At 40.4% G+C, this 72,089-nt stretch overlaps 1 protein-coding gene across 1 annotated transcript; it reads right to left on the bottom strand.

The window, feature by feature from the left end:
* Window positions 1–19,699: 19,699 nt before the first annotated feature.
* On the bottom strand, window positions 19,700–63,343 carry PAG1 (phosphoprotein membrane anchor with glycosphingolipid microdomains 1). Its single transcript, XM_044424505.1, has 7 exons — window positions 63,304–63,343; window positions 41,650–41,871; window positions 35,071–35,122; window positions 32,415–32,511; window positions 28,286–28,878; window positions 23,235–23,294; window positions 19,700–21,996 (listed from the first exon to the last, which is right to left on the bottom strand). Exons 2-7 carry the CDS (start codon window positions 41,772–41,774, stop codon window positions 21,646–21,648), a joined length of 1,278 nt encoding a protein of 425 aa, XP_044280440.1. The 5' UTR covers window positions 41,775–41,871; window positions 63,304–63,343; the 3' UTR covers window positions 19,700–21,645.
* Between the last annotated feature and the right edge of the window lie 8,746 nt (window positions 63,344–72,089).

Raw genomic sequence — 72,089 nt, 5'->3', positions numbered from 1 at the left:
TCAGTGTTGTCTCCCTCTGGAGGCATGCATGGCTAAGCAATTGCAATTTTCCGGAGGAGACAAAGAGGCACATAGAGGAGATGCCCTTCAACGGGTCCGGTCTTTTTCATGCCAGAACCGACCATAAACTAAAGAAGATCTATGAATCCAGGATGATGGCTCGGTGGATGGCGCTTCAACCACAAACCCGACGTAAGTGGTCTTGGACCCGTCTGCTGTACCGTCAGTCATACCAACCAGGGCAGCAGCCACCTCATCGGCAACAACAGCAACAGCGCCACCGATAACAGCCACCGCAACGATACCAACAAAGCTGTCATCGTTTCGACGGCGACAGGAGGCAATGTTGACAGGATGGGCGAACCCTTCCTCTCCTCCATAATCCACCCACCCCATCCATTTGGGGACCAGCTGAAAGGCCGACTCCCCATTTGGGAGTCCATCACATCTGATTGGTGGGTGTTATCCATTATTCAGCACGGATATTGGATAGAATTCTACAGCATTCCTCCATCGAGCCCGATCTGGTTTACTCCATCCTCGCTGGTACTGATTGACGAAGTTCAACAGCTCCTCCGTAAAGGAGTGATTCGTCAATTGGCTCAAACGGAAGGACTCCACGGATTCTATTCGAGATATTTTACGGTCCCGAAGCGGGACGGTGGTCTTCGTCCGATACTTGACTTGCAGGATGTCAATAAGTTCACCACACCACAAAAGTTCAGGATAACCACCCTTCAAAATATCTTACCTTTGCTAAGGAGAGAGGACTTGTCCGCCTCATTGGACTTAAGGGACGCCTATTTCCACATTTCGATTCATCCCTGTCATAGGCGTTTCCTTCATTTTGCTGTTGCGTCCGAGGTGTAAGAATTGATGGTGTTACCATTCGGACTGGCTACTGCACTACAAGTTTTTACAAAGTGTATGGCTCCTGTCTGTGCCTTTCTACAACTGCGAGGACTTCAGATTTATCCTTATCTTGATGATTGGTTGCTGGTCTCCCAAACCAGACAAGGACTTATTGCTGCCATACAAACAACCTGTTCCCTGCTGCAAAATCTTGGATTTTGCATTAATACCAAGAAATCTTCTCTTGTTACTACACAGATGATCACTTTCATTGGAGCTTGTCTAGATTCCACGACGGCAAGAGCATTCCTCCCGCAGGACAGACAACAAACTCTTGCCCAACATATCCATCGAAAGTGACGAGAAAGGACTGTTCCTGCCAGGTCCATTCAGAGACTTTTGGGCCATATGGCTGCGTCGGTCGCCATTGTCCCACATGCCAGGCTCCGACTTCGTCCTCTACAGCTTTTCCTCAACAAAGCGTTCCGACCGCAAGGAGGCTTGCCGACAAAACTGCTTCGGATCCCATCTTCTGTTCTCCACTCTCTACTATGGTGGACAGTCCCAGCCAATCTAAACATGGGGGTACTTTTTCGACCCCAATGACCTTTGATGACTCTTGGTACTGATGCATCCCTTTTGGGATGGGGAGCAGTATGTTCTGACCTACGCACCTAAGGCGTATGGAATCAACAGGAATCCAGGAATCACATCAATTTCCTAGAACTCCTGGCAGTTTTCAAGGCTCTGCACTCGTTTGAGGGCGTTCTTCGGGACCGAGTAGTTCAGATAACCTCGGACAACATCGCTACAATCTTTTATCTGAACAAACAAGGAGGGACGAAGTCATCAACGTTAGCACAGCTCTCGATGCAAATCTGGGAGTGGTGCATTCCGAGAGCTATTACCCCAATAGCAGTACACCTTGCGGGTACGGACAATGTGGAAGCAATCTTTTGAGCAGGCACGTGTCCACATCTCATGAGTGGGAACTGGATCCTCAGGTATGCGACCAACTATTCAATCCCTGGGGCCACCCAGACATGGACTTATTCGCTACCCGACAGAACAGGGTATGCGAAATGTTTTGCTCAAGAGCGGGAATCGGACAAGGGTCAACAGGGACGCCTTTATGATCCCCTGGAACAATATGAACTTCTATGCTTTCCCTCCGATTCCCCTCATCATGAGAGTGGTATCGAAGATGGTCCACGACAGGGCCACAGGACTATTAGTAACTCCATGGTGGCAGTGCCAAGCTTGGTTCTCGACTCTTCTGCTGATCTCCCAAGAAGAATACCTCCACCTTCCATCCATCCCATACCTCATAACCCAGCGACAGGGCACGATTCGCCACCCGGACTTAACATCCGGGTGGCGTTGAAGTTGAAGTTAACGTTGAAGTTGACGGCATGGCGAATTAGATAACAGCCCATACTACTTCGGTACCGATGTTGTCTATACCTACTATGGATCCTGCCCTCGGATCCGACATGCCACTCCATGCTTCGAATCCTTCAGCACTTTCTACACCCCCGGATCTAACTAATGTTCCGTCGGGTCCGATGCCTTTTCACCCAGACATTCAGCGTATTCTCGATTCTGCGCTAAGGCCGTCAACTCATAAGTCTTATGCGGCCAAGTGGCGATGATTCTCTGTCTTTGAGGAGTCACATTCATTTCTTCCACAGTCACCATCCATAGACCACATTCTGCAGTTTCTCCTACAACTTTACCATTCTGGCCTGAAGCCGTCATCCATTAAAGTGTACACGGCAGCAATTTCACATTACCGTGGTACAATTCAAGGTTTCTCCATCTTCTCTCAACCACTGATAAAGAGATTCCTTAGAGGACTCCATAACCTTCATCCAACGGTCAGACCGGTTATGCCTACATGGAGCCTTTCAATGGCCTTACAAGCTCTCAGAAGGGCTCCCTTCGAACCTTTGGCAATGATTGATTTATGCCTTCTTTCCTGGAAAACAGCATTCCTTGTAGCAGTTACATTGGCTTGGAGAGCTAGCAAGCTCTGCACGCTCAGGGTAGACCCTCCGTACTTCAGTTTTCATAAGGAGAAAGTAGTTCTGCGAATGGATTCATCCTTTCTTCTGAAAGTGGCTACTCCCTTTCATACTGGTCAGGACATTGTTCTACCTGCCTTTTTTCCATCTCCATCGAATCTGATTGAGAGATCTTTCCATACACTCGATGTACAGTGCTGCCTAGCCTTCTATAGATCTAGAACTGAGTCTATTCGACATTCCAACAGACTCTTCCTTAAGTACTCTGAACAGAATCAAGGTTTTCCCGTTACTCCTCAGAGACTTCTCCAAATGGATAGTACACACAATTACTCTCTCCTATCAGTTGGCTAAGATAGACTTGCCTACAGCCCCGAGAGGACATTCCACTAGAGCTGTAGCTGCTTCCTCAGCTTTTGCGTCGGGAGTTCCACTTGATGATGTCTGCAGGGCAGCCACTTGGGCCACTCCATGTACATTTGCAAAACATTACCGACTGGATGTCCGGGCTAGAAAAGACTGTTCCTTTGGCAGAGCCATTCTTTCAGCTATTCTTTGATTATGACACCTCCCTCCTCCAATCAGGGTAAGCTTGTTACTCTACCCATATGTGTGATGCACAGAGGCCACAACGAAGAAAAGCAGGTTGCTTACCTGTAACTGATGTTCTTCGAGTGGCCATCTGTGCTGTCACACAACCCACCCGTTGACCCCTCTCGGTGTCAATGGGTGGTGCTTCTCGGTACCGTGTTATTTTCGCTTCGGTACCGAGTCAGTATGTTTTCTCTTGTTGCGGGTTCGACAATATTAATTACTTAGTCGCACTTATTTCTTCGAGAGCGAACATCCGGTCTGTCAAAGACTGGAAAATGGTGGACACTCCGCTCTATATATACTACTAGGGGGGAAGAGAGCAGAGTTTTCCCGCCAAACTGTTAGCTATCAATCTTCCGGCCACAGGCACTGCGCTGGCGCAGTACCCATATGTGTGATGGCCACTCAAAGAACATCAGTTACAGGTAAGCAACCTGCTTTAATCTGGAATAGATACAACTTTGCTATTTAATGGATGTGAAAGCTGCTCAGTGAAGAAAGCTGACAGGAAGAAAATAGATGCATTTGAAACATGATGCTGAAGGAGAGCTTTGTGAATACCCTGGACTGACAGGAGAATGAGCAAGTGGGTCCTAGAACAAATCAAGACAGAGCTTTCCCTATAAGCAAAAAATGGCAGATCTGAGGCTTTCTTACGTTGGGCATGTCTTGAGAAGGCAAAACTCACTAGAAAAGACAATAATGCTAGGAAAGTTGAAGCCCGAAGAAGAAAAGGAAGACCAAATATGAGATGATTGACTCTGTAAAGGAGGCCACAGCCTTGAATTTACAGGACTGAGCAGAGCTGTCATTGATAGGACATTTGGAGGACTTTTATTCATGGGGTGCTGTAAGTTGGTGCCGTAAGCTTCTCGAGGCCGGGGCTGGAGTGCCTCCACTTGGTGTTGGGCGACCGAGACAGATTGGGGATTCTGTTGGTGTACCATGCACCCTTCTGCCCAACAAACTCCCTGCCTGAGCTGACGGAGATCGTCTCGGACCTGGTGTTGAAGACTCCCAGGATGTTGGTCCTGGGGGACTTCAATCTCCATGCCGAGATGGTTCTAACTGGGGCGGCTCAGGACTTCATGGCCTCCATGGTGGCCATGGGGCTGTCTCAACATCTCAGTGGCCTGACCCATGAACGTGGACACACTCTGGACCTGGTTTTCTCAACGGGGCAGGAAGAGGGTGATCTGAGGGTGAGGAATTTAAGTTTGATGCCCTTGTCATGGTCAGATCACTTCCTCATAAGGTTTGAGCTCGAGAGCAGCCTTTCCCTCTGTAAGGGTGTGGACCAGATTGTATTGGTCCACCCCCGGAGCCGGATGGGTCCTGATGGATTCCTGTAAGCTCTGGGGGATTTTCTGGTTGACAAGGCTGGTGATCCTGTTGATGCCCTGGTTGAACTGTGGAATGGGGAGATGACCAGGGCTATTGACACGATTGTTCCCAAGCGTCCTTTCCCACCTGTCAGAGCCCGTTCATCTCCCTGGTATACACCTGAATTATGGGCAATGAAGCAGGTTGGGAGACGTCTAGCGCGTAGGTGGAGGAGATCACGGGGTGAATCTGACTGAACACACTTAAGAGCCCATTATTGGACCTATGCTGTGGCAGTGAGGGCGGCGAAGAAGAAATTCTTCTCTGCTTCCATTGCCTCCTCACAATGCCATCCGGCAGAGCTTTTTTGGGTGGTGCAAGGGCTGATACATCCAGGCCCAAAGAAAGATCTCGTACCACCCTCGAAGGCCCGCTGTGACGACTTTGCCAGGCATTTCAGGGAGAAAATCGCTCAGATTCGTCACGAGCTTGACTCTACTATTGAACCAGATTCTACTGAGGAGATGCCAAAGACACCGTCGAGTACACAATTAATGGATGAATTTCAGTTGTTGAGGCAAGGTGCTTGGACAAGTACGCTCTACCACCTGCTTACTAGACCCATGCCCATCTTGGCTACTTAAGAAAGCCAAGGGCGGGATTGGGACCTGGATCCTGGTGGTGGTCAATGCCTCTTTAAGAGACAGTCGGGTACTTTCCTCTTTAAAAGAGGCGGTAGTCTGGCCAGTCCTAAAGAAGGCATCCCTGGATCCAGAGGTGGCCGCCAATTATAGACTGATGGCCAACATCCCGTTCCTGGGCAAGGTTCTAGAGTGGGTGGTGGCGGGACAACTCCAAGCATTCTTGGATGAAACTGATTATCTGGACCCATTTCAGTCTGCCTTCAGACCCGGGTACAGCACTGAATCTGCCTTGGTTGCCCTGTACAATGACCTGTGCAGGGAGAGAGACGGGGGAGTACGTCCCTATTAGTTCTCCTGGACCTCTCAGCAGCTTTCGATACCATTGACCATGGTATCCTTCTGAATAGGCTAGCAGGATTGGGAGTTGGAGGCACTGCGTGGCGGTGGTTCAACTCCTATCTCAACGGCCGACTTCAGAAGGTGGTGCTGGTGGACTATGACTCTGCACCATGGCAGTTATGCCATGGAGTTCCTCAGGGGTCCATTTTGTCCCTCTTGCTATTCAACATCTACATGAAACCGCTGGGAGAGGTCATCAGGAGATGTGGGCTGATGATACCCAGCTCTACCTCTTGTTTTCCACCAATCCAGGTGAGGCAGTGGCTGTGCTGAACCAGTGCCTGGCCGAGGTAATGGGCTGGATGAGGGCCAATAAACTGAAGCTCAATCCAGACAAGACAGAGGTCCTGTTGGTGGGTGGTTCTGGCCTCAGGATGGGGGACTTGGGCCTTGTCCTAAATGGGGTTGCACTCCCTCTGAGGGACAGGGTCCGCAGCTTAGGAGTGCTCCTCAACCCTGAGCTGTCTTTAGAAGCTCAGGTGATGGCAGTGGCGAGAAGCACTTTCCTTCAGCTTCGGCTGATCCATCAACTGCGTCCCTTCCTGGAGAATGACTGCCTGGCAACAGTGACACAGGCATTGGTGACTTCCCGATTAGATTTCTGCAACATGCTCTACGTGGGGCTACCCTTGAAGACGGTCCGGATACTTCAGTTGGTGCAGAATAGAGCTGCCAGGCTGCTGACGGGGACTGGGTGTTGTTCTCATATAACCCCAGTTCTCTGTCAGTTTCACTGGCTCCCGATTGAAGTCCAGGCCCAATTCAAGGTGTTGGTTATGACCTATAAAGCCCTCAACAGCTTGGGTCCTGGGTATCTAAAGGAACGCTTGCGTCCATATATGCCCTCCTGCCCCTTGAGATCAGCAACAGATGCCCTTCTCCGGGAGCCCTCTGTGAATGATATTAGGAGGGTGAGTACCCGGAGGAGGGCTTTCTCTGCGGTGGCACCCCATCTATAGAATGCGCTCCCCAGAGAGGTCCGCCTGGCGCCATCATTATTTGTTTTTTGGCACCAGGCTAAGACCTTTTTATTTAAAACTTATTTTAATTGTTAATTTATTGATTATTTATAGGATTTTAAATCTTTTAAGCCATGATGCACTGGGTTTTAATATTTTTATTGTACAATTTGTTATATTTGTATATTTTGTTCTTGTTGTGAGCTGCCCCGAGACTTTGTTGCGATGGGGGCGGCATAAAAATGTTTTAAATAAATAAATAAAGTTGGAGATGACTTGACAATGCATTATAGATACAGTTAGGGCAGTTTACATCTTATCTTAGTAATATCTTTTATGACTCTCTGCTTTGCCCCACTCATGATAAATAAGAAAGGGATGTTTCTATATGTACTAGCCAGTCATGCTTACCTATCTAAAATAGGTCTCCACCTTCTTACATAGGTTTGGACTAAGCACCTATGTAAAACTTGATTAGTGTAGCCCTGAAGTTTTCACAAATCACCATAAGGTTGCTTTTCAGAGTGAAAAGCATACTGGCCATGCAAGAATAACTTTGTAGTTTGTCAACAAGATAATTATAATTATATGTACAATCTTCATGCTACCCTGTCAGCTTTGGCACTGATCACAGTTTAGGTGGAAAGGAAAAGTGGTGACTAGGACCAACATTTTCCAGAAAGGCGGTCCTTGCTGTCAGAGGTGACTCCATCAATTACCTATGTGCAAGTGACTTTACTGAGACCAAAGAGACTTGTTCTATCCATGTAACACTTATTTGCTGATATGACCTAATCTAAAGTACAACCGTATGGGATTACAGAGCAAACCTGCTGAATGGGGGGACTGCAACTCGATCGTACTCCAGATAAATTTTATTACTCTGCATCACTACTTACATTTGTTGCTTACTTAAAGCAAACCTCACCATATTGCAAATCAACATGTATAACATTTATTTTACATTTATCCCACTGTAACCATTATATGCTTCCCATATAATCTCCCGTGCAGGGACCTTACAATTTGAAACCGTTTAGTTTCACCAGTGGAACTATGTTATAGACTAAGATTTACTTATTTATAACTTTTCTACACTGTCCCATGCTTGGACATCTCGGGATGGTTTACATTCATGCCTTCCTAAATGTCAGCTCAGCCAAATTCTAAATTACCCTCTTCCTTAGCCCAGATCTTCATAGAAGATACTTCATAGAAGTATTTTTCTTTTTCCACCCCAGCTGTAGCCAAATGCAAACACATTCTAGAAAGTCTGTACTATGTAAATTGAGACACCTGTGCTGCCCTTTTAATGCAATGTGTTCGTGAGAATCAGAAGTAATATATAGAGCAACACTTCACAGTGAAGGACAAGACACAGATAGCCTTTTCAGAGTTCTCTTAAACAGCAATCCCCATGGAAGAGGGTGGTAGGAGTTGTATTCCAACACATCTGGGGGTCACCAGGTTGGGGAAGATTTTTTCTGTACCAAATTCTATTTAATGTAGAAGAGGAGGTTGGTTTCTTGCCAGGCTTCTTTGACTGTTCAAGCTCCAAGAATTTGCTGCTGTTCTTTTTTTCACAAACTGCCAAGTGAATTTGTAAAAAGGGTATAAGAATTTAGAGCTTCGCTCGTACAATAAAACTTTTATTTGGAAGAGCCAAACAGATGGCAGACGCTTTGGCACAATTGGAGTGAGCACAATGCAAGGCTCTTGAACTGCCTGTTCATGCAATCATACATCAGAATATTAAGGAATACAGAGTAAATTATTGCAAGTCTCAAGTTCCAAGATGCACATTGATATGTTTGGTAAAGCTAAACTTTCTTGTTTTGTTTTTTAAAAGTCTTTTAAGAAATTATATGATGCCCTACATGTTTTCATACTGATCCTTTGTATTGTTTCTGTGGTTTGATTCTTCACTTCAGTCATAATAAAAAGGTACTGATTCCCAGGTAAAACCAACTCTCAAAGTCCAAACTTTACAAAAAATATAAAGCCCAGAATTCCCATTCCCAGCCCTCCCCCACCTCGCGCGCGCGCGCGCGCGCGTGTTTAAAATACAAAGACAATTGCAAAATTCCAGAAACTTGCTTAAACTTATAAAGAGGGGCTCATATTAGTGCATTGAATGTTTGATTTCTTCAAAAAGTGATCTTCTATCCAAGCATCATAGTTTTGGACAGGTACAAATGTATAACCTGACTGACATCCTGACTGACAAAGTCATGAAAGACTTTGTTTTGAAAACTTGGAGGACTGATGTTTGATCATTGGATTCCTTTATTTCCATTTGTTTAAATTCTGTACATCTCTGGTTGCCTGATTTGGTATTTATATCCAGAAGTGGCAGCCTGGCATGTAGGTATTAAATTACACAGGAGTGACAAATCACCATTAGACATTATTTGATGTACTTAGGATCTCATGTCAGTTCTGTGCCCTCTGGAGGCCTAAACCATGTATTTACATAAATCTTATCAGCAAGACACACTTCCACTATCTTGGAATCCTAAGAAATATTATGGTGCTTGTCTACCACATCATCTGAAGCTAAATGTTTGTGGGACATATGGTTGGAGAATCTAGTAAATTGTGCAGTTCACACCCAAAAATTGATCAGTGCTTTTTAAAAAAACCAGTGCAAGTGAACATCTCTTGCATGTGCCTTTGTTAAAACAGTTGCTGCAGAATAGCCTCCCTCTTTTCTCATTGTTTCTAAAATGAGATGTGCTGCTTACCAAAGTCATTTGCAAAGTCAGTAACCTGCAGATCCTTTTGCTTAAACCCTGAGATGGGAGAACTAGGTGGAGTTATCAGTGTGAATGAAGTATCTTCTGGATGCTCAGGTACAGGTATTTTTTTTTCTTTGCATGACCCTGGAGATGAAGTTGAGTCTAAATCAGGGGTGGGCCCTCTATATGTTGGTGGACAGTGACTCTCATTATCCCTCATCATATAGCTTATGACTGATGGAAGTTGTGTCCAACATCCTCTGAAGGATCACAGATTGCCTACTGCTGGTCTTCATGCAACTCCAGGTGAGCTTTGGCTTAAATTAAACCCTGTTCCTTGCCAAATGGACCACTTTCTGTTGTTGCTCTCCTGCATTTTGTTTTGTGGAGCAAAGGAATGAGATGATATATGGCAAGTTTACAGCATGTGCTTTAAGGACTGTCCAGGTTGCTCCAATTAACGCAAAGACAGTTACTGTTAGTCATATGATGGCTATATCTAATCTCCAAGTATTGAAGGCACTATGGGGAGCATGCTGCTGGGGAACATGAGTGGGAGAGTTCATTGCACTCATGTACTGCCTGTAGGATTCCCCTGGGCATCTGCCTCCACGAACAGAATGCAAGACCAAATAGACTTTTGGTGTCTCGTATTAAATTCTTAGTGGGTGGCAGTGCCTTGATAAAGTGCTGACACTTTCAGCAGAAAATAAATGGCCCAAGTAGCGTGGCACACTGGCCCCATCCGTGGCAGCTTAACCCACAAGGTGAAGTGGTGCATGCCAGCTGACATTTTGAATATGGAACCCCGATCAAGATGTTGTGGTGTTGCGCAAAGCTGGAGCTTCTCAACATACAGGATTTCACCTGCTGTTTTACTGAGGCGTCTTCCATTTTATTTGCAGGAAGAAAAATGTGTCCTAACCCTAGGTTTATAGTTCTTTACCTTTGGATATATTCTGTAAACAAGCTGTAAGATAGAGCTGCAGTATAGTGGATTTGTGACTTCTCACAAGACTTTTGTTTCAGTTTGAAATTTAATTCCAGACATGCCTTGCTCTAAAAACACTCTGTGAACATGGCTGTAAAACATGGGAATGGCCTTAGAGGGCAGCATTGCCATGAAAAGGTCTGGCAAGCTTCCATCATAAGCACACAATAAATGACTTATGTACAGAAGCCTCTGGCCACTGTGGGTTATTTGCATATGAAACAGCCCCCACACAAACTTTCCACAGACCAAGGCTTATCTGGCCCTCAAATTACCCACTGTGGCTGGGTTTGGGGATTGCGTATTCATGCAGCGTGCATCATCCTGGCACATCCCTGATGAGCCCAGTGTGTCATGCAAACTGGAACAATGTTTTGAAAGTTAGAAATGAACAAAGTTCTTATCCTACTCAAATGTAATTTTACTAGTGCGGCAAATAAACAAATACAGAAATGAGGAGTATTTGCTGCCTAAAAGCTAGTTACAGTTTTTAGAGATACTTGTTAGTCCATCAGTTCCAAATAAGTATAAACACACCACATTGTGGAAAGTTTCATCCACAAGTTTCAAAGTGTAGAACATTTTACTCAAATGATTTTACAGTGAGGTCATTTGATTGCATTTGAGCAACACTGCCTGCAATTACTATGTGCTTGCTGTTTATAGGTGCAGTTTTATTTTATATGCAGGTAAAGTATGAATAGTTCAATTTATAATGGATGATTTTAGGATTATGTTTCATTAAATCTAATTGACATTCCAATGTGAGCAAAAATACAGTTCATTAGTCTTGGGAATCATTTAACTTCTCCTTACAGTGTGATAATGCCCTTAGTTTCTGCCTTTAGTTAATCTACACCAGTGTAAAGAGAGATCGAATCATCTCCAAAATGTTCTATATAATTAAGAAAATGTGAAGTTACTTTGAACACATTTTAAAATGTATTAGCACTTCTGTGGCATGACCCTATATCTTAGTTTAACAGAACTATTTGGATTTGAGCCTATAGAAAATCCAGCTGGTGTTAGCCTAGTGATTTTAGTTTTATTAGACAAATAACTGGATTGCCAAATAGGATTTTTAAACAATTTAGCAGAATGTATCTTCTATTTCATATTCTCTATTTTTATCACAACCCTTTCTCATTTTCAGCCAGTATAAAAGTTTTCCTCTTGTCTCTGAATCTCCCTCAGCATCTCATCTGAGAGAGAATGTTCTCTGGTAACTAACATACCCAGTGTGATCAGCGAGAAGCTGGAGCAGGACTGGAGCTGAAACATAATGCTGTGCCTTTCTTTTCCTGTCTCTCCAGAAAGAGTGGATGAATGTTGTGCTGGTGAGAAACCACATAATGCCACTGTGAAAAGGGGATGGTGGCTTGCCTCCTCTCTGTCCCCAGTCCCTCCCTGCAAGAGTGGTCATACTGACTCCTTTACCAAGTTGAGACTGGGGAAGTTTCCAGTAGAAGCTGACACCAAGCTCTGCTCATATATCAGGGCTGAGTAACTTGTAGTCCTCCAGACATTGCTGGACTTCCATTTCTTTCATCCCTCACCACTGACTATGTGCAATGCAACAACATCTGAAGGAAACACAAGTTGCTCACCCCTGCTTTTCATATTCCCAGATGGCCAGGATCAGGCCAGTAAAGTGCATTGGGTATCATGCATGCCTTTCATGAAGCTGAATGCCTGCTGGCTTTTACTAAAATAACTGCAGTCACAGAGTCCAGGCAAGGAATGTGTCCCTGGAAATGCATTTGTGAATTCGCTGATTCATGGTAATTAGATGTTGAAGGAAACATGAAAAAAGTTAGCAACATTAAGAAACTGACACACACATTCCTGTTATGCAGTTTTTATTGCACTTTATTCCACATCAAGTGATTAAAAAATCATTTCAGGTTTGAATTGTTGTTTTCTTTCTGAGATACGCATTTTATCTCTGTACAAAGTATTTTGGATTTAAACACTATTTATATGAATCTCTGACAATTACTAAGATATATCCTGCATAAGCTGCTTTTGTGCACTGGTAAGAATTTGAAGGATTTCATTCCCTGAAAAGCTAGGGTGAAGGTACTGAAAGTCTTCAACACATAAAGCTTCTAATGCATATCACTGAACCATATTTATTTAAGCAATGCTTTCTTCTGTGCACCTCTGTATTTTCATAGGGCATATATTTACAGTCAATAAACATCATTGCTGACTGTGTTTTCAGCAACTAAATGCTAAATTGTCTAGACATATTTAATGTACAATATTAGGAAAACAAGATCAACAAATTTTATCAGATGACAGTAACAAGAAATATCAAAGGTAAGATAATTGCATGTACTGATGTAACCGTACCTTAATTATGATTATTAATTATTTTAAAAGTAGAACAAAGCCTAGCATTATAACAGAGTTGCAATTTATGGTACAGAAATTCTGAAAATGACACCACTGCTGGATAGCTGAGTGTATAAAACTCTATAGATTATAAAACATTACCAGATAGGTTGTTAAAAAATCTTCACCTATAGTTTGTGAAAGTTGTCATAGCAGTAAAAATGATTAGCATTTTTTATTCATTGCAGCTGCAATTTAGCACAAGTTACATTCCCTTAGGGTCACTGAAGTCAGTGGTACAAGTGGACAATTCTTTCCAATGTCAGAATCTCAGGCATATACAGAAATGCTTGGCTGATGAACATTGCTGTTCATTTCAGTAGCTAAAGTTGGTAATGCATGCATTAATTTGGATATGCATGTATACCACATTGTAATAAATGTTCCATAATAGCTGATTCATGCAGGAGCTTCTTGATCAGTATTGACCGGTTCACAACATTGTTAGAAGACTGTTCTTACTGTATTCTGATCAAAGAACCTTGGTGGTCAGTGCCTAGCACACATGATTTAAAATGCGCACACATAACGTACCTTCTATGCTGAACTGTACCTATGGGCAAGGCTGGTATGGTGTTGAATTCTAAACAGAGTCATGATTTTGTGCTTTTAAAGCTTTATCTGAAAAAGGAATTTGGGAGACACAGCTTCTGTTGCTATACTGCTGCAGTACTGGGAGAAATTGTGGCTACCAGTCCTTTTACTTCCTTTCATGCAAATATTAGAGGCACCAAGACCATTGGGATTTCAATCTGACAGATCCCTATCCCAGCCATCTCATGCTGGGCCAACAAGTTTATTCATTTATTATACTGATATTCAGCCTTTTGCCTGCAGTGAACTCAAGGAGGCTTATAGAATCCCCCTCTTCTATTTAATCTTCACAGCTACCTTGGGAGGCAGGTTGGTCAGTGACTGATCCGGAGTCACCCAGCAAGCTTTGTGGCTGAGTGAAGACTGGAACCTGGGTCTCCTGAGTTCCAGTCCAACATTCCAGCCACTGCATCAAGTAATCTGATCCGGGTGGGTAGATCCAAGCAACACGTTCCTGGGAAGTCAGTGCCATAGAGCATATGTGCAGTCAGCTGTGATAAATTGCACTCATGCCCCTTTCCCTTGTTTTGGAAGAGTATGTATGTTCCATTCAGGTCAGCCCCTACCATCTCCAATTTAAAAAAGTCATGGTAGCAGGTGATGGATTTATGCCCAAAGCCCTGGAGAACCTCTGTTGGTTAAGGGTCGACTGTACTAAGATAGATGGACAAGGAGCCTAGCTTGGTGCAACACAGATTCACGTGTTGACATAGCACCTGAGGGTTTATGGGAATTTTTAGGATTGCTAAGAGTTGCACAGGAATACTGGTGCTTCCAGAGTTTTATGAAGGGGTTTATAATTGTGGTTTGTGTGTTCTAATGCTTGCCTGTCCCTGTCATTCATTGCATGAAAGACCTGGGCTAGGAGGCAGGGCCTTTGGCAGATTAGGCATAGATTCTGGATGGTTGGCAAGTTCTAGGTGGTTGGCAAGATCAGTTGCCAGGGGCAGCACTTAAGAAAGAGTAGCATTTTTCTTGCACAGCCCAAAAGAAGGCCTTTTCTGTTCCCTAGGACCACCATGATGTATAGCCTTCAGCTCAGAGAAAAAAGTGGCAAAAGGAGTATAGAGGCTGGGCAGGGTGTAGTTTCTCCAACCTCATGACAGCCCCAGTGTCTTACAGCCCCAGTGTCCTCTAGATCTCAGTGGGTGGGGAGGGGAGGGTTAAACCTTCCTGTCTTAGAATGCTGAGATGTAAGTACATGTGTACCTGCCAACACTGATGTGGGATTCAGGGCTGAAGATTCTGTGCACACTAATTGTTTGCTCATTTCTCAGCAATCTCCTAGATCATCTTCTGGGCTTCCACTCTGGAAGCAGAAGTGGTGACACATTGGTGGAAAACATTGTGGGAGCTGGGCATGAACAGCTGCGTATGTATACAAGACTGATGGTAGCAGGACTGGGGAGAGATTGGCAGTGGCAGACCATATGTGATCCCTTGAACCCCTGAGGCAAGTGCTAAGTTCACATCAGAATCAGTAGAAAAGCAAACAGTCATTCCCATTTCCACTGACAATTGGCCAGGCTAACTGGGACTGATGATAATTGTAGTCAAAACCATCTGGAGGGCACCACATTGAAGAAAGCTCAGATAGTGGTTTGGTGGGTGGTGTACTTGTGGGGTGGGGGTACACGTAGAATCCTATTGTGATTCCACAAGGTTAGCAGGGAGATATCAGGTCCACAGACTGATGGATTTGATGTACTGTAATGTACATTTCACACCGTGAACTAAAATATGTAAAATTGTATTTTACAGCACATCTTTAAGTCAGGTCTTAAAGACCTGCAAATCTGCAACTCTAAGAGGATTGTAGTGAAACTGTGTCCTAATGGGACCACATAATTGGGACCACATAATTAATATGAAGACATCTGGAAATAAAATCAAGCCGTGAGTATTTACCAATAATTTATGCAATTTATTATTATAACAAAAGACAAGCTAGCTGCCACTGAGATTTCTTGATCGCTTCTTGCTTCCATGGTATCCATGCTAATGAACTGTTTTGTCTGGGCATGTACAATACAAAAATTGTAAGGAAAACATGAACTTTTAAAGCATTATACATATGGTGGAATATTTGCTAGACCTCCACAGGTATAATTGAGTGATTATTTGATGTTTAGCTATACTGTCTGTCCTAATATGTGCCTGTTTATTTTATGTGAACCACTCTTAAGAGATTGTTACATTAACTAATGTAGCTGTTCTAGGAGAGAACACAAGAATTTGTGCTGTATAGGTATATCTTACGAAGCAGTATTTTGAAATAAAAAATAATTCCAGGGTATAGCTTTGCATCTTCTGCCTTGAATGGATCACATCTCCAGAAGTTCTTGCAAGAAAGGCTATTCTCTGGCTTTAGTTCATCAATCGTTTCTGTTAAATTAGCAGTCTTTTTTCCTGTGGAGAGAAAAATTAGGGTGCCAAGGCAACCAGCACAGTCCAATTAACAGCAGTGGAAGAATTGGGCATGGCCCTCCCTTTGATCATAAAAAGAGGTGGTGATACGAAAGTTGGGGACAGCCTCACAAGTCTCACCTGTTTCTTTGCAGATAGAAAACTACAGGTGAAGAATCAAAATACAAAACCGCCCTGTTTCGAAGGGCAGACTGCACTTCTGAGCAAATAGGAGTAATGAAGCAGTCGCAGATTTTTAAATGACAAGCTGCTATGTTTACCCACCCACCACTCTTTTTCTGTTCTGGCTACTTTTCCATCCTGTTAGGGTTCCCCTTGCAAGTCTACAAAGGCAAGTAAGTGCCTCAAACCTTATGGGGATGAGAACCGGACTAGAAAAAGAGCCTGTAGGCCTGTATTAACATGTTTGCATGTATCATGTAGTTTCCTGATAAGGAAGAAAATCTGATCTTCAGAACATTTTCCATCTTGTCTTATCTGGACCCTCTCATGCAATAAAATTAGTTTACAGTTGCATTTCTGGGTCCTTTAAGTATAGGTGGCATCTGATTCAAGATACATTCATTTATTTGAATGAGAATAGTTGGGCTATTTCAGGATTTGGCATGTGATTTATCTTTTCTTAATACAAAGCATTATTTTACAAAATTTATATGTGCATAGATAATATTTGATAACAGATTTTTGAACACATAGCAATATACAACCCCTCAGTACTAAGTGAATAGCTACTGTTTATGTTTTCAACATAAAGCATGTGCATCATTTTGTACTAGAGTTACATGGGAGTCACACCATCTTAAAAGGATAGGTTCCAAGCTATGTAGAACAGAATTCTAGAAGAAAGAAGCTGACCCTTTTAGGCAGAAAAACCTTGCTCATTAGTTTTCAGAGATATATACAAAGAATGTAACATTTCAGAATATTTCATAAAGCACCATAGTAAAGGTTCACAGAAAGCACCACATATACTTTGATACAGGGACCATTGCTAGAAGCCTATCCAGAAGACTTTGTAGAAGGTAGATTTCTAAAGGCACAGTATTTATGCCCTGAGGAACATAATGGTTGACACTCGTGTAGTTGACATTGCAGAAGACCTAGTCTTATGAAATGGAAGCTTGACTTCTGGTACATGGCATTATAATACTTGCAGCATACCGGCAGGTTGTTATTGTGCAAAAATGAGAAGATATATCAAGGTTCACCTACCAACCCACTGCAGCCCATGTGTTGAAAGGACACACAAAGATGGGGCTGTGGGGCTGGAGCATTTTGTCTTGTCCTTGCTGTAGCTCCAGTCCAAAGCTGATGGCTGTGGCAGAAAATGCTTCTCCAGCATCTTGGGTCCATTTGATGAGGGCCCCTGATTGAGCCATTGTTAGTTGCTTCTTGCATCATTGCACTAATTCACATGGAGAGCTCTTTTCCATGCCACCCGAGTCCAGGGGCAGTAGCATGTGGGGCTAACCAATCCAGCCCTGCAATGCCTCTTGCGCATTCTTTCAATGCATAGAGGAGTCTGCATGAAGAAACTCATTGAGATTTATCCCAGAAGTAGAAAACAACTCAGTTCAATCAGCCCTTCCCTATAAGCTTTTTCTTTAATAACATGCAAAAGCAGAAGTACTCTAGAGTATATCTTAAGAGCTTTTGTGGAAAGCTTGTTCTAACATTAGTTTATCTGGAAACTAAGACTCCAAATTCCTAAACATAAACAGGCCTGGAAAGTGATGATAATTAGCTGAATTACCGTGTCTGCTAAAACAAACATTCTGTAAACTAAGTACTTGTCTATTCTGCTTAATATTCCTCACTTAAAGGTTTGTGTATATAAGTGGTAGCCTATTGTGCCCATGTGCTCCTGGAAGTGACCGCTTGGACAGTGGGGTTTCACTCTTCTAAAAATAAGTCAAACGGAAACACTCATTTTTGGAATCAGACAAAGACCACAGAAAAATGGGGAAAAATTGCAGAAGGGAACTGTGCCGACCTGTCCTGATCCAGGAACAAGCATTTCAAGTCATTCTTGTGGTTGGTTTGAGCAGTGCCATTGTGCAAGCAGCTATTCCCATGAGTGCAATGAAGCCAGCAGAGGTGGAACAACCCTTTTAGGTAATACTCTATGATTGCTGCAGAGAACAACCTCCACGTGGGAGATTATCCACAGAGAACCCATAATACTTAGAGTAACTTATTTAGCTGCTACTGTAGCTGACACTGAATGTCTGCAGCAGTATCATTATACTCTCTATCCAGGAGGGGCAATCCCTAAACAAGTTGTTCAACACGTTACCATAACTGCAAAGAGCAGCAACAAGAGGGAAGCCATTGGGAAGGTTTTGCATTGTTGTTGCAATGTGAACTGAGGCCTTTTCATATCAGTTAAGGTAGTAATTAAATGAGGAGCTGATAGAAAATCAATCCGTATGGCAGCTTATTTGTAACAGCAAGTTAATGCAACCAGACTGCCTTGTGGTAATTGATGTTATGCGATGGGGCGGCATATAAGTTGTTTAAATAAATAAATAAATAAAGTAAAACCTTGAATGGGAGCTTAGAATAAGGCTACAAAGTATCACAAAACTTAAAAAAGCTCCTGAGGTCTAAAACAATCCAAAAAATGAATATGCATTAGTTTAGTCTTCTCAAAGTTTCCCAGAAACTTCAAATACCTAAGGCTACTTCACTCTTCTCCTGATTTCAGCTCCTTGGAGCATGTTCTTCACATATTTTTGAATGTTTGGAGATGTACAATTCCCTATCATGTTCAACAATATTTAGCACTGCAAATATTCATAAACATGCAGCAAGCCCTTAAGAACGACATTCTCTATAAAATGTGTGAATCAGCTGAATAAAGTATGGAAAAGAATGCTGTATACACACAGAAAGGTACAGCTGTGGTTAGACATGTGGAAATAGAATGGCACAAGACCAGTAGGCAAGAAAAATAACATTTTGGAAGATTACCTCTGTTTCTGCATGTGTGCATGTACATCTATGCAAAGCATGTTTTTCCATGGATCTAGGACAGGGATGGGCAAAAGGTAGCTCGTGGGCCACATGCTCCTCTCACCATGCTGCCTTGTCACCAACATTTGGCAGCCAATTGCCAGTTTTTTTTTTGCCATTACCCTCCTGTTGCCAAATTTTGGTACCATAGTACTGGCAGGAGTCCAGGCCACAGATGGGTCTCGGAGAGGTGGGAAGTGGTCCCTGGGCTCCCTAAGGTTACCCAAGCCTTGATCTAGGGGAAGCCAAAAATTCTGCACCAGTATACATGAAAACAAAATGACTTTTTTGGGGGGGGGGGTCCTGTGGAATTGCTGATCTCTAGGTCCAATACCCATTAATAATCTCATAGTGTGCTGCTAACTATGTCCCGCTCTTTTTCTTTACTCTAGAGTAGGTATGTGTGGCCCCAGTTCAAATCAGGGTCACTGTGCTCCTGGAGGGGAGGCTTATTCCTTCCTCTTGGCTGCATTGTCCCTAAAATTCCTTACATGCACCCCATGGTGAGTTTAGGGATTTGCATATTCAATTTCAAAACTTGTTCCAGTACAAGTCTATATCAGATGGTAAGCTTTGCTTTTCTTCTTTCTGCATGAAAATCCATGCACAGTTTTGTGTGTATTCTTCCAAATATGTGTAACAGTTTTGTACATTTTTGAAATGGATGCTTTCTTGTGCATGTTTTTTAGATATGCATTTTTGCATGCAGTTTCCAAAAGGGAATACCTGGTGCTTGAATGCATCATTTTTGGGTCCATGAATCACACTGTAAATTCAACAATGTATGAACCCATATTCCATTTCAGTCTGTGTTCTGTTCAGAAAGTGGATGAAAACTGATCAAAAGTGAACTGCAACACATTTCACATACATCCCATACTGGGGTTAAAGGGGAAAAAACTCTTCCTTAATGCAGGTGGTATCCATTGAAGCTTCTGCCTTCAATGCATGTAGAATTTGAGGAAGCAAGCAGCATATGAAGAGATCTGTAAGCCTTTCCTGCAGCAGTATGGTGATCCCAATCCAGATGGAGCCCATGCACTTACTTTAGAGTAAAAACAACGATGGGTTAGTGATAAACTATTTAGTTAATATACTGTATACTTTGACCCTCTGTAGGTTGCGCAAAAAATGGTATGTTGGTTTGAGTTACTGGTTCAAAACTCCTGAAGTCTCTGCCTTGGTTGAAAGAAAAAGCTTGACTGCCAGCAGCTACCCAGAAGTTGGCACTACCTTGTAAGTGGGTTACTGAATGCTAATGCTTCCCAGAGTGATTCTTACAAAAACGGTAGGTCACTGAGACCATGCCCTGAATCTGCTAGAATTATTTTCCCTTGTGCTTTAATTTTTACTTAACTTTCAGTTCAAATTTTACAGTCTGTTTTAGATATCTTGAATGGTTTTCTGTTAACTTCTAACTGGACACATCATAAAGTAATTCCAAACTCCATAGTACTTTTAAAATTTTCAGCTTACCATTTCATGCATTACATGATTTCTTAAACTTGCATTAAATACTGTGCCTCCCTGGGCTGGGAAGTGCATTCAATACAAAATATTTCCACATGTTTGAATAGATTGGATAATATAATAAGTGTCCAAAGTACAAGTGGCTGTCAAAGTGAGGAGATAGATCATAGTAAGCTACTACAGAGGATAAGAAATGGATTTTACAAGATTCTTTCAAGTACCGTGGAAAGAGCTTACTTGTGAATATTAGTACCATACTGTAGTAGATTGCAACGGAGTAGGTAGGAGGTAGGACTGCCAGCCATCTCCAACCGTATCTACGGTAATCCTTCAGAAACAGACTTACAGATCTTCCACCAATGACATCTGTCCCTGCCTCAAATTGTTCTGTTTTTCACCTTCGCAAAGCAAGACAAAAGCCAAAGGGTGAGACTGAGGTCAAGTTTGAGTGTTCTCTGGCAATATCAAAAATCTCATAACTTCAAGTTTAGTGCTTGCTTGCATGCCTGTGTGTCTGGCTGTGGACAGTATCTGCTTGCCAGGTACCATGAATGTATGGCATTGTACATGCTAAAAGAGTGTACAAATTCTAAGTACAAATTAGAATGGTTGAAAGAAATGATAAAATAACATTTTAAAGAGAATTGAAACATTGCTTTTTTAATGATAATGTATGTGTGTGTGTGTATGTATATATATGTAGGTGGGTAGGTGTAACTCCCTGTACATATATCTTTTGGCAAGTGACAAAAATGGCACACTCTACAAAAAACTGGTTGTGTCAGTCAAAGCCTTCAATGTTGATTCTGATTTTATCTTTCTCTTGTGGTGACCATCACCTACAAGAGCAGCCAGATAAGATTGCACATTTTGGCAAGGCATGCAAAGATTTTATTTTTTAAAGAAGCAGTTTGTTTCATCTTCCAGTTGGCTTCTCTTTCTTCTTCAAAAGAAGCAGTAGCCCTTGCCTGTTCCCTAGGGTGAGGTCACATCTGTAAGATGATTTGCAAGTGTGAAGCAGCCATCTCAGATCAAACATCTCTGAGCAAGCTTTCATGTCACCTGACAAACACTTCAAACACAATGCATTTTTCAGTGGAGAGAAAATCTCATGTTCACTCGTGAGTCAAGTGTGCAAGTGATATGAAGTGGAGTGGATCCTGGATTTCTTGAACACACGTCATGAAGTCCATTCCCAGGGCCCTGTCTTCAATAAAGTTAAAGTCTAGTGATTTCCTTGTTTTGCTGCAAGTCCCCAATACTCTCATAGTCATTCTCTTGTGGGAGGATGGATTGGCTGCTGTTAGGCACTAAAACATTTCTGTCTTCCTCACGATTTATTGTATGAATCGCTTCATAGTCTGGCTCTAACTCCCCATTTAGTCTGTCTGGTGACTGAGGCATGGTTGTAAGATGTGGGATATTTTCCAAGTCCTTCACACTGGCATAGAGGCCACTGCAAATCGATGGTGACTTCTGAGGTACAATTTCTGGAATACAGGTGTATGTAGACTCCAGGTCTCTGGAGGCCTGTCCTGGCTTATTTACAGAAGAGTACATTGCTGAAATCTAGTTGGGGTAGGAAAGCAGTGGGAGAGAAGTAAGTAAATAAAATAGCATTTAAAATAGCAAATCTCTTCCTATTTTATAATTCACCAAGTAAAATAGCACAGTTCAGATGTAACAACTGGTTTACTGGACTGAAGATGAACACTGCACCCATATACTCCTGCTGTGGTTTAATGTTGTGGATTTTGGTAGGAGATTAAGGGCATAGTCTTATGTGTAACACCCCCCACCCCATGGAGTTATCCATGGAGTTATCCATGGAGCTTATTAAGTCATAAGTAACAAGTCTCACTGATGACAGTGAGTTTACTTTAAGTATGACTAGATATGAATCCAACATATTAAATGTGAAACATGCCTTTGCCATGCTAGCCTTCTAAACGTCACAGTTAATGACAGAGAAGTTGTGCTATTTTGGGTTGCATCCCCATGGACAGCAAAGCAGATAGTCCAGTTATAAACCAGAATGAAATGGGCTCTGGGGAAGCCCTAGTAGAAAGTGAGCCATTTCTTTAATATCCACTACGTAAAAATGCAGCTTGTATATGGAATATGCTTCTCTTCCTGAATCTCAGGGCTTTCAAGGTTGCATTGCATTTCAAATTTATTTTGCCCACACTTCATTAGTCATTTTACAATGGGAAAATGCAGTTATATGGCTATAAATACTTTAAAGCAGAACTCCTGAAGACCACAGGTACTTCCTTTTCTAAAATACATCAAACTTATAGGGTTTGGCTTCAAAGTGTCCCTTGCGTGAGCAGAAGTGACAGATATTCACACAGAGAAGGGGTATGCTGATTCTTTCCCACTGCCTCAGACACAGCTGCAGCTCCTCTTAGCAGGTTGCACACCATTCCTAAAGGCTCTCTAGGTGACTGGAAAGTAAGTGACAGGCTTGAGCAACTGCAGTAAGAAAGGATGAGTAGGAATTGAGTAGAATTGCATGTGTAGTTGTTTGGTACCATTGTCTCTATATTAATGCTGGCCCTTCTTAAATTTACAAGACATGAACTTTAACTAGCAATCAAAAGGATTAATCCATTTTAAAATGCAGAAAACACTGGGGCATTGAGATTGACAAAGGCACCCAATTTTTTTTTAAAGGCTTTGTCTCTGTGGGCATCCTTTCCTCTCTAGATTTCTTCACTGTTCTCCAACCTTCTGAATTATAGAGCACTTAAACTGATGTATTGCTGTAAAAAGAATGAGTACATTTCATGCACGGACAAACTCACCTCATCTTCTGTAAGAGATGGGTTGTCTTCTCGAGATTTGTAAGACAATGAACTGAACCTCTGAAAAAGATAGAAAAATGGGTCCTGGTTACCTAAAGGAGCACTTACATCCATATATGCCCGCCTGCCCCTTGAGATCAGTGGGAGAGGCCCTTCTCTGGGAACCTTCCGTGAAGGATATTAGGAGGGTAAGTACCCAGAGGAGGGCTTTCTCTGTTGTGGCGCCCAATCTATGGAATGTGCTCCCCAGAGAGGTCCGCCTGGCGCCGTCGTTATTTGTTTTTTGGCGCCAGGCCAAGACCTTTTTTAATTTAAACATTTTAATTGTTAATTTTATTTATTGATTTTACATCATTGGCCAGGATGTCTCCAATTATATTGTTTTTATATTGTTGTCATTTATTGTTGTGAGCCACCCTGAGGCTTCGGCAAATGGGGTGGCATAGAAGCTTCCTAAATACATACATACATACATACAGACATACATACATACATACATACATACATACATAAATAAATATGAGCCTTATTAACACATAACAATGACAGGCACTCCCCTCTCCCCTAAAAAAATCTCTCTCCCTCTCTCTCTCCTCCGTCCATCTGTCCAGCCATCCACCCATCCATATATATGGTCATTGGCAGGCCCATCTTTTTGTGTATTAGCTGAAACACACACTGCAGTTCTTAAATAATAGAATCATAGAAGAGTAGAGTTGGCTATCATGCCTAACCCCCTGCTAGTGCAGGTCAGCAAGTTCTACCATCCCACTCAGGTGACGGTCCAGTTGCATCTTGAATGCCTCCAGTGTGGGAGAGCACATAACCTCCCTAGGCAATTGGTTCCCTTGTTGTACTGCTCTAGCAGTCAGGAAAACTTTCCTGATATCTAGCTAGAATCTGGTTTCTTGTAACTTGAGACCATTATTCTGTGTCTTGCACTCTGGAATGATTGAGAAGATATCCTGTCCTCCCTCTTTGTGAAAGCCTTTCAAGTATTTGTAGAGTGCTATCGTATCCCCCTTCAGTCTTCTCAAGGCTGAACATGAACAGTTCTTTCACTCTTAGGGCTTTGTTTCCAGACCCTGAATCATCCTTATTGCCCTTCTCTGAACCTTTTCCAGTTTGTCTGCAACAACAACAACAACAACAGCATTGTCTGAAATGCTTAGAGTCAGCAGAAGGATTTTTGCTATGAGCACCTTAGTAATGATGAATGAAATGATCTAATAACAGTATGGACTTCCATCCTCCTGAATCTTTGCCCTTTCACTGAAATGTAAGGTAGCAAGTCTATGAATGCAGACATTTTAAAGTAGATCAAAGGATTTTCTTTCTCAGAAGTCTATATTTTATCAATGATTTCTATGCTTTATCAATAGTATCAATACAAATCATTACTGCATTCCAAAACTGGTATTATGATTTGCATACTATTTTCTTCCACTTAGTTGTGTTTAGTTCAGTTACTCAGCTCAACACAAAGGCAGAACTATGAGGAATACTTAGCTTACTGCAGTTTATCTTACCATAATTTGGGAGAGTGTTCTTTCTTTCTTTACAGTATTTATATACTGCTCTGTAGAAGAACTGTACTCTGCCTTCCCTTTCACAGAATCCACAAGGTAGATTTTCTACACAAAGAGTATTGCAAGTATGTATATGCATTGCTATAATATGTGATTTTGCTACAAGGGAATCTTTTGATCTGTATACATCGGGAAGAAAGGGGAGGAAGACTGAATCTTGTCCTTAGTTTTCTGCATAATTCAAATACAGGAAAAGTACAAACAATGATATCCATTGTAAAAAGAACCTTGAACCTTTGGTAACTTCAGTGTTTCAGTTTCTTAGGTGTAGTATAAAGCAGGAGTGGGCAACACCATGGACTTCATATTACTTTTTAAAAATGAAAAGTGCACCTTTAGTTCCTATGAAGGGCCAAAAGGGTTAAATTAGGCTTGCAAATAAGCTATATTTAACCAGTGAGGTTCTCTGTAGAGTTATGTAGAAATTTTCCACAAAATATTGACATAAATTTGGGCATTTCAGCACTTCTGGTGGTTGGTGAGATCACTGCACACTGCAGCCAGAAGCAAAGGGAATGAAAATGGCATCCATAACTTTGTAGTTTGCCCATCCTGGCATAAACCATAGTACACCTGCGATGTCAGAGAAATTACACCCCCCTCCCCTAAAAAAAAGCCCATCACCTTCAGTGTGATTCCTAAGTAAATAAAAATACGTGAGCTGTTCTGAAGATCATCAGCTCAAAAGACAGATACAATGTCTGGAAGCATAAAAATTGGGAAGTGAAGGACTTAAGCTAATCAAGAAGTAACACCCAACAGTCCTATAAGAGCTGGGGGAAAAGTACATTTTGCCTAATCGAAATGTATTTCAGAGATGGAAAGTCCTCCTGAAATAGCCTTCACAGAACTTGTTCTTTCAGTACACACTGTATGAAATTTAGCCTTGTCCTGTCCTTGAAAAATTCAGGTGCAGCACAGTTTTATTTTTTTAAGCAATTGGTTGAATATATCAATTATTCTGAGCTCAGTGCTAGGGTTATGTTAAGTTTTTAGTTCCTCATTAACTTTCTGTAATAACGTCCTATGACTATTTCTATTAAATATAAGGCATTGCTATTGTTATTACTGCCTATCTTATTTGTATACTTCTCATTGAACAAATTCCAAAGTGGTTTACAAAGGAATTAACAACACACACATACATACTATGTTAGAGGTTGGTTTAAAGATACCCCACAGCTGGAGAAAAGCTGTGAGAAAGGCAAAAGCACAAAGCAAAAACACTTGCCTTGCATAAATTGCCACAGGTTCAATCCCTAATACTCTCAGGTAGATCTGAGAAAGACTCCTGTCTGAAACTCCAGAGAGTGTTGACAATACTGAGCTAAATGGATCAAGGGTCTGAATTGTTCTGTAAAGACCAAATACATTTTCTGTAAATGTCTACTGGAAAAGTGTATATCCCACTTTTTCTCCATAGAATGCAAGAATGCAAGAAGGCTAACAATAAAATCAAACAGTTGTAATTTAACCATAAAACAAAATGCCTTGGAATAAATGGAAAATACAATTTGCTATTAAAAGCAATTTGATCTTTGGCATCAATTTGAACTTCAATTCTTTCAAGGTTGCAATCCTGAACCCCCTATTTTGGAATAAGTCCCACTGAACTCAAAGGGATTTACTTTTGAGTAAACATGTATATAATTTTGAGTAAACATGTATATACTTTTGAGTAAACATGTATATACTTTTGAGTAAACATGTATAAAATTGTACTATAGGAGAGAGTTAAAAATTTGGCCATGGCCTGAAAGTTGTCCTAAAATAATTTATTTTAGGACAAAAGTTTAGGACAAAATTATTTTAAGGACAAAAGTTGTCCTTAAAATAATTTATTAAACAAAAGGCAAATGAGTTTTCCTTTGGAAAGATTTAAAGAACTTTGGCATACCCACAGAAAAGGCCCCCTCTCTGACCTCAAATGTCTGCTTGGTATTTATTGAATAAATTAAGTAAATATCCCTGCAGCAAAAATAATACCATTAGAAAGGACAGGGACTAGAATCCAGACACCATGGGCAGATTTTACAAGAATCCTCCAGAACAGCATAACAGCTCGCTCCAGGGGATTTCAGGGAAAATCACCTTCTCACATCTCCAGTGGAGCCTCCACTGGATCTAATTTGGTGAATGAGAGTTCACCGAAGATGTTATTATTGTGGTAAAGTATTGACAAATTTATTTATTTATTTATTTATTTATTTATTTATTTATTTATTTAAGACATTTGTATGCAGTTCCTTTGTGAGATAGACAAATATGGGCAAAAACACAGCTGCCTCCTTGGTATATGAAACACCACCATAAGGTTATATCTTTACCATTAACCGTAACCACTGTGACTTCTAAAGAATCCTAGAAATTATAGTTGGCTGAATTGCTAAAAGTTATCTTTTCACTTAGAAATCTCTCTTGAGGGATTAACTGTTCAACAGATTATACAGTTATATGCATGTCTACTCAAAAGTACTCCCTAATGGAATTTATTCCTAGGTAAGTGTGTAGAGGATTGCTGCCTGAGGTATTTAACTAATTTGTGAATTCTGGTGTCACAGATCCTGATCATGCTACAGATTTGTTTTCTTTCATAATTTAGTTATCAAATTTAATTATATTGGAGATGCAAAAAACAGAAACAAGACAGTATAAGAAAAATAGTTTACACATTAAAACAAGTAAAAGGGAACAACTATAATTCTAAAGTATTATACTCTGTACCAGATTGATAGGGAGAAGTGACTCCTTAATTTGATGTCTTAAGATGTTAAAAAACTATTTTGAACAATACCTTAACTGTGAAGACCTAAAGGAAGACAGGCTGATATGCTTAGCCCTGGAACAGACAATGTAGTCCATAATACATTTAATCTAAACTAATTCTATTAATTCAGCTGGGCTAAATAAATTGTGAGATAAACTTTTCTCTGCTCTCAGTTATATCAGTAATTTGGAGGTCAGGAATTCTGTTTTCCCCTGTTTTTTCTGTTGCTATTTGAGTTACTTATGCTTTTAGACTACACTAACTGGAACAATTTAACAAGAGACAGACTAATTAACAACCACTTGGCAAGTAATATGTCTGCTTGTACAACATTTGAAGAAAAATAATCATTTGTGAAAATGTCTGCAAACATTTGAGAAGACATTGCTTTTTAATAGTCTTGAAACCACACGAAATGCATCCATTCCTTGTCCTCAGTAGCTATTTCACATTTACATATGTAAACGTGAATACAGACAATTCAATAAATATTAAAGTAATGTTAGAAACATGATAAATCTTTCTGTTCTTAAGATTTTAAGACAGAAGAAAATGCTAGAAAATCCCCACTGACTCTGGGGAGTAAACAAATATCACTTCTATTTCCAACTTTACCACAGCATACACAAAATACTGGAAACCTGACTCAAGTGATTATACACTCTTCTTTTATGATTAAGCAATGTAAGCTGTACCTTAACAGGTTCACTAGTCCCTTCTGTCACCTCTTCCTCCTCTTTGGCTACCTTTTCCTGTACATTCTCATTTTCATCAAGGAGTTTCACTGGTACTGGCGGTGGGGCTTCATCTTCTACATCTGGAGTGTTGCTAAGAGGACTCTCTGAATTCCCACTCTGGCGGCTTTTTTTATTTCTGTCAACCGAGGCATACTCAGCTGATTCAGTCTTGCGCTCAAGAACATGGTCTGGACTTCCATTAACCGTCACAGCTGCTTTTGGTTTGCTCTTCTCTGTGTTGCCCGCTGCTCCCAGCTCCTTAATTTCCTTCACAGTTTCATACAAGCAGTCTTCAACTATGTTTTCTTGAGAGGAGCTGTCTTTCAGCACTTCATAGGGCCCCTCCATTCCTAGACCCTGATCATTTTCTGTATTTTTTGTAGAAATAGTAGTTTCTATGGCATTGTTTGGAGGAATTCTGGGTAGTTCACGGCTTTGATGATATTTTAATGACTTTCCCAAACTGTCCTGTTGATCCAAGAGATCTGTAACAGAGGTTTGTACTTCTTCATAAGGCTGGATGCAAGCAGTTGTGCTGTCTTCGGAAAGCACTAGGAGAAAAATAAACACATAGGATAAGCAACTCCAGGACCACATGACACTGAACTGGTTCACATGTAGCAAAGCCCATGTAACAATAGCCCATGGTTTAAGTAATTCCTGGGTTGTCATACATGAGCAGGAAACCGGCTTCATGCGTGGCCACTGCTTCAATTTTTAAGCAATAGCTTACAGACACCCCACACCTAAGTTTGTTGGATGTGATATGCAAAGGCAGAATGCTGAGTTATTTAGGGGCTAAACAACTCAAGTTGACCCATGGTTTGTTGTTGGGTTAACTGCTGTGTTATTAAGCTCCTACAAACCCAGCACTCCAGAGTCAGGTATGGCAACCAGTGACTGGACTGATCATGGGTTGTTAATAAAAAAAAGAAAAATGGCTGGTACACTGCAAACAACAAGTTCTCTCCCACTCATCTCTGGCAGCTTATGGCTTATGTAACCTATATTTTTGTTACAAATGAACTGGCCCACTTCCTACCATACAAACACAACTGTATTTAGAGTAGACACACTGAAATGAATGGGGCATGTTTATAACCCACTAACATCTATCTGTTGCGAAAGACAGAGATGCTATACCTGTGGTGGGGGAATCCTGTGGGAAGAGATTTATACAATATGGTTGCCAGGTAGACTGAACTATCTGTGCTTGCCCCACAATGCCTTTCAGTCTGCCATTTAAAGTAAGTCAGAATGAATTTAACAGATAAATGGAATAATCTTATTACTTTTACTTCTATATTACTCAGTAAAGAGTAAGCCCTTTAATAAGGATTCTGTTGAAAAGTTTGATTTCTTTGAAGCATGTATTAGATAATGTCTTGATTCACTAAAGGTGGTGGCTTTCTCATCAAAAAGAACCCTTCTGGAAAGAGAGGAGGCAAGACTGAAGAAACACCCCTTTCTAGTCATCTTAATCCTTGTCAGACATCCCTATTTAAACACAACATAACTTGGCAAGGAATGTGCATATCCTTGTCAAAAGACAACAGTTAAATACTCATACAATGCATCTTTGTCTTCAGATACTACAGAATTTCAGAGTTAGTGGGACTTGTATACAGCTGTCATGACCTTGTAGGTCATCTTGATGCAATTAGCTTTGTTTACAACTTGTACAGATATTCATTTTTCAGAAGGAAAGAGAAAAGTTTTCCTCATTGCACTACTGCCAGTTGTACAGAGATAGAAAGATGTGCAAAGGAAATAGCATGGATCCAGGTTGCTTTCCCTTTTTAATAACAGCTATTTGAAGACATGAGTTGTTCCTTTCATTCATTAACAGCTGCATCAGTGCTGCCACCTGTCACTGCCTTCAAAGGAGCAGTAGGTAGTGCCTGGAGACAGGGCCTTTTCAGCAGTGGTACTCCTGTTGTGGAAAACTCTTCCTAGGGACAAGCACTGTGTGCCTGTACCAAGTGAAGATGAATTTATTCCCCTAAGCATGTTAATAAGCTCTCTCCCCTCCATTTCTGGTTTTGCTGTTGTTTTTAGCTGCTGTTTTTAACTGCACTCTGTTGTTATTATTGCATTGCTTTGTTAATCACCTTAGCAACCATGACAGGGAGACAGCCTAAAAATCCTTTAAATAAATGCAAAGTATTTCATTTAAAAGGACAGCTTATCCTTTGAAATGAATACAAAATAAAGGTAAGAAAAGTATCTAAATGTTTCAGGAGATGAAACAATTTTGCACTTCACTTTTTTGTTTGTTTTGTTTAAAGGGCAGGGAATTACCTAAATGGACTTGCAAGTACAGTAGAGAACTACAGATATTAGACATTACAAAACAAAATTATTGAAGCAAAGCAACCTTAAAAAATGAAGGAAGCATGCTCAGAAAGTGGGATGGGGCCTGTATCAGTTACTGGCTTGGCCTAATAGAGACCCATGATAGTCACATCATTTTTTTTTTTAAAGACCATAGGCTCCCTTGACTCAGATTGTCCATGCTTGACAGACAGACATTAGGCAAGGAGCTGAATTCACTGAGGACCTCCTTTTACCAGAATTTTTCAAAAAACATGTAAGTGTTGGTTTTCCAGAAATGGTAGTGCAAGTAGAAGAAGAGATACCCTGGAATGAAAGAATTACATATATGCTGTTGTCAGTCGAAAACCAAATTGTTGACAAGCCCTGTGCCTGCTCTTGCCTGCCACCTGTACTCACTTTCGCTTTAAGCTATCCTGTGTCTTTAACATTTAACTTAATTCAGTGGGCTAGTGTCAGCCACTGGGGTTTAAATAAACCATGATTACTTGTCCCTTGTTTTAATCCAGATTATTTGAGGATTGGACAATACTGCAGTGTAAACCATTCTAATCAGAACAGATTAAGTTTACTTATTATATTTATAACCTACCTTTTTCCCTTCAAGGAACTCAAGGTGGCTTAACACAATTCTCCTTTCAGTCTGATCCTTCCAACAACAATCCTGCGAGGTAGGTTGGGCTGAGAGTCTGTGACTGGCTCGTTGTCACATAGTGAGCTCCATGGATGAGTGGAGGCAAGAACTCAGACCACCTGACTCCCAGCCCTGCACTCTTAACCACTACACCACTGGCTCTACTGTGCACCTCCACCTCAACTGTGAAACAGCCTCTGAAGAGATATCAGGTGAACTTAGTTTCATGAACTTCAGTGTTTCTCAGTAATTTTTCATTTTCAGGCATTATTCTGTTATGCTTATTCTATTATTAAGCAGAAAAAAGTAAATTCACAAAGACAAAGTGCACTGTCTGGTCTCTTTGCATGCCTCTGTCACCCTGCACTCACAGAAAGCAGTGTGCTAAAGAAAAGAGCCCTTCTTCCATGGCTGCTTTCACAGATGATTTTGAACACTGATTGTTCAGCATGCTCCCTCTCCTTGTGTCTTCAGCCTGCCTAGGGCACATCCTATGGGAATGCATTCTGAGGTCAGGGCTAGAACGGCAACCACAAAGCATGCCCTCCCGGCTGTGGTTCTTGCCATGCTGGCTGTGGCTCCAAGCTTACAAGACTGACCTCAGAGTGGGTGTTTAGGAGGGGGCATTCCAGGGGATGGGGAGGCTGGGAGTAAGGCTCAGGCAGGATACATTGTGTCCTGGCAGCATCTAAGCCTTGCATTCTCACAAGCAGGTGCAAAACAGACAGCTGAAATTGGCTGTCATAAAAGTTTTTGAGGGTGGGAGAGGTGCTGAGGAAATCCTTGCTTCAGCAATCCTCTCCTCCTCCACCAGATGCCTGTGTAATCTTGCCAGTTTAAAGTAGGCACATTGAGTGGCACTCTTCCTTTAATACACCCTGAAAAGGGTTTAAGGGCCAAAAGTTTATATTTATATAAATATATAAATAAATGACACATTTGTGTTGAAGCTATTCACATTAGTGTATCTGTGGTTCTCGCTTGCTTAATTCATATATAACTTGATCCATTCAGCATTAAGTTGAATGGATAAAGACAGAAGTCCCATTTTTCAAGCACAAGATAGGGTTGGTTCACACAACTAGTTGAGAGATCACATGATGAGAAGTCAAGTCTTACCATCACCATTACTGAGCCCACCATTTTGTTCACTGCTGGCAAGTGGATCTGTAGTCAGACTTGTGATCGAGTGGCTAAATGCCTCCTTATCTGAAGGCTGAAAAGCAAAATGCATGGATTAACGTATCACTTGGAACAGGTAAGGGCATGGTTTATTATGCAGGAATAACAGTTATGAAATGAGACCTACTTTTCAGCATTGGCCTATGCCTATTAAGTACATTTCATTTTAGACTTGCTAATTGTTTATACTCCAAACATTCCACATTCCACAGACCAGTTTTTCATCTATTGAAATAAGGCAGATGTGCTTCTAACATGTCTGTATGTGAGTGAAATTAATGCATATATTCAGAACAAAGATATGTGATAAAGAAAACAGCAGTTCAGAAGATTAAACAACAGGCTTTCTTGCTGGATGCTAACATTGTTCTCTTGATCAATTTAAAGGAAGTTAAATAAACATTCTTTTTTCATAGGCACTTTTCTTTCATACCACAGTACTAGAAAAGGAAACAAATACTTCAAACAAGAGAACTGCATTAAAGTATGGGAAATAGGTACCCTGAGTAATAGCTGGATTCTGTGGATTAAATGGGGGTCAAGGTCTATTCTTTGTAACAGTGGTCTCTAGAGTGCCTGGTGTGTTGCCACCCTATGAAAAATAATGGATATGCAAAATCCTGCATTTTGGCTCTGAACACATGTCCAAAATGTATGAATGCAATCCTACTGTCCCTGGGAGGATATTCAAGGGGTCACAGTATTGTTTGGAGTTCTCCTCCTGAGGTTGTAGACACTGCTGCTGCTATCTTCTTCCCTGGCCCTCTAGCAGACCCCATGGAGAACTGGACCACGGGGTCCAGTTCACCTGCTCTCTGAGGTTCCAAATGTGGCCTTTGAGGGAAGGAAGTTTCACAGAGGAGAAGGCTATCAATAGGTATTAATCTTGCTGGCTATATGGTGATTCTAGCATCAGAGACAGAGGCACGCATAGACTGAAGAGTGCTGTCACAACCAGGTCCTGCTTGTGGGTTTCCCATGGTTAGCTGCCTGGCCACTGTATGAACAGAATGGATCCTTGGGTTGAAGGGTGGTTCTTATGAAAAGGGTGCATCCTAGTGAGAGGGGAGGGGAGGGGAAATCCTATAACCTCTGCAGCCCCTATCAATGCACCCTTTCTAAATGGGCTTTAAAATGTTTAGAAGGTAGGCAAAGAGGCAAAAATGTCCTCTGTTGCTTTGCCTGTCTGCTGGCAGCAGCCTGGCAGGATATTCAGTCACCTCCAGTATCAGAGGTTTCCTTCTTAAGGAACCGTTCTCTTAATCTCATTCACAGCGCTGCATCAAGCTGGAATTGTCCAGCTCTTTTGACATGGCTAGACTACTGATATCAGAAATGGACTTAGGTAAAACCATGGTCTGCCTCCACTAAGGGGCAGTCTTTCCTGCTCTCAGATTATCAGAAGTGGGTGACACTTTTTAAAAATTATTATTCCTAGCAATATCTAATCTATCTGTTTTGGAACCTTTCTCTTCAACAGATCTATAGTTACTCTGAAACTCAGGAATCAACTCAAGTACACAACATGTAACTATCAAACTAATTGCATGTTAGATTCTACCTCCCACCCAAAAGAGAAAAAGTGTGTGAGTGTTCTCTTGTTCTTCACTTTTCCTTTCTCTCCCTGCCTATCCTCAATTTCTTTTTACATTTGGCTGCAGTGTCTTAAAACAATTTCTAAAACATCCTCTAATATCCAGGGCTAAACAACTGCAAAGTTGCACCTTGTATTTTAAGGACATGCCTCAAGATTTTATTAAATGATATTACTTTCAGGCTTTATGGCAAGAAAATGCAAATCTCCCCTTTTTACTTTAGAGGGTCTTCTACAAAGAGTCTCAAACCCTCTCCAGTGTGCTTGACAGACCAGGTGTTCAGGTCACAATTAGCCTGCAGGAGCTTGTTTGAGGGCTCCTTGCAAAGCAGGGTCAGCCAGTAGGGAGAGTCATCCACTTTCCCAAATGTGCAAACAGCTGCCTTCTATATCCACTAGAAGAAGATAAATATTAAAGTTCTCAATAAGGCAAATGCTACATTTTGTAGGTTCTGTTAGGTGCATTAAATTTTGTTATGGTGTTTTAAAAGGTTTTTATACATTGGTTTTGTATCAATGTTTAAATGAGGCTACATGGAACTAGTTAATTAAAAAAGAAATAATCTTGCATGATGTTGAAGTCTGTAACCCCTCATTTCAGAGGGAAATCATACTTGGATCACACTCTGCCAACAATATGCAATTACAGTCTGCACTACCAATACATTATAATGTACACACACACTGGTCAGAGATGTGCAAGCTGCTTAGTGTACAGGTTGGATATACTATTGACTAAAGAAGTGCTTCTGTTTAGCCATTAACTAAATAGGCAATCATGGAAGAGTCAGTTACCTTCTCTGTGAAATAGTACCACTGTCATTTATTAAATTCCTGACAGGATTAATACAAATGAATTCTTAGCTCTGAAGTTCATGGCATGCATGCACATGTGAAAACACATTGTGTAATAGTTAAAACCACCATATGTTCATATTTTCCCTTATATGAGGCTCTGAACTATATAAAGAAGGCACTTGAAAATAAGTGTTTTTTTACCACATTCATCAGATTTTCATGGTCCCCATTCAGCTGCTTGGGTCTCTTCTCCCTTTAATGCAAATAATATTTAGGTATATTGTTAAAAGAATCCTAATATGTCTAAAATTCAGCTTACAGCAAGCACTGTTTCATAATATTATTTCCAGTCCAACTGAAATCCCATTGATATCAACCGGGCATAATTACTCATTAGTAATTTCTCCTATTGACTTGAAATGGGCTTAAGTATGACTGAATTTAGATTGATTGGGGCTGTTAAGACTTTTAGCTTCCTAGACTAAACATATTTCATCTTTTGGTTTTAATATTGGTTGTTTCAAAAAATGAGAAAAACAGAAAAAAATGGCATACAAAATGTAAAATAAAAAATCAGCTGAAAACAGTTACAAGAGAATACAACTGCCATTAAAATCCCATCACATGCCATCAATTGCCCAAGTCTACAGGAGGATCATAACCCAGCACCAGAAAATGACATTGTTGGTGTGAGGTGGAATTCTCTGATGTTCTACAATCGGGGGGCCACCACTGAGAAGGCCTTGTCTCAATCATTCAAGCTTCCCATGGAGGAGGTACCTGGAGGAAGGCATCCATGGACAGTAATAATGCAAGTGGAGGTTTTTACTGGGAGAAGTGCTCTGTCAGGTGTTGTGGTCAAATAATTCAGATAAGAGTTATATGTTCAGACCTCCTTCTTTCAATCTGTGTCCCACATTTAGTGGCTCTTCAAAGGCAGCCTCACGCAGAGTGCATTACAGTAATATAATTTGGAGTCTACCAGACAATAGACTCCTGAAGCCAGGTCATTCCTGGTCAGGTAGCAACGTAGCTAGGCCTCCAGCTTAAGCTGTTAGAAAGTATACTCCGTGCCACTAAATCCACAGAAGCCTCAATTGGCAATGATGGATCCAGGAGAATTCTCAAGCATTGAACATGCTCTTTCAGGGGGAATGCAACCCCATCCAGAACAGGTTACACTCAGTCAAATGTACCACCCACTAATAGCATCTCAGGCATGTCTGAGATGAGTTTCAGTTCAATAGCCCTCATCCAGTCCATTGGAACACCAAGGCATTGACTTGGTACATCAATCACCTATTGAAAATGAAAAGGAGAAAGAGCTGCATGTCATCAGCACACTGATGGCCATGTATTCCCAAACTCCAGAAGACCCTACTCAGGTTTCATGGAGTTATTAAGGACCATGAGGTACAAAACCATGTGGAACATTTTTCTAGAAGGTCCATGTCCCAGCAATTTCCCCCAAGCACCACCTTCTGGAGTTGATCCTCCAAGAGGGAATGTAAGCATTGCAACATAGTACCTCCCACTTCCAATTCATACAGTTGTTCCAGAAGGCTATCATAGTATCAGAAAGTCACATTCCTCCATTCTTTGTTCTGAGGTAGTGTTATAGGACAACCAAGGCAGTTTCTGTGGCAAATCTCAGCCTGTAGTCTAACTAAAAATATGGATTGATTTACCAAATGATTCAAGCACCTAGTGAGCCATTTGCACATATTTAGAGGGAATTTTGCATCTGACAGATTTATTAATGTATTCCAGCCTGGACTGCAGCAGGCTTTTTAAAGTATTCCAAAAGAAAAGCAGCTATGGTTCAGCTGCAGCCAGTGCTCCTTTTAGCTTTTCTTAGACAGCAATAGGAGGATGAAGAAGACCAAAAAAGCATGCCCACTGCTCACATTCTTTATGCATGCCTACAGTAAATATAATGGGATAGTAGTGAACTTTCTCATTTGGAATATATAAAGAATATATATAATCCATATGGCAAGTGATCATTTTGAACAATAGCATTCAATTATCATCTGAAGAAGTTCAGTTGTCTGAAAATGTTTATAATGCTTCTAGCCACACCTTTGTAAAAACATTTTCCCCAGGATCTTAAAGGCTAAGAAAGTACATGCAAAAATAATCTTTGGGATTTCCTTCCTTCCTCCTTCCTTCCTTCAGATATTTAACAGCTGCCCATCCTTTTGGAACTAAATCCTTTGTAGAATGTATTCTGTAACTGAACAGTGCTTACAAATAGATAACAACGCAAACACTTAGTGTTTGTTTCAAATTATCCATTGATCTTGGCATTTTGATACATGTTCAGCATATTGCACATTTTACTAACATAGTAAATGTCCCCCAGATGATTTTGCTTTTTAACAGAAAACAAACAGACCTGAGCCTCGACCTGAGGAATGGGGTCTCATTAGTGGGAAAGTTAGGCATTTTGGGGAACGTTGGGCATGGCTACATGTGAAGAGTGGTCTGGTCCTGAGACCAGAGATACGAGGGGTGTTCAATGTATTCTCGGTATCAGCATGAAGAACAAAGAATAATAAATTGAAATAATTTTTATTTTTCAATGTAATCCCCCATAACTTCAATACACTTATTACATCTAGAAATTAACTTTTCAATTCCCTGTAAAAAATACCCTTCCTTCTTATCTAAAAAATGTGCGTTAATTGCCACCTTGAGCTCTTCATCATCAGAAAATCGCTTTCCACGAAGATCTTTGTTTAAATTCGGGAATAGGTAGTAGTCACTGGGGGCCAGGTCTGGGCTATAGGGTGGCTGGTTTATTTCTTTGAAACCACAGTCTCGCACAGCAGCTTTCGAAACACGCACCATGTGAACGGGCGCGTTGTCGTGAAGAAGCAACACACCTGCGGTCAGTTTTCCACACCTTTTTTCTTTAATTGCTTCTTTTATATTATGCAGAGTGGTTGTGTAAGATGCTGCATTTATGGTTTCACCTTTTTTCGTGTACTCGATCAATAAAATTCCCTTTGAGTCCCAAAACACTGTGACCATGGTTTTTCCGGCCGATGGAGTGACTTTCTTTGGAGGGTCAGCACCTTTTTTTATGCCACTGCATGGACTCCTGCTTACTTTCAGGGTCATAGTGACAAAGCCAAGTTTCATCTCCAGTAACAATCCAGTCAAAAATACTCGATGGATCTTCACCACAGAGCTCTAAAAATTCCCTACAGCGCTCAACTCGCACTTGTTTCTGAGGAGCCATGAGCATTCGCAGCACCCATCTTGCATAGACCTTTGAAAGGTTAAGATGGTCATGAAGAATAGTAAATATGGTACCAATGGATAGGTTTGTTATTTCTGCTAACATTTTGATTTTTATTCGGGCATCTTCCAATACAAGTTTCTCAATTTTTTTCACATTTTCTTTTGTAGTGGCAGTAACCGGCCCACCCGAGTGAGGGTTGTCTTCAGTGCTTTCTCTGCCCCTTTTAAATTCACTTGACCACTTTTGAACAGTAGATAATGAAGGTGCAGAGTCCTGGTAAGCAGCCACCATCTCTTCGTGAATGATTTTTTGACTTTTTCCTTATTTTGTAAGGAAATTAATCACAGCGCGGTGCTCGATTTTCTTCAACATTGTTGTGTCAGTCATCATGGTCGTCTTTCACTGAGGATTACTAGGGTCTAACTAATGATCACACTTATTTGAATTTTTGCATGTATACCCTCAGATAGTGTCATTAGCTAAAGAAATAATTAAATTACCCACATCAATAGCAAATCAACCTGATACTGAGAATACATTGAACACCCCTCATAAATACTTCAGATGGTGCCCATCAGTTGCTAAAATACCTTTGCAACTCTAATGTTGTGGAATATTATACAAATAACACAAGCCGCTGCAGTCATATGGGGACATTGCATTTCTTTATATGAAAATTTCTGAAACAGAATATTTACATTTCACTATCCTACTGAACTCTGTGGCAAATCCCACATTAACTTAGCTGTACTTCTAAAAACATATTTCACTGAAAGCAGTATAATTATGCCATTTAAAATTCATGATACTGTCCATGCAATACACAATATGATTCATGTTTGTAGTTGCTAATTTGCTCCCAGAAGCTTTTCTGACAAAGCATCTGTGTTTTAATGTCATCAATGATTATATCAACAGCATATGTGAAACTATTCCAAGAATGAAGGGATTTGGTTTAATTGCATTTCTGGGCAAGTACCTGCTACAGAAATATCCTTATGCAACATCCAGCCTAGTAACATGTTAAATTATTAAAGTATGATTGCCAGATAATGTCTAGCAATAGGATTTGCATAGCTTGTCCCAGCAGACTAATTGATATAAAAAAAATCTTCATGTTCTCCTCTTAGGGACTTCAGGGATATTTACTCAGAACAAGTTTAACTACCTGGTTCCTAGGTTTTTTTCAATTTACTCTTTTATATGAACAAAAAAAAGAGCAAATCTACTTATTTTAAGGATGGATATATTTAGGTTTTGTTGTTCAGCTAATTAGCAATGCACTACATTAAGTATTACATATTGATCAACATGCACTACATGAAGATTACATATACAGGGTGATTGATTAATATTAATTCCAGTTAAACTCAAAGTGTAGATTAAAACTGAACTTGATCTCATACATCTCTATGTGAAAATCTTTCCTTGATTTTCAAAGCCCTTTTCAACCTCATCAAGGGTGCACATGTCTGTACTCCAGCTGGGGGCCCACACCCTAGCAGAGGCCTTTTGACAAAGACCCCAAGAATTGCTCCTTTCCCCCTTCATCGTTGCAGGCTGTAATTTCACCGGGCTTTTGCTTTGACAATGGTGGTGGAGCTGACTCCACCGCCTACTTGCTCTCTCAGGTGCAAAGAAGGATATGGTAGCAATGATGAGCAAGAGGATGTGGAAGATCAACAGCAGCCTGTAACCACAGCTTGAGATTGGCTTGTTCAAGGGCCTTTGAAATCTGGCTCAGATTCTGCCTACAAAAATGAAATCTAATGTGGAACGTGCATTAGTATTAGCATTATTATAATCCCACTATAATTATGCTGAAATAAGCTTCAGCTATGTGGTTGCTGTTTGACCTATCTGAAGCAGGGAGATCTAGTCTATAAAAGCAGCAAAATGGTAAGAGAGCTGGGGTAAGAATTCTGAAGTAGTAAAATAGTACCACTTCAGACGGTACATGAGGGAACTACAGTGGTATCTTGGCTCACGGACACCTTGGTTCACAAACAAATCGGGTCACAAACAAAAATTTCATTAAAATTTTGACTTGGGTCACAAACTCTGCATTGGGTGGCAACCAAGATCGCAGCCATCTCCCCCCCCCCCCCGAGTGGGGAGATGGCCACGATCGCAGTTGCTTTCGTGCAGGGAAGGCGTGCATGATCACAGGCGTGCTCCTGCAGGAAAGACGGGTGCAGTCTCGGCCATCTCCCCTGCGGCTGTGCTGTGCCAGTCTTTCCTGCAGCAGTGCGCCCGTGATCACACATGTCTTCCCTGCATGAATGGAACTGCGATGGTGGCCATCTCCCCACTTGGGGGTGGGCGGAGGTGGCCATGATCACTGTTGCTTTCGTGCAGGGAGCAGGGAAGGTGTGTGTGATCACAGGTGTACTCCTTCAGGAAAGACGGGCGCAATCTCGGCCATCCCCCCCGCCAACCAGCACGATCGCACCCATCTCTCCCTCCCCCAGTGCGCCCTGTTCGCGCCTGTCTCTCCCTTCCCCAGCGCACCCCCGTTTGTGCCTGTCTCTTCCTCCCCCAGTGCGCCGGCAATCGCGCCCTTCTTCCCCCCCCTATCCCTCAGGGCACCGGGATGACAGGTGTGTGCCGGATGGACGCCTGCAGGGATGACAGGTGTGATCTCGGAGATGGCTGCACTTGTGCTCGGGGTGGGGTGGGGTGGGGTGGGGAGATGGCTGCAATCTTTGTTCTTGTCACTTTGCTTCACATTTTTCTGATTTAAAAAATGATTACAGAACGGATTAACATTATTTACATTGAACTGTATGGGGAAATTTAACTTGGTTCATGACCAATTTGGTTACAACCAGAATCCTGGAATGGATTAAGTTCGTGAGCCAAGGTAGCACTGTATATTTTTGAATCTGCTCCATGTAAATAATTTTCTGCACAAAACAAACAAAATAAAACCTAAACACAAGAAGGAGCAGACTGTGTCAGAAATGTCCTCCCTGATGTGCTGGTATGTCTTCCACTTATTTATTTATTTACTAACTTGGAAGAACATGTAAAAAACCCCTCTCCCTGCAACCTGAAGTGGTACACTCTGGCTCAACTTCTTGCAACCTGGTGTCTGTTGGACTTGCATTACCATCACCCCCACCCACCTCAGAAGTCTTCCACCTGATGCTGCTGCATCACTTGCATCACTTCCTGCTGCAGCAGGATCAGTAGAAACCAACAGGAGACGCGGCGGATTATCAGCCCGATGCAGAAAGGCCTAGTGTTCACATGTCTTCATATACACAGTCTCCAAGACACACGGGCAACTGAATTCTTTAAAGCATTTGAACGCTTTCAGGTGAGCAGGATTTTTGTTTGAAGAGTCTCCCCTTGCCAGCAATAAGAATAGGCAGGCTCACCCTATTATCTCTTGAAGAGTTTCAGCAGGGCACAGTAGATACCCCAGAAAAGCTTGGAGAGTTGCTGTTCCACAGTGCGGGGCTTAGGAGGGTCAAACCACATCCCTCCCTGTGCCCTTGTTGCACCCTTATTGGCTAAGACCTTACCTCTCACAGCTGGAGCAGAGGAACATAAGAAAAGTGAAGAACAGCAGCATTGTCATGGCTGCCAAGCCTCCCCATATGATGACATGAAGCATCCCAGCGCTTAGGAAACCACCATCAGGGCCCATGTTATAAGGAGAAGGTGCTGTTCTTGGTGTTGTGCTGCTAGGCACGGAGGCAATTGGTCCCTTCAAGGCTCTGGCATTTGCACTGAAAAGAGTTTCTCTGTAAAGAAAAGGAAGGGCAAGAGACATTAAAATGAAGTTCAGTTGACAGGCTGTTTAATGGTGAGAACAGAGCTTTTAATTCTGCTTTAATATATTTAACATTAATGTTAACATTTAACATTAATGCACTGCAAATCCTCACTGGAAAATGGAGCTCAATTTTAAATTCAGATCCAATCTAATCAAAGACAGGTGCCATGATGAATCAAAAGCAAATTGTGGATTCTTTGTGGCTGGACAGCAATGTCCTTATGCTCAGAGGCACCCACTATTAGCACACCACTGTTCTTTCGCCATGCCCTACAATGGCAACAGAAGAGCTTTGCTGGGTTGGACCAAGAGTCCATTCTTTTCACACAGTGGCCAAACAGCTGCCCACAGGAAATCCAGAAGTAGGGTGCACGTGGGCATTCTGCCTCTGATACTGGAAGTAGCGCAGAGCCATCAGGAGCAGGAGCCATTGACTGCCTGGGTCTCCAGGAAGTTATCCCTCCCCCTTTAAGGCTATCACTATATCTTGTGAAAGTAAATTGGATAATTTGACTATGAACAGTGTGAAGAAGTACTTCCTTTTATTTGGACTGGATCTTTCACTGATCAACTTACATCAGGTATTATCTCCCAGACTGTACAAGCTAGGGATGACTGAGGCTGACAGAGATTCGCTCAGAGAAGATCCTCACGTGAGCAAGCTTGGGAGCTGGCTTGGGAAAAGGTGATAATTATACAGGGCTGGATCCAGGCTAACTGACTTTCACTTAGCTTCTAAGAAATCGGTAACCTGAGTCACATGGAATGATAAACCAGAGTACAGCTTGAGTACAGGTTGTTGTTGAATCGTGGATTGCTACTACTTATGAACACTGCACTATGGCCTAGCTTTGGGTTAACATGCAGGTAATTCAGCAAATACATTCCATTTTGTCATACTGTCCTTCATCAGCCAGCCTGAACATCTGTTTTTTAAAAAAATACATTAGTAAAAATAACCGTAGAAAGAAATCATGAAATATAGAGAGCAATGTGGTTTTAAAAAATAAGTATATTTTTCTGAAATATCTAAACTTTCAAAAATGAACTTGTTCCATGGATAATTAATGCAAAATCACTTGAGACAGGCAAAAATTATGTCTCATTCTGGATGACATACTCATTTTTCCCCTTTCATATTTTTATCCATTAGTTAAAAAAAAAAAAAACCTTCCCCAAGAATATATGCCTTTTGCCCATTTCCACAATCCTGGTCATATTCCATAACTTATGGGATGGGTGTGGTCTTAGGTGCTTAGTACTTAGGTTCCATTGACATCACTGTAAAAAATTAACATCAACAACTTACGTGCTGCAAGTTTGGTTCGTACATAATGACAAACCACAGTATGCTCTGAATATGGGTGGTTATTGAGTCATGGTTTTGCCTCATGTACAAACCCTGCACTATGGTTTGACTATGGGTTATTAACCACAAATAATCCAGGAACAAACCCCATGATTTTATGGGTTGTGAACTCTGGATTATTCATGGTTCATAACTTTTGGATATTAATATTAGTGCTGAAGCAATCTGATATTGTCAAATAATTTTCATGAGTAAAAATGGTACAGTTTTGAAATAAATGTTGTAAAATGCCAATGCAATATGATCTCTTCCAAAGAACTTTGATGCATATCGTAAGTATATACACACTGTTACATTACTACAGAAGTGGTTAAACGATACACAGTGAATTTGAATTGAGTTTTTCATGCTATGTGCCCTTGGCCATGCCCATGTCTATGTGCTGAGATCCCTCAGGGGACAGATGCATAGATCTACATGCATAGAGCACAAAAAGAGCTGGAATCCTACTAGCTCCTAGATGAACCTTTTCAGGTAGCTTACCTCCCTGAAGATGTCCATGCTCAGTATGTGGACACTAGGAATCAGAGAGCTGTATGATCTTGGAAGCAGAGCCAACACCTCTTTAATCATGTGGAAGTCCTGCCAATACGTGAAGGGAACTTTACAACCCAATATAATTGACTTTTTAATCTTTAAACTGGAACTCTCTAATATTCCGAGATCAAACAACTTGGGAAAACATGAATATAAATAGGAATGATTTTATATTACTAAAACTAGGCTGGATATTTTTAATTGACATTAAGCTCATGAAGAAATGGGGGTATTTGATTTTAGAACAAGATTCCTCCATAATTTCGCTAAGCTCAGGCATTCAGAACCTTGAGTATTTCAGCTCTCACAGCTGCAAAACAGACCAAATACATACAGTGCTTGTATTAAGTGCTTGACTTAAACATTTGTTCCAGCCTTGGGCACAAGGTGGCAACATTATACTACTGTTGTCTCTCTACTGAAGAGCAACAATATTTTTGTATACTGCAAATACATGGTATATTTACACCTGTGATTAATATTTCATAGACATTTTGTGTGATTTAATTATAGGTCATTCAGGTTAACGGTACAAACTAAGCTCTGACCACTTTCACAGTTCTATGTTCTTCCTGCATTAATGTGCACATGTGCCCAAATTACACAAAAGCAACTCAAAAGTGTGTTTCTACAAGAGACTTTTTGTTTGCTCCTTTCCTAAGGTTTCTGCTTCTTGATACTTCATTGGATTACAGTCAAATCCTTTACATGATTCTTTCTCTGCCTTTCTATATGTTTTATTGTACAAACATTTATTTTCTACCATAGCTTTAACTATTTAATTTTATCCTTCATTTTATGCTGTATTTTTTGTCTTTAAATTATGTATTGCCCAGACAGCTTTGGCTATTAGGTGATATAAAAAAATGTAATGAATGCATGGATGAATGAAACAATTAGCTGGCACTGTGGTATAGCAAAATTGTACAAATACACTAAGGTTTCATGTTCCCATTCATGGACACTGCAAATTTTCCTCATTCAACACACACACACACACAAATGATTGCAAAACATGGAAGAGGCCCTATGAACTACCATGTTTAAGGAATCATGAGCTCACAATAAACACCTCATGTAAAAAAGGCAGTTTTCACATGTAAGAACAGACCCAAGGCCATTTCTAATGTTGCAGAATGGCAAACCTGGGTTTCCCTTCAAACCATTTTCAGTCTGTGATTTTAATCTGTCCTTGATGCTCTGCATTTTTTCAGTAAATGAAATATATTTCCAGAAGCAATTTTTTACAGTTTGCCAAAAAGTTCACACTGAGAATGAATAAAAACAAACTTCCAATTGAACTTCCCTTTGAATGCCAGAAGAAGGGCATAGGGATTGCATTGCCCGGATTCCTCTCTCCCTCTTTTTTGTAGACTCTAGGCTAGCAAGAAGTCACTGATAAGATTTTTGAGATTTGCAGAATACACACTAAGTGCACTCCAGCAGACTGCTTGTTAGCAGAATATACAAATATATACTAAGCAACTGAAATTTGTGAGTACAATTACTTGTTTCTCTTGCTATTTTGAGTCATGCTGACAATCGTTGATAGCAGCAAAGAGGCCAGTTACCAGTCATTAGATTTCCTACAGTGAACTCTTTCTGATTTACTGGTCTTGGGAGACAGTCTTGCTTCTCTTTCTCTCTGGTCAAAAATATGGAACTATTCACTGCAAAATAATAATGCTAAAAAAGGCATCAGCTAAATCTGTGCAAAGAAAGGCTCCATTATGAAGCCACAGATACGTATAAAGAGCATGAGAGTGTAAGAGCAGTTATTGAGAAGTATTCTTATAAAAAGCTTGCATGAATTCATCATAGATACTGACATACTGACATTGTCATTGCTCAGTTTAAAACAAAGGATATGGTATGGTTATTCCTCTTCCTTTTTTTTTAAATAGTCCATACCCTGGCTACACAGTTTGCACCTTTTCCTGAGGCTTGGAGTGTTTTGGGAAGTGCAAAAGTGCATTTTTGATGGGTAATGGGGGAGGGATGATGAACTGTGATATATGCAGCCATATGTCCTAGTCCAAAAAATCCCACATTGCCTGTCAAAAGTGTTTTAAAGGGGACCCAGAGGAGACTTAGGAAGGAAAGAAGGACAGATCAAATTCTGCTTCTCCTGTATGTTGAAAGTAAGATCTAAAATTTTATCCTCACCTTTCTCTTATTTCAAATCCTTTGGCTGGAAAGGCAAGTGATTTAACTCCATTTTGTGTGTGAAAATTTTCATGGATGGTAAGTCTACCAGTAGCTACTAGTCATGATGGCTATATATTACCGCCACTATGTAGTTTGCCTCTGTATTTCAATTGCATGGAGAACACAAGTGAAATGGTACCAGTGCATTCAGGGATGGCTTGTTTTTATCTTTTTCATTTATTTAGATTCATATCCTGCCCTTTTTCCTGTAAGAAACTTTTCCCATGTTTGGTATGGTGGGAACAGAAGGCTTGACTAAACAAAACTTTGTTTTGATCTCACCCAGCTCTTCTTATATTCTCAGCCACTCAGAAAAAGAAGAAATTCAGCAGTATACAGTTTGCACTACACACATCTTACAAACATGATTGCAGAGCCATCATAAAAGTATGCATAAATAGTAATAAAGGTGATGTATTGTTTCCTATAGGCTTCACTAACCACTTAACAAATGTCTATAGTGTAGCATTCAGAGACTGCGACCTTACTGAATAACTGACCACAGCATATATTATTGCCTAATTCTGGCATATCATTGTCTCTTGACCATGCCCTGATTCAGAGGAATAATTATAGTGTTTCTGCAGTCAGGGCTTATTGAAACAAACCTCCTCGCTTCAATTGCAACAGCTCTATGTTTCCCCAAATTTAACACACTACCAAGATCAAAATTGTAATGTCCATACCCTCCCTCAGGAGTGTGGATCCTGCTTGAAAGACACAAGTGCTGCAGTGAGAAAAAAAAGTGCTAGGGGTTGGCTATGAAAAAAAGCTGCATCTCAGAGTTCAGTGACCTCACTTCCCATAAAAGTGCAAAAATTTAAAGCATTTTCCCCTCACTTGCACACTCTCTGGGTCAAAGAGTATGATACTGCTTTTGAGCTAATTGTATGTGAAGCAAAGACTTTAGACAACACTGAATAAATACTCTGTCCATTAAATCTGGGTTTTTCCCAGTTGTGATACCACAAATTTTTGACAGTTGACAATTCCAGCAGAGGCTCAGATAATTTAATATTTAAAAAAATATTGTTTGCAAAAGACCACTGCTTTACATGATGTTAGCAAAGTAATCAAAGTCATTCAAAAGCATTTTAAACTTTGACATAATTTTTCACAACACCACTAGAAACACTGTATTATATTACCAGAATCTTATTGCTACCAGTAGCTAAATGTATAAATCTTATTCATTGAAAAGTATTTCCATGGTAAGACAGAAACATTCTTAACTTTGGTTCCTCATCTAATGCAGTCAATTCACAGATGCTTTTTAAATGCATAGCTATTCCATTCCACTGCCTTTACTGTATTTTAATGGAACAGTAAATAAAACACGAACTGAATTCTGCCTCAAACTTAATTTTCCAGACTTGCCAACCATCCTCCGGCACAAGGGGAAATGCAACATTGCAAACTCTGTCTAAGATGCTTAACCAATGAGAACTATCTATATCTTAAGAGAATTATCTGGAAGCTATATGTTTTCTTTCTTTTTAATATTGCAGAACATATACAACAAAATCTAGTGATCTGCAACTTAATACAATTCTAGAAATCTTCACAACAAAGGAGCTTTTCCCCCAAAGCAAATGGGTTGCTTCACTCAATTGGGACATGGGAGGGAAAAAAACTTCCTATAAGATTTTACATAGCATAGCAAAACCATACAGTTTTTTGAAGTTTTTTTATGTAACAGTTTTTAAATATAACATGTCGTTTATAATTCTGGTGAACTCTAATGGCAGCTACACAAACACACAGCCCCATTCTATTATTTTTAATTGGAACCAGAAATTGCATGAATGGAGCTGCCTTAAGACTTCTTTTCCAATAAGATCTCTTGACAGAAGTGTATTTCACCCAATAAGATATCACACAGAGCTGATATTCAAGGTCACAGGTTCCTACATCTTCAACACTACCATCTTTTCAGTGTCTTTATCTTGCTCTTAGGCATTTGAAGGAATATGCTGACCTTTGTATTATAAGTATTATAAGTGGCTGCTTTGATATTTCGATGGAAATTATTTATAACTATTTTATTTTTTGCATGTTTTATTAATTTTGTTGCAAATCAATGTGGTCTTTTTACAGATAAAGGTAACATTGACTGGGGTGGGGTGGGGCACAGGAGTATTTGGAGCCCCAGGTCTGAGATTCCTATGATATCCGAGTGGGGACTCCAAAGCTTAGTTCCTTACCCACTCTGCCCCATCACAGCTAATACAGAAACAGCACCAATGTCTGTATATCTAAGATGGAAATTGGCCTTTGAGAGAGGGAAAGGGACATTCCCAGAGGCACGAAGGAGGGGAGTCTGGGCAGGACAGCTTACACTGTATCCAAGCAGTACTCCAACATCCTTCCTTTGTCTGGTGTACTTCATGCAGAAGGCTGTAAATGCGATCTAGATGAAATGCAGAACACAAGGTAGCGAAGATTGACTCCACTATGCTTCAACACTGCGCACTGGTTGCTTGAAGACTCTGAGTTCAGAGGCTTAATGTGTATCTAGGGTGACAGTGATTGGATCCCAACAGAAGAAATTCAATAGATGATGATGATGATGATGATGATGAGGAGGAGGAGGAGGAGGAGGAGGAGAATTATCATTATCTTACAAGAAAGGTCTGATTCTGCAAGGTCTCTAATTCTGTTTTGTGAAAACAGGTTTCGACATTATACTGATTACATTTTTATCTCATCTTTCTTTAAGGAATGAAGGGAAGAAAACAAGGTTCTTCTTATCTTCACAACATCCCTTTAAAGTATGTGAGGCTTAGAAAGAATAACTGCTCCAAGGTCCCCTGAGTTTGGAACCATGAAACTTACAAAAAAAGTAATCTTCTATCTATTAAAAATGAATGCATACTTGGACAAGGACACGGAAGCAGAACTACTCATCATTTTACAAGTGACATTTCAGTATTGTCTTGAGAGCTAAAATATCCCCTAGTCTGATTTTATTAGTTTTCATGGCCGTGTTTACCTCAAGGTACCTTTGTACTACATTTAAAAGGTAAAGGTAAAGGTTTCCCCTTGACGTTACGTCCAGTCATGCCTGACTCTAGGGGGTGGTGCTCATCTCTATTTCCTAGCTGAGGGAGCCAGCGTTTGTCCGCAGACAGTCTCCATGGTCATGTGGCCGGCATGACTAAACACCGAAATGTACGGAACGCTGTTACCTGCCCACCGAAGTGGTACCTTTTAATCTACTTGCATTTGCATGCTTTCGAACTGCAAGGTTGGCAGGAGCTGGGAGAGAGCAACAGGAACTCACTCCGTTGTGCAGATTTGAACCAGTGACCTTTTGATCAACCAGCCCAGCAGCACAGCAGTTTAAACCACTGTGCCACCTGCAGTCCCTGTACTACATTTACTCCTCTAGTAATATTTTATTGGATGGCGAACTTGCTTTGCTGTTGTGAATTCAGCTCTCTAAAGCAGCCCACAGCTTGAGCAGTATTTCAAAGATGTGCAAGGCTGGATTGCTAGCTGCTTCCACTGCTGTGAGGCACGTGAATTGTTCATTCGGTGCAAGGATATGGCACCTCACACCAATACATATACTCACATCTGTTCTGTCAGTTATGTAATGCTTCAAACTGTTTCAGTACAAATGCATGTCATGTGCCAAACAACAAGTATCATTATTTTGTGTAGGATGAATGCAAATGTGCCCTGTTAAACGGCTGGAAAGCCTGGCCATATTATTAGAGCAAACAATCTGCTATGCTCTTGCAGGACAGCCACTGTAAATGGGCAGCAAACAAAGGGGCAGGTTTACAAAGTTTAAGACAGAAAATTGCCTTTGCATTAACAGGCTTATGGCAAGGTTACTTATGGCACATTTGCCTTTAGGACTCAGCAGGCATATATTGCAGCATATTGTGTCAAGCCATCTGCTGAAGAGGCAGAATTGATCTCGTAGCCTGTGTGTCCTGCTTTGTATGCAGATTTACCCACTGTGACTAAACACAGACACAGAGATTATTAAAAGCAGTCACTTCTGTGATGGGGGGGGGCATTTCTTCTGAGAAAGAGAGAGAGAGAATGAGAGAGAGAGAGAGAAACTGAGCTCTGCCCTAAGTCATTTAAAAAATACATAGTTAGAAAAAATTGCCTTTTTTCTAAATCAGCTTGCAAATTTATACTTCAAACAACATTTACACGGTAATTATTATAATTGAGATGTCAAAAGCATTTTACATTTACATGATGATCTATAAATACTGACTAATTAAGGTTCACAGTAATTTTCCTGGGAGAATAAATGCACAACTATCTTTTAAGAATATGAAGAAAAAGGCTAAAGGGGACACCATGCTCGTTGAATACATGAATTCGGAGGGGTATAGATTTTTACTGCCACTGAAATGCCTATTTCAGTAGCATGTGACATGACAGGTACCCCAAACTGACCTTCTAATTTTTTTTATCCCCTTATATCCTGTATTTCTTCAGACCAGCCAAACCATGACTTTATGTTTTACCTTTTTTCCCAGTATGTATTTCAGAGTGTGCCAAACTCACAGTGCTGTTCTAGAGGGAGCAGGAGTGGCTTCAGCAGAGTAGTGGGAAATGATGTTGCAGTGATGAAATGGCCTTTCAGGGTTTTTTAAAGATAATATTTGCCAATGTTCACCTGCAGAGCTGCAAATCTGTGAATAACACAAGCCTTTCACCCTGCTTTAAGTGCTAGCTAAAACACACCGATATATGTGCTCTGAAATACATCACACTGTCATCAAGGACACTTACTTCTGCAAAAGTCAGCACAGGAAAGATGGGGTTGTTTTAGCTTTTGGGAAGGAGCTGTATTTTTTTTTAAAAAATCTGCTTTCCTTTATATCTTTGCACAATGAATGTGTGCATATGCTTAACTGATCTAAGAGAACAGAAACAAATGAAACTTGAAAGGGCCATTTCTCTGCAGATATCACCTTTCCAGCTCCTCCTACTTGTCCCACAATTGCATTTGTGTGTGCATGAGATCACATTTTCAACACAGTGGAAATTTTGCTTTATTCAGTAGCATGTGCCCCAACAGTGATAAATACTGTGGTCACATGCCTTGATACACAGTTCTAGTGAAGATTCAGCACAGGAGCTAGCTATTGCCTCTATACACTCTTTGGCATCTTAATCGAAATACCAAAACAAAAACAAACAAACAAACCCCCCCACCCCCCAAAAAACCCCTAACACTCATTTGCTCTTTCACAAATGAAAAATGCACGCTCTGGAATCTGCCCAAGCAAACAAGAGATTTTAGAGTTACCCTGTTTCAGTGACATACAGAACTGCAGAGCTTTGATTATAGCAAAGGTATTTTATTCTGTTCTAGACATGTTCATACAAGCTGCAGTAAGTGAACAGTTCCTCCACAAGAAAAGGTGTCCTCAACACAGTTCTTTTTCCTACCTGCTTCCTCTTCTAGATCCAAAGTTTCTCACTCAGTTCCATTACTCATACACACCTGAACTAGATTGCTCCATGATATATCATGGTGATGACAGCTCTGAGTTTGCCTCTCCTAGTCTGTCACCATCTGCTAATGATGGTGCAAAGAACCTGGCAGCTGGACTCAGGTTCTGTTCCAAGTACCAAGTGGGAAGGGATCTGTTTTCTGAGAATCCTTTTCCAAATGCCTGCTGCTTAGGAAGAGTCATGCTGTTTACTTTTTAGGGTTCAGATGTTCATCTACCTCATGTGACATGGCTATGACCATCCTTAGTCTGTTCCAGTCTCTGTTGCAGAATGCAGTAACTACAACCTAGATTCTGCCAAGAATCATGCTAGGTCAATGCTTCTGTGTTTCCTGGGCTCAACTTAAAATGAAGCAGGTGTGAAGGAAAATAACAGCACAAATCCATGTTTGGAAGAGTTTTCATTTGTTGCTAACTGGTAAGAAGCCTCTTAGATGACGAAGATGTGTACATGGATTAGATGCAGGTGAGAATTTGCATCATTAACAGAATTTGATTTTATTCTCTTTTTGGATCAAACCCTGAAAAGCATTCCCAACATTCCTAGTTCCAGAATTGTAGTTCCTAACATTGTAATCCTATGTGTGCCTGGAAATGAATTCCATTGAATTTAGTGGGGCTTACTTCTGAGTAAGCATTCTTAGGATTGCACAGTTTGCTGTGTATCCAATTAGCAGCTTTGCTAATTGTTATTCACCTTGATACATCTCCTTTCAACACTGACTGGTTTTTTGTCCTCATGTCTGTTTCAGATGGTCAGTGTTGTGCAGGCCTTGATGTTTGCTTGTTCTGCCAGACTTTTCAGGATATTTATTAGCAATCATTATATATCACTCATTTTAAGGTTGCTGCAATACATGGGCTTCCTCTGCAAGGAATTTGAAAACCAAACAAAGTTTACAGAATATGCAAGTAACTTCCTCTAAGGTAATAGCTACCTAGTTACCTGGCAACCATTTAATTCAGTGATGGGGATTCAGCTGCAAGGGCTGCATGCCATGCTGGTTTGGATGGTTGTAGTCAATCATCAGTCAGTCAGTCAGTCTGTCTGTCCACCCACCCATTCATCCCTTCATCCATCCCATACACAAGCAGAATGGAATCCTGCAAACAGACCTGAAGATTAGTTTAATGACTGATAATGAACACTTGTTCTCATAGGTTTCACATCGGTTTTCTCTGTAGCTATCCAGGAGAAACATCATTTGACTGTGGTGGTAGGAAGTTGTTCATGGATCATATTAGGCTATTGACATCTGTAGTTTGAAATTTCTGACAAGACCTCACCAAAGGCAGTTAAATTGTTCAGGAAGAGAATATGGACAGGCAAACAGAAAAGCCTTGAGCATTATCCACGTAATGTGCTTTTTAAGCCTCAGAACATGCCCATAAAAAACTAATTTCACAAATAGACTGAAATAGATGGCTTCTGTGGGATTTGAAATTGAGTATTCCAGTTCTGGCTTGCATTAGCAAAATTGTCAAATTAGTTAAAAACCTAGCACAAGCTACAAGATGTGATCCACATCATTTAGGATGCCTTTCTTCAGGAACAAAGACAGAAAACATCCTTTAAATATGCATATTTTAGAAAAAAACTCTTTTCATTCATAGCTTGGTTGCCAGTTATTCAAAATATTCTTAAAGCCCTGTCTAGACCTTCCATTACCATGTCTTGAGCCTCAGACATATATGAAATGGATTATGTATTTATATGAAGTCAAGCATCTAGCAGTATTCCTAAAACTGACAAAAGAAACAAGAAAATATCAGTGCATACTTGCTTATTGTCTGTCACTAAATTATGAAACGCTACTTAAATAGCTTGTAATCTAATACTGTAAACAGTCATATAGTTTGAAGTCTTACAGAAGCAACTATCTAAAAAAGATTGCCCCTGAGTTTCCATGTTTCCACCACAGCTTCTAATGAAACAACACAGGAATAAGAGGATTAAACTTTAAAGCCTCAGTTTGTGGCTTTAAATATTATTTTTAAATCTCACCAACTGTTCTGTTCCCTGACTTTGTAATTAAGTATATCCCCAAATGGAGGCCTGCTTAATGCAAAGTAGTTTACAATGTGACTTGTGTATTATATATAACTGTGTGCAACATGCAGGATAGCTTCACATCTGTTTGTGGTTATTTTGCCACTACTTCTCCCCTCCTCCACGCTTCCTGCTTTCTGTTGAATTGTTGCTTTGTTGAGACCATTTCTTTAAAATCGGAATTGAACGTTTTAAATTAATCTTCTTGAACTCACAGTCTAATCCACCCTGTACTTACTTACATTTAAGTGTCATGGTTGTAACATTTTAAACAATACAATATGTTAGTGTAATTTATAGACGAAAAACAATCTCCCTGTGCCACAAACAAGCTACTTATTTTCTGATCTAAGGACTGACTACACCTCATCATTCTACTGTATATACAGGGCTTGCATTTATGTGCAATGCATATATGTAAAATGTATCTTAAGCTATGACAGATGCAGCATGTAGCTATTTCTTATATTCATGCAACTCTTTTTGTAAGTCATAATTGCTTTGGTCTGCATCACTTGTTAACCCTTTTTCACTAATAGTTACATGAACAATGAGTGTCATGCCTGTGACTACATATTAGAGAAAATGAAGAATTTTCATATGGACTAGAAAAATTCCTGTGTGAACCAATTCTTAAATAAGAAGAAAAGCAGAACCAGGGAAACTGAGCCACTCTGTGTTGCCTAAAAGACTTCCATTCCCACCCAGCAAGGCATTCCTCAGTAACTCATTTTTGAAGCACAAGTAGTTGATGCAGCATGGAAAAGCAGCTGATGCAATATGGAGGACAGCAACACTGTGAGCATTCAACCCAGTGGTCCAATGTTCTTACATGCCATAGAAGTGATTATGTGCATTACTTCTTTGCATCATCTTTCCAATGGGCACCCAATTGGAAAAGTCTTTCTGGCTTACTATAAGATACACTGAATGGATTTTCATACAGCTAATCACAGCATTTTTAAGAGGAAATGAAAGTTTAACATTTGTTTTGTGAACATGATGAATGCTGGTAACGGCCCTGAAATTTTCTCTCTGAAACCTGATAACTGTTCTGGAGATTAGTGTAATACAGGTGGGACCATGTTCTTTTTCAAGGTTCCAACTTGTTCAGGCACCTATCAGGATGCTGAGCATCTGGCTTACTGAGGATCCATGGCTGGTGTGAATGTGCAGAACAGCAGCAAAGGGGGGAAATTCTAGCAAGGAGTAGCTACTTCACTGTAACTCTGCTGAGTTTCACAGTGGTGGGGTCAGTGGAGCAAGACCCACCAGAGAGAACTTTTGTTCTCACTCCAGTTCAACCTGAAGTCCCTAAAAACAAACATCATACTTTAGAATTGCTGACTTCACTACACAACTACTCTAAGTAGCAAATTGTATTGCAGTGGCAGAAATAATCACCAGTTAACTGAGTCTAGAAGGACTTTTACCTTCATACTAGTTGGCAAAGATAGTGCAGGACTTTTTGTCTCTCCAATGATTTTGGGCTGCCTGTTTTCCACGGTGGGGATTCCCATAAGGGGTCTTGGGACATGGCACCATCCAGCCTGAAGGCTGCAAGCTGGCTGTGTCCAGAGTGCTGGAAAAGCTTTCACATTAGCAGTCTGCACTGCAGTGAGCCTCTGGCTCTACCATCCAGCGCCAATGGTCCTGGCATGTGGGCAGGAAAGAGGAATCAGTTAGGCTGTCAAAATCCATGTCCTATGTTGTTGCCCAACCTTTTCAAGTGTAAGTCAGCAACTCTGTGGTCAATCCACTATTTCAGTACAGTCTCTGTGTCTGATTTGTTCCCTTCCTTTCATCACCAGTACCAGCTAAGCACTGCCTGTACAAACTTCATTCCAGTTCTTCTCTGTCCAGGTTTTCCATTCAAGCTAGCAATCCATGGTCAGTGGGCAGGCTGAGTTCTTACTGCACTATTTTCAGGTGTGTTTGTGTCCCCATTTGGAAGTTTTAACCCCCTGGTGGTTTTGTTTCGTTCTGTAGACTTTTGCAGATTCCCCCAGGCCTGGTGGGGCAAATTACATAGATATTTTGCTATTTAAGCTACCTAAAGATAGGCTCTCAGAGAACTGCTGTGTAATAAATAGTGAGTAGAACATAGATCCCTGCCCTTTTCGAACTTTGACTCCTAGGAGACCCTCCCAGACTGGCCAGTGTTCAGGAATGTTGGGAGTTGAATCCAAAACATCTGGATATCTACTTTATGTTCAGCCCTGGCTAAAGCATATCTACAGGACTTCAAAATACTTTAAAATTACAGAAGGTGCTATTTGTTACTAGATTTATACTATTTTACAATTTGAATTCTCTGAAACTACTATGAGGACTTCCATTATATAAAACAAAAAATTAAATCTGTTTTGAAGGTTCTGCTTTCCACTCTCTTATGATTTAAAGACTTTCTTATCCCACAAGGAGAATGGGAAAACTCAGCATGTCTTTTACTTGGGAGACTTATGTTTTTAAAGTGACTTTAAGAACTCTAAATTGCTAGCTGTCAGAACAAGGCATATAACTGGTGAGGCAGATGCTGACATATGGTGTCTCTATCTGATAACAGCAGCAAGATCTGATTTCCATTAGTTAATAACAACCAAGTAAATGTACTTGGCTAGAATGTAAAATGTAAAATCAGGAATGAAATGAAATCTTTGTAGTTCATTTCTTATTAACTTGGGGTGGGGAGATATCTAACATCACTGCCCTTTTTGGATGAAAGTCTAGCCTGGTGATAAACCTTTCCAATTATCTCAGATGGGGTTATACCCTTCAAGAATGCCAAAAGTGCATAGATGACAACAGGTCTTGACACAGAGTGCATGACACATTAAAATAGCCCTTTATGATTTTTTTGCATTTGTTTCAATAAAGTCAGATGCAGGAACAACACAGCACCAGTGACCAAGCTCAATTAAAACAGGGTGCATGGAGAGTACCTTGTTTCTGGTGATTTTGCTCCCTGCACACCTCATTGTATATTAACAATGAAAAGGCAGGCAGGGAACATGCCATGTATTGGTTTAATCAGACACACCTTGTGTTGATGTCCTCCTTCCCTACACACTCCTTACACACATGTATTTAAAGGAAGGACTTTGAGCTTTGTAGAAAATATCATAGTTTGTTCAAACTGGAAAATTGGGATTTTGAGTCAGGATTAGAGCAGGAAAATACACTGTGATTGTCAAGGGCAGACAATACCCTCTCTTAATTCACTGCTGCCTTTCCTTAAAATAAGTATAATGATGACCATATTGTAGAAAGGACAAAGAAAGAGACATGGTCACACTGGCCATGTGCATAGATATGCGTAAAGGTAGCCTTCTATTTCATTTAAGACCTGCTTTTATTAGCTTGGTCCAAGATGGGACACTGAAGCAAACATCACTGACAGCTAGAGTACTTTCAGATGGTGAAATCTGAAAGCCTTTCTACAAGAGGTATTTATTGTGTACTCAGTTCTTCACTCATGGTAATTTCTGAGTAGTTTACATGGCACAACACTACCCTGTGGTTGTATAATGGAACATTCGGAGGCAGAGGGAAAAAATCCCCTGGAGAAAAGTATGTATGAAGGAGCTGATCTTTCTATGCAAAAAATCCGGAAGAAGACACCTTCGTAAAGTGGTGGGTTACAAGCCCCATGCAGAAAATCCCTGAGCCCTCCTGAGGGATTGCTGTTTCACTATAAGGTAACAGAAGAATAACAACTGATTTTTTACAATTTCAAGAACAAAGCACTTTCTCTATGTTTATCTATTCCAGTATGGTCCTTCCATACTATTTGATGGAACCAGTAGTGTGGATAGAACACATTGCTGGCATGGAAGGAACAAATGTATTCTCTTGCTTCTCCCCCCCCCCCCCCCCCGCAAAGCACTTGATAAGTATGTGTATGGGTGGGTGGGGGGGGCGAGGAATGAAAAAAAGGTTGCTGCTATTGGTTTTTAAATGATGCCCCTGGCTTCTAAAAAAGGCAAACTGGTTTCCCAGGATTTTCTCATTTTTAAACAACTATGGGTTGAATCCAGGATCTTCCATGAGAGGAATGCCTCTACTTGGGAAAGGTCCCTCCATCTGATTACAGGTTTCCCATGACCCTGGTCTAGAGGGAGAAATAAACCCTGCAGAACTTTCACATTTGCATTTCAGATTAGCATAATCTTTGTAGGATCTTACTTCAGGCAGAGAAGTGAGCCACCTTGGTCTGATTATTTCTTCTCAGAATTGTGGGTGTGATTTTTGTATCCAGATGACTGCTAATTATTCCCTCCTTGAAATGTGAAACAATTCATTTTTTTCTTTTAAAATTTTGATCTAGCACACATACATTATTTCAAGCTTTCAGTTGCCCAGGTACCACTGGTGCTTTCAAAACTGGCATGGTAAAAATAACACATACTAGGGAGAAACATGGGGGGGGGGCGTAAAATAACATGTTATTATAGGCTTTTCCCCCATTGGATCATTTTTGGCAATGTAAATTGCAAGTGCAGCCCCCTTCCCGGGCTACACCTGCAATTTATGAAACCAAAAGTGATCCACTAAAAAAGAGCTAAAGAGAAAGAAGCGGAACGCCCTACCTATCCTCCCACATATACACTAGGATTCCCTACTATTGAGCAACAGCAAAGACAAAAAAGGATGTCACTAGCAGCATTAAAATCATGTCTAGTTTCATCCTGAAATCTAAAGTAAAAGCAGGCGAACTAATTTCTTTTCTGTAAGGTATTCTGGTAATTTCTTTCCTCATTTCTTGATAAAGCAAAACAGACTGCAATTGCCAAGTAGCAGAGAGAATTGGGAGAACCTAGAATGGGAAAAATCCATACATTCCACAGTTTTGCTTAGTTTCCTTAATCTGTCAGTCCAGTCAGTTAACAGGGGCATTCTAGAAACTTACAGTTCTTTCTCAAAATGAAGGGACTCTAGCATGCCAACTAGCAGTGGTAGGACTGTGAAAAGGATGGTGAATGTAAAAAAATGTAATGTAAAAATGTAATGCTGTTGTTTGGCTGTTTGCTGAGTGAGGCAATACATTGTATACCAACATTAGAGGATGAGGACCAAGGAAAGGCAATGGAAGGGCTGCAAGATGAGGCTTTCTTTTTTGTTTCCTTTTTTAAAAGGCTGGAATAATAGAATGGCAAGCAGAAAATGTATGCTTCATACAGAGTGGTGGAATATTAAGCCAGTAAACTCCAGCACTGATTAAAACATTTCCGTGATACACAGTTCAGAATGTTAAATTATGGCTGTCAGCCTGAAATATAATAAGCATGCAAACTGCCTCGATGTATCACAGCAATACTCCCCTCCAGTTCAGCCATCTGTTTCCAGTGCTGATTAGCCAGGTGCCCCTTGAACGACTTAAGCAGGGCTGGATAGTGCTAATCACTTCATAGTATCTGATATTCAGAACCATATTTACTTTGTACATAAAGATTCTATTTAGTTTATTTACTCCCATTCTTCATTAATCTAGCTCATCCTTTTTTTTTTTTTTTGAAACAACTACAAAACTACCTTTCTTGTGGGTAAAGAATGCCATTAGTTCGTTACAAGTGGACCTGTAATGCATGCATGCTATAGTGCCAATATTTCTGTTCCACTCCATTTCACATCCAGTCCTGCTGCTTCTTGAAATAATCAGCAATCTGTGCCAATTTAGCATGCTTTCTCTTCCTTGGGTTACTTTTAGGACACTTCTTCCTCTTGCCTCTGAGGATTTCCACCCCACCCCACAACATGCTTCTGTGCTTCCTCCAGGCTTGGGATTCCCCAAAGCCTGTACTGGATACATACAGGCTTGACATCAGAAAATTAGGACTGCTATTATCATCATTGATCCAATGTAAAACATGTTTATTCATGGGCAACAATAGCTGTAGTATAAAAAAAATTCATGTGAACATTCAAGAAAAGAAACAGCACAGACCATATAAACATGTGCTAAATAGAATAAGCAGCAACAGTTCTGACTCTCATGAATGAATGCCAGACTTAATAGCATGAGTGTTTCCCTACCTCACAGCTGTGGCCATGAAGGTTCAGGGAAGAAGTAAAATGTATTCACTGAAAGTGAGACAAATATCACGTGCTTTCTTAATCTAAAATAATGTCAGAGGCATGCATTTTGGACTCGATGAATGCATATCACACATTTTACAGATGAACTTCCTTTCTTGCATGACCTCATAAAGCATGGCTCATCTCATTCTATATGCATGTAGCAGATCTGGTATTTAGTATTTCTGTTTTATGTATGATATTTCAAATTTGAACTTGGCATTTTACCAAGAAGCCATAAAAAACAAAACAAGAACTATTTTTAATAACAAAACAAATGCAATTATTGAAAAATGATCAAGAGCCATTTGACTCTCTTTCTGAACTACTGCTGGAGTTGCACCATATATAGATGATGTGAAATCAGAGTAAACAAAACAGCCAGTGAGAAGTCAAAGCCTTGTAATTTCAAGGCACAGATCTGAAGTGGAACTACATGTTACTTTAGTTAATACATATTTCACAGGCAGTGGGTTAAATCCAGTGTTTTCCCTCCCCAGAAGGACCACTCTCTGAGAGCAATTCCACTCTAGCTGGGATTGTCTAGCTGACAGGGGAGGGGTAGGAAAGGCAATTTTTGCTAATTCTCCACTCTCCCTGCAATCAGCAGTGTTTTGTCTCATGCTGTTCCAGAAGCAGAACCAGAGCAGATTTGCCAAAGAGGACTTCAGTGGAAGTAGGAAAATCACTGAAGATCTTAGAAATGCTGTACTAAATCAGAAGTCTGTTATTTATGAATTGAAGGAGTCCTTCCCTCTGTAAGAAAACATAACACATAAAAAAGCCACACTGGATCAGACCAAAGTCCTGGTTAGTCCAGCATTCTGTTACCACAGTGGCCAATGTACATGAGTGCAACAGCATCTTATCAATGGATACTTGAAGGCACGCTACCTCTGATGCTAGGAGCAAAATAAAGCCATCACAAGTTATAGTCACTGATAGCTTTACTCTTCATGAATTTCTCTAATTCCCCTCCAAAGCTATCCAAGTCAGAGGCAGATGCTGTATCCAGGCTACATGGAGGCAAAAGTAATGAAAACTTGGTGAGGCTCCCATTTCACCTTAAGCAGCTCTCAGTAGGGCATCAACATCTTGTTTTAATTTGAAATGCTGTTGCTACACTGCACACAAAACAGATTAGAGAAGCCACAGGTGTCATACTATGCACATGCTCTATAACATTTTTGTGTTTTGTGAGCTAGCTGGAAGCTGAAATTAACATGATATAAACCATCCCTTATGAAATTTACAAGTGGGACAAAGTCAATGGAAGGAATATTTCTAATTTCAGGAGAAAGAGAGAATTTTGAAGAATTTTTGAAGTATTAATTGACATTTTAAACATATAATTTTAATAAAAATCTAATTTATTTTAAAGGTTTTATTGCAATGTTGGCACTTTGCGATAAATAAGTGGGTTTGGGGTTGCAGTTTGGGCACTCGCTCTCTAAAATGTTCACCATCACTGGGTTAGGGTTAATAAAATGAGGTGTCCTGGCATGATTTTGAGATTGGAATGTGTTTAGAATGGGCAGAAAGGATGAGCTGTGCAGAAAAAGGAACTCAGGGAAGACTTTTTCAAAATCGTCCTATTTTCACTGGAACTTTAGCCCTATATTAGGGTTAGGGGTATGCAGCAGGGCAGGGTTCGGGTTAGAAGAACAAGGTGTCCTCGCATGATTTTGATGGTTGGAATATGTTTAGAATGGGCAGAAAGGACGAGCAATGCAGAAAAAGCTACTCAAGGAAGACTTTTTCAAAATCACCCTCTGTTCAATAGTATTTTAGCCCTATATTAGGGTTAGGGGAGCGCACCAGGGTAGGGTTAGGCCAGTGGTGGTGAACCTATGGCATGGTTGCCCCAGTGGGCACGCAGAGCCCTCTCTGTCAGCACGTGAGCCAAGTCATGCCAGCATCGCCCCAGCAGCTGAGCATTGGGTAACAGCACATATAGGGGCCGTGCGCATGCTCAGAAAGGTGTAGCAGCGCCAGGGGATGACATCATGAGCCGTGACTCATTAGCCGCAACTCATCTGAGCTTTCGCATGGACGGTCAATCCACTGCCAAGGATATGTGTGTGTGTGCGTGTGTGCGCATGCTTGTACTGGCTGTGAGTTTTTTCTAAACTAAAACTGCAGTTTTCAGGTTTTATTGCAGTGTTGGCACTTCGTTATAAATAAGTGGGTTTTGGGTTGCAGTTTGGGCACTCAGTCTTTAAAAGGTTCGCCATCACTGCTATATACCTAAAATCTAAGGGAGGAATTCCATGCATGTTTAGAGCTATTACTGGCTGTGGCTTGCTGGGAATTGTAGTCCTTTTTTCTGGCTGGCTGGGGAATGCCGGGAGTTGTAGGAGTAATTTCTTTTAAACATGTAGGATTGCACCCAACATATATTCTGGCAGAAAGTAATCTCAAAGTGGTCTGTAACAAGATCAATACTTACTTATTTAGGGTGCCTCCCCCCCCCCGCCCCCCACATACTTTACTTGTTCAACAGCTTTGACAGTTAAATGCAAGCAGTCAGCTTACCGCTCTTATTGAAATACATTCCTGGCTGTTTTGGCAGCCTGTTTTAAAATGCAATAGCAAGGACTGCTGTTGAACAGAATGTTTCTAGAGTCTCACAGGCAACACAGTGTGTCTTGCCACTTGAAACATTTGCTTCTTTGGGATTAAGGCACAACAGAACACAAAATACACTGTGTCCCCAGGATCAGATCTTGTTAGCAGATCTACAGATTGGAACAGCCAGGGTCATTGCAATAAAAGCCTTCAGATATTCAACTGGATAGTGCTTTCATACCACAGATTGCTAGTTCTCCCATTTCCTTTTTCTCTTTAGACAGTCTTCAAAACAGTTTTCAAAATGCAGCATTCCTAGGTGTTTCCATGTCCCTCCAGTTTTGGAGGAGTTAAACACCCAGCTCCCTCCTCCAAAGATCAGAAATTTTTAGACAGCTCCTCAAGTGTTATTTTATCATTACAGTTCACTTATAATGGCTGTTGAATCCTGAATACCTCTCAGGGCATGGCAACAATTAGAAACAAGCTGAAATACTTGTTAGTTCTCTAGTGAGTGTGGGTGTGTTGGTGTGCACATATGTGTTTAAAATTGATGATTTCTTAAAAGACTGGCAAATAGAGGAGATAGTTGTCATCAACGAATAATTGACAGCAAAGGTGAAACAACTCATTTGAATTGCTTACATGCATGTCAGAGTTAGAACAAGTTTGTAAACCATAGCTTGATGTGGAAAAATATTAGTATTACAACACTGTTTTGCTGCAAGAAGCAACCAAGAGGAAGGAACAACTACATCTGGAAGTATGCAGAGATATATAACCTTGTCTCATGGCTCTACATCAGTTCATTCCTACTAGCAAAATCCTCAGAGCATGCTGCATATAAACATCAGCTGCTGGCTCTAACACAACAGCTAAAGCAGTCTAAATGGGCCTTTTCTTTTTCATATGAGTTGTCTCATTAAATGTTAATCCAGGCAAAATACACACAGTGGGAAGGCACCAGTTCTGAACCTAAGCCATCCTCAGAGTCAGGAAGAACTAGATAAGGCTGCTAATGCTTGACATTTAAATTCCCGCTTTAAGGTGATGGCTTATAAGCAATATTAAGTAATAATTGTGAAAGCAAAAAAGAATTACCTTCAGTCCGAAAAGCTTCTTCATGCAGAACTGTTCAGCTTGTCAAATAAAGTGTTTTGCCCCCCCCCCCACCACACAGACAAAAGTCCTGCACACAGCAGCATTCTATGAAGCCCTTCCTAGTGATCCAGTTCTTGCAATTTTCAGATTCTTGCCCGCTCTGCTACTTTTTGAATCTGTATGCGCAGCACAGATCCCTACCTTATTTGGCTGCCAAGCCTATTACAGTGAGCAAACAATGCCTTCTCTGTCAGAACAGAGAATGAATAGTATCACAAAGACACTCCTCTCTCATGTACAGTGCTGGACTTTTTCCTCCTTCTCCTTTTCTTCTCAAAGCAATCTAACTAGGGTGGGAAAGGATGGAAGGAAATTACTAGTATATTTTAGGAAGCCCTCTTCTTCAGTGCCACTAATCATTACTAACATGCAGCAAAATAATATGGGAGTTTGGTTTTTTTAACTCACAGTCTTGGAGTTAATGATGGAATGTGTCCGTTAACTTAATATGTTCATCCCAAGTGACTGAATGTACAAGAAAACATCTGGAGTATCAATTACAAGGAATGGACTGTCTGCCTGCTTCAACCCATCAAGGGCAAAACAAAAGAGTAAGAAGGAAAATCTCAAATGGTGTCAGCTGAATGTGGGTTATTTTTTTGCTGCTCTCTCTTTTGAGATTGATTTGGTCTTTGAACATAGACCAGGCTTCTGGAATAGAGTACTTTTACTATGAGTGATTGAGCAAGAGTTTGAAGCAGGATTTGGGTGATGAGAGAAGATAAATCTTTGGATGACTGGAGGCTCATTTCTTTCCTTAAAAGAGACTTATATCTAATAAATGTAAATTATTTTAGGGATGCAAATACCAGCTGTGCAATGAACATAGTGGCTGGATTTTCCATGCATTACAACATCCTATTATAAATGGTTACAGTATATGAGCATATCGTGGGTAACCAGTTTCTCCAATATCCATAATCCTTCACTATGAAGGAATTTAGAGAATATTAAATTAAAAAATGCTTCCAGAGAACATTGTTTCTCCAAACTAAATTTAAATCACTAAGCTTTTGGGACTAAAATAATGCAACAAAACACTGTCTGTGCATTGATTTCATGATATCTGAAAGCACTTGTAGCTGATTAACCAGTGTAATAGCTACTTGATGATCCCTGAACAATCCCCCTGCATTTTCCTGTAAAGACTGCCTGAGGCAGAGTGAGAACTACCAGATGCTACAGAGAAATAGAGGGTGGCTTTTTGCCATCATGCCCTAATTGTGAATTTCCCAGGGCATTTGGCTGGCCACTGCTGGAGACAGAATGTTAGATCAGATGGACCTTTGACTAGACCCTGCAGGGCATTTTATATGAACTCAGCCAAAGTTCTTCCAAGCTTAACTTTAGCCAATTTGGTGGATTCCCTGAACATACACTTCTGAAAAAGATCAGAAGGATGCACAATCCAGCTTTTTATTACATTCATTTTGCAACAACTCTCAAGAGGCATGACCACAGAGGCAGCATGATTCCCAGATGAGGAGACTCAATGCTGCAGTGTCGATGCTTGGCATACTTATTAAATGGCAACTCAACAACAATCCCAGTGGTAGCCCTCTATTTCCCTAACAGATCAAGCATGACATTTCTGTAACAATGAGAATAATTTAATTCAGCATTAGACTATTGTTATGTGTGTGATTGGACTTGTGCTTGGTTCAGAAGCTACAATTAGGGCAAAACGTATGGTTAAGATGACCATTTAACATTTAGTTATACACACATTACACCTGAGTAAAAGGAACTGTACCAGCTGCTTATTAGCTACCAAGCTGCAGCTTTTGCAAAATGTGACATCCAGATTAATAACTGGGACCAGAAGGTCCAAACATATAATACCAATTCTGACCTGCTTGCATTGGCTGCCCGTATGTGCCCAAGCCTAGTTCAGCGGGCTGGTTTTAACCGATCAAGCCCTATATGAGTTGGACGCACAACAGCTCATGGAATGCCTTTCCCAACCTAAATCTACCCAGACATAAAAACTGGGGTCTTCCTCCTGCTGCCAACTCTAAGAGATGCACAGAAAGAGGAGGACCTTCTCAGTGATGATCACCCCGAGGCCTGCCTTGTGCCAAAATTCTCTTCTTTTCATCATCAGGCTAAAACTGCTCTCTATTCCCTGGTATTTAATAGCAAATGATGGGTTATCTCATCTGCTTGATTAAGTCTAATTTTCTTAAAATTGTTTTATATATTTGAACTGTTTTAAATTTTTGCATATTTGAATTTGACTGTTTTAAATTTGTATGCCAGAATTTTAATTTGTAATTTTTATTGTATCTCTTTTTGGTTGTATCTTTTAAAAAAATTATACTTCAAGAAATTGGGGTGAACTGTCCAGAGAGCTTCAGCTATTGGGTGGTATAGAAATTAATTTTTGTTGATATTTAAGAGCCTAAACAACTTGGCTTCCTTCCCCTATATACACCAAACAACCCCCTGAGATCTTCCAAGGTCTTAACAGTTGATCCATAATCAACAATGTGGAACTGCTTGGTGCTGGCACACTCCCTCTGGTACACATTCCCACATGTGATTTGATAAGTGAAAACTTGATGAGCTTAAAATGCGTCTCAAAAAAGTATTGGTTTAGCCAGACTTTCTCTGACTTGCCATCAGTCATGATAGGACCTATTTTACTGCCTTATTGCAATGCTTTTAAGGTACATATTTTTATTTATTTTTATATTGGATTTTATAGTGTATATTTTTATGTAAACCTCTTGGAAATTCTAGAAAGCAACATAGAAGCAGCTTAAATAAATACATCAAAATCTGTCCTATTCCTGCTGATTACAACAATGTGTTTGCTTTTAGAATATTCTATTTTTTACTGTGAAGGCCTATGTTATTGGATAAAAAATTGTGGGAGTCCACCACAGATGCTAGCCTACCACAAATGAAGAAAATCATCTAATGCTACAAGGCAACACTGCATGTGCATCAAGTACATCTCATGCTACTTGTACAATCCAAAAAGTACCAAAGAAAATAGCACATCCATGTTATAAATATTTTGAAAAATGTATTTGTTGAAGCAAAGCAGAACTGCATACTTTTTTAAAGGTCAAACTCCATCAAGATAAATCTGAAAGGATGCTCAAGGAGTCAACATGCAGGAGAAAGGGAGGTGGCCTTGGAGACTATAGAATTGTGATTGTTTTGGAGTAATTTTGTTTCACCAAATTAATAGTTCATTTTTCTATTATTTATCAGAACAAAATGTTCCTTGCTATATTTGCAGTAAACCATCATCTTTAATTTAACAGAATTTAAGCATCACTGGTGGGGGGGAACCCTTTAATTCAACAGAGCATTATAGGATGGAAACCTAGACCCAGACTTTGCTCCTTGCTAGCAGGAACATCCTCTGTGCAAAGGAGGAAGGCAAATTTAATCAATTCTCCCTTTCCCCTGGCACCCTTCCAAGCTCCACTCTGGAGAACTGGATCCTAAGATAAGAACAGCTATTGGTAGTATCCTCTGCTGAGGATACTTGAGTGGGTTCATGTATTTCTTGCATTTCCTGGCAGTTGACACAGTCCAAGATCCAGGTTCTTCAGTTCCAGCAGGGGAACTGTTCCATAGGTGAGGGCATAAAGGAGGAAAAAGACTCATTCCTCTCATGATGTCCCCTGTGTGAGAAATGAAATGTTACTGTTACTAAGTGTTAAGGGTGAGAAACAGGAATAGGACAGGATCATTGAAGTCTCTTAAGGCAAAAAAGCCTGAGAATCAAAACAGGTAAATGGTTGTTCTAAGAGTAATAATGTTTCTTACATCAAAAGTCTGGAAAAATACCAGAAGGGGTAAAATTGGGGGACAGTGGTAAAACTGTCACCTTCAGTGGAGGAGAGCAGACGATGGATTACTTTACAATTGGCAATAACGAGCCTGGAGAAAGGCCTGTTCTCATTATCTCATCCTCCCCACAAGATTTAAGAAACATTTTGGCATCAAGTAAGAATTTTCAAGGCCGCTTCGGCCTGTTGAACTTTTAAAAGGTACTGTGCACACTTAATAGGCTTATGAATAGTAAATGACACACCTCCCATAGGTAATAGGCTCATTAGCATGAACATGGGATGTATGAGCGGGAGGGGGGAACATATTAAGGAGTAGTATGATATAGGTGGATGGGGAAGATTGTGACTTCTTAGTAACCAGCCAATGGCGAAGCGGGGATAGTGTTGAGCATCGGGGAAAGGAATGTATATAATCCCATTGATGTTTGAAATAATTGCTCTTTGTTTCTCAGACTACTGAGGCATTGAGCCAGCCTTTGCAAACGTTTTTGTATGGAATAAACTGTTTGTACCTACTCGAATCCTGTCTCAAGGATTTTTAAATCTCACACCTGGGATACCACAGGAGGGCCTACGGGGTAGGAAGTAGGCACAGAAGCACAATGTGTCTGATTGTTAGGCACACTGTGAGGCATAGCTGATTAACCCACATTGTGTGATTTGTGCTGCAGTGTGGATTAAAGTGTTTTTGGCAATATTGAGTCGTCTGACTTGTATGTCAGCTTACTATGGAGAAGGAAGCAAGTAAGTTAGACAGGCATGGGAATCTAGACTGGATTAAGGTAGCAGAATGTAAAATTATGTTAATTATGGGGCAAAAGTTATATAAATAGCACACATTAGCAATGATTTAGAGTATAATCCTACTTACAGCTAAATGTTTAGACAGAAAAGCATAAATAAAACATACAATATTTGCTGGAGAATGCTGAGAATTCTAGGCCATTTTCTCTCTCTAAACATGCATAGGATTGAACCCTTAATAAATGTAATTTAGTAAACCTATATATGGAGACTTGTGTTATACAAACAGAATGGAATTTAACTTGAAAATGCAAAACATAAATTAAACTGACCAACAAACACATTAACATGAAAATGTTTCTACCTGGCCTGCTGGTGGTGAGCCATTGTGGTGAAATGGTCAAGAGTGAGAAAGGTGTATAATTCTCATATGAAATTTCATCCCTGTGTCCATATGGTAGCAGCTCCACAAGAAGATAGCAACACTCACCAAATAGGACAGGACTGACTCATTTAAATTATTTCTCCTATTTCTCTTCCATGAAAAGTGAATACACATAGTCAAAGCCTTCCTTCTATTAATATTAAATTAGGAATTCCAAGTAGAAGTGTATTTCAGGATATGCTGGAAAGTTCAGCTCCCATGCCTGAGCCAGCATGGACAATGGACAGGAATGCAATCAAATCCAGCAGAAGTTTTACTCTCATGACTCTTAAGAATCAGTTAAACAGAGAATTCCTGCTAGATATGTGCACTGCTTGCTGCAGCTAACACCTATGGTCTGTGTGAAGTCTGGATATGGACAAGTCAGTTTCTATCCTGTTACACTTCTGCATCCATTCATTCATAAATCTGTTGTCCTATATATGCATTGATTGCTGAGATCCCCCCACACACTTCTGCATGAAATTTTGCACTTAAATGTATATACCTGACTACTGTTAAATGCATTTCAGTATTTTCATTCATTCATTCATTTTTATAGCTAAGAGATACACTACAACATTCAGGAAAGTATAAAATCTGAGGGGTGGTTCCATTCCAATCTACCCGTTTGTCCAGAAGATTTAGATCAGTTAAGATCATTTAATAAATGAATTCCTCAAGTAGACCTTATTTAGACAAGCAGGTGAAATCAGAACCTTGAGCCAGACAGGGCTATAAATACAGAATTGTGCCTGTTTGTTCATTGAAAGAAGGATATAAACATCCCTCTTCTTGCCTTTGAAAGGGTGGAGCAGAAGCTTTTGCATATGGTATCCAGTCTTAATATACCATTGACTATTGCTCATCCATCTGTACTCAACTTAATTTCTCAATGTAAGAAAATATACAACCAAAAATAGAGCAAATATTCATATTTCTAGTAAGTAATTCAATTGTTGGGCACCTTATTATGCCAGCCGTTCCATTTCAAGTGTGCCTTGTTTAAGATGATGAAGGGATTGGCAGGCTTGGAGGTCTTTCACACTGTTAGTTTCATTTCTTAATTAGATTTCCAATCAGGTTTCCCCCATGCTTGTGATTTTCAAATGCACTGAAGTTAAACTGGCTAGGATAATATAACATCCAATCATTTTACCATGTTGTCAAGACCAAATAATAAGAACTCCCTAGACATAGTTTGAATTATGCAGAATATTTTGTTAGCTAAATCGAATTGCTAAGCTTTCAAAACACAAGGGAATGCTGATATAAATGCTTTTCTGACATGCCAAATCTGATTAAAAAGCATGTCAAATAATATGCCAAGTCACAGGATGTCGATATAATGGCAGGCTTTAGAAATTAAATATTTATGAAAGTAGAAGTATCCATCAGAAAGGGAAACTTGTGCCATAGTATCAGTACCAGAAAATCAGTCTTAAGATTTCCCTTGTAAACTGAAACATCAAGAAGAATGACTGGCAAATTTTTGATATTCTACTGATGACAGTAAGCAAAATAGTTCAAAATGTGGGAAGAAGCTGAAAAACCACCTGGTGCTATTGGTGTGATATGACAGTGCTCTTTTTTTGATCAACCATTCACAACTGTTATAGGCAAGCAGAACTTCAGATTCCTGAGCAATTATACATAAATGTTGACTACTAAATTTGTTGAGTTTGGTTGAAAACCTTTGGCTCATCTACAAGTAAAAAGGAAGACAATTTCAAATGTGACAAATTCTTACCAAAAAAGGAGGGTCATATACAGATGAGCACGCAATTAAGATGCAGATCTTTCTTGAAAGGATGCAGGTGGCTCAGCAGGTTAAACTGTTGAGCTGCTGGGCTGTTGATTGGATAGTCAGCAGTTCAAATCTGCATGATGGGTTGAACACCTGCTGCTTTGTCTCAGCTCTTGCCTACCTAGCAATTCGAAAGCAAGCTAATGTGAGTAGATAAATAAGTACAACTTCAGTGGGAAGGGTAGTAGTGTTCCATGTGCCTCAGCATTTAGTCATGCCGGCCACATTGCCAAGGAAGTGTCTTCGGACAATGCTGGCTCTTTGGCTTACAAATGGAGATGAGCAGCAACCCCAGAGTTGGACATGAGTAGCATGTCCCCTTATGTGCAGGGGAACCTTTACCTTTTTACCTTACGTGAACAGCATATTCGCATGACATAGTCTTCAGTGTCATACAACACATGCTTATTAATTCACAGAATGTTTTCTGCGTAGGAATGCTGTCATTTTCAGTGGGATACTGAAATAGCACAAATGCAAAGTAAGCTTTAGAACAGGGTTCAGCAACTCGCTGGTGGGCCATGAAAATAAAACATGGATAGGCTAAGCTTCCTAATCTACCTCTTTTATATTCCTTTTTACATTCCATTCCTCCTTTCCTTAACTCACCAGCCTTTTGGTGGGTTTTCTTTTTGCTAATACTGCAAAAGTACTTACTAAAGAATTGGGAGCAGTTGGTTTTCCAGTAGGTTCTTGAACTCCAACTATTCAGTACTGACTTGCGTTGGCCAGGGCTGCTGGGAGTTGCTTTCCCTCAGCCCTGAACTGATCCAATGTTGCAATGCAGTTGTTCTATACTCTGGCACTGTGTTGATTATAACATTGCAAAATAAAAGAAGGCAAGCATAGGTGTCTAATGATATGTTAGCATGATTATACCCAACATCTGAGAAATAAAATAGCAGGTGCCCAGTATCACACCCTGTCCTAAGCACTATAAAGTGGTGTGGTCAGCATAAGGAAAGTTATATGAACATTTGTCTCCTTGCAAAATCCTAACAGCAGATAATGAAGTCGTTGGGTAAGTAGGCAGACAACCTACTGCCTGAGGGTAAAAGTTAATCTTTGACAGTCACCAGAACACAGAAAAATTGAATTAATCTACTGTTCTGTTATTTTCCACAGCAATTCTTTTTTAGCAGCTCATCAATTTTGTAGGGGTACATGAAATCAAGAGTGCAGAAGAGTTACAGGAAACAAAACACATCACTAGGCTTGAACATGATGAAGTACTTGCTACAGATACCTAAAACATATCATTTTATTTATTTATTTAAATAGCCACTGGACTTCTGAATAAGACCCAATTAATGGATTTGCTGAAGATCATATTTAGTAACTATCATTTTAATACATAAAATCTATTATATACTCTTTTACTATATCTATAAGATTCACCTCTACAAAGCAGTGTTCTACATGTATTTGAATCATGCTTTCAGTGGGATGCTTAAAAAACAGCAAACATTGTCACATTAAAAAGGTGGAATATCACCAGTACATCTTGTTAAACATATATGGACCACAAAACACTTTAGCCACTGCTAGCAAGCCCCTTTGCAGCCTAGCCCATCATTCTGCCTGGGAGTCAATGTGGTGAAATACAACATGGTCAGTTAGTAAGGATAAGCTCCCATCCTTGGCCCTGTTTGGAGTGCTTGATGCTTTCCATGTGTCAGGAACTGTTTGTTGGCCTCTGCTCCATGTAGTGAATTGTATCCCTGCAGCCTCTCAGTGAAGAACCTTTCAGACTGATTCCGCTTAGGTTGCCCATTAGCTACTCTTGGGCAGGAATGTGAATAAGAGGGTTTCCTGTCTTTGTGGCTCTTTCTACCTGAGCTGTGGTCTGTCTTATGCTCCTGGTCTTTTGTTCACTCTCCCAGCTTTTTCTGTGATAAAATAGTGGAGTTGCTAAAATTATGCAAGATTGGAGATCATT

The sequence above is a fragment of the Varanus komodoensis genome, unplaced genomic scaffold (assembly GCF_004798865.1).
Source record: "Varanus komodoensis strain SLA01 unplaced genomic scaffold, ASM479886v1 scaffold14_1, whole genome shotgun sequence".
Taxonomy (NCBI): Eukaryota; Metazoa; Chordata; class Lepidosauria; order Squamata; family Varanidae; genus Varanus; species Varanus komodoensis.
Note: the sequence above shows the minus strand (reverse complement) of the source record. Positions and strands in the feature narration are given on the sequence as shown.

Coding starts and splice junctions, on each gene's coding strand:
- PAG1 (XM_044424505.1), bottom strand. CDS start 41,774: ATGGGCCCTGATGGTGGTTTCCTAAGCGCTGGGATGCTTCATGTCATC. Junction 35,123..41,649: donor CTCTGCTCCAGCTGTGAGAG/GTAAGGTCTTAG, acceptor TTTGCATTAAAG/GGAGAAGAGACCCAAGCAGC. Junction 21,997..23,234: donor CATCTCTTACAGAAGATGAG/GTGAGTTTGTCC, acceptor TACCCCAACTAG/ATTTCAGCAATGTACTCTTC.